Genomic DNA, 71094 nt, shown 5'->3' with positions numbered 1-71094 from the left:
ACAGCCAGCAGTTGCGCCCTGTGCGCCCCCCTTAATTTCCAAAGCGAAAAAATACAGCCCAAAACGGCAGTTTGTTTTTTTTTTTACTGTAAAATGTCAAAATTTTCAAGCTCGCTCGCTTCGCTCGCTCGCATTTAATTGTTATGCCATTCTCTTGATGTTGCTGTCAGTAGTAATTGCCAGCAGTTTCACCCGGTGCCCCCCTTAATTTCCAAAGCGGACAAAATACAGTCACAAACTGCAGTTTTGGGACTGTAAAATGTAACAATTTTCAAGCTCGCTTGTAACAGTTTGTCAGAAATATATCACTCTCCTCCCACTTTATATTTCATGCAATAGAGAGAGACATCCGATCCCTGTAAAGTGTGTGTGTGTGTGTGTGTGTGGGGGGGGGGGGGGTTACCAAGCTTCTCTCACCCCCCCCCCCCCCCCCCGTCCCCCTCAAGGCTGCGCCGGTTCGGTTATGGGCTTGTAATCGTGGTGATGGTGACTATCGCCGATCATCCCCCCCACTCCTCAGTATGGATTTACGCCGTTGGTCCCGATCCGAGCCCTCCCTTGACTGTTCTTGTTGTTTTTAGGTTTTATAGGTTTAGTTTAATGTGAGGATTACAATAGGATTAGGGTTAGGGTTATGCTTGTGTATAATAATTCATGCTTGGCTTAAGATAATAGCTTGAATATATTTCATGGGAGCAATATTGTCGCAGGAGCAGATGTCATCCGCATGGAACCACAATACGTGTACCAAAATCATGTATCACGAAGATTCGGACAGATCGATATCCAAGCACATGGTGCAAGTAGATATAGGCTTGAGCACAGTGCGCTTCACGGTGTGTGTAAACATACAGTGTCCTTTGAGCGCACGGGTATAAAGGGCGGACATTTACAACGCATAGGACCTAGTCATTGCCCATAGTATCACATGCAATGGGGAAACACAAAAGAATGAACTGAGCGGCTACAATTCAGGACCGCCACAATATTCTGCTTGCTCAGCCTTGCTCCAGTAACTGACCAGGTCTTGATAACCGCTGTCAGCGATGAAAAGTTCAACTTCTTGGAGCGTGGTGTCTCTCGTTGCCTACGGGTTTCTGGAGTCCACGTTCACCCTAGGTACAGTGAAACTGATCGGGGTCGTTCTACCAGCGCTACAGCACAGTCTAGGCACGTCTGCTACTGAAATTGGCGTTGCCTTGGGGTTGCTGAGTGCCTTCAAATTATGCTCAGGTTAGTCATGGTTATGTGTTGTTTAGGCCCTACAATCTAGAAGCAGAGCTTCACAACACTTTGTACATCAACGGCCGCTGAAACCACTAAATACTAGTCAACAGGACATTCAAGTGGAACGTGATTTTTACGGTGAACTCATCCATCAACAGAACATAAAAACCGGCACTAGTTATAGGGCCATTCTCCGATAAAGCGTGCAAAACTGCGATTTTCGTGTCGCCAGCATGTTTATACAGTTGAAATCGATATTTTGTCCCTCAGAAATCAATTTTTTTGCTTAAATTCATCTGAGCGGTCGGACCTGTAAAATAAATACCAATAAAGCTATTGGGACGTCCGGGATAATATTAGAAATACGATCCGAAGTTTGATGTAACCCTAAAAACCCCATGTCGCCAGGACAGGAAGTGTTCATATAACAAGTTGTTACTTGTTAACATATCATTCCGATCAAATCTTTTGTACCTCATTACATTGCCCCTCGAGTGCCTGAATGAAAAATAATATTACATAACGATATGATGTTTTGATATTTTTCTAAGAGATAATTTATATCATGTCGCCAAATCGCAGTCAGATACGTTACCCTTTTTTTTGACTCTTGAGAGAAGATCAAAGAAATGCCACATGGCAGTGTAATTTCATGTGTTAAACAAAGTCAACCTAACGCATACATGGAACCATGATTTATTCATTGAATCTCTTGTTACAAAATAAACCGATCCGAAGCCGCGGAAGCCTCATGTTACGATAAGCTGACATCAGATACGTTACTTAAACTTTGATTCATTTAGAAAAAAAGCATGCTGTAAATGAAAACGAAGCTCAGATACTTTTGAATACTTAAGGCAATGATTAATCACACAACAAAATTTTTTTGAGAAAATTGATATTTTAGTAGATAATAGTATGAGAACGGTAACGGCACGTCAGATACGTTACCATCAAAAGTGTCAGATACATTACCAACAAAATAAAAGGTTATTCGCGCCGCGCTTTTGCGCGCGGATTTAACCGGTTTACAACGGGCTCTCTTGTCATGACTTGCTAAATAGTGGGGCAGATATGTGAAAAAAATGCTCACATCCGGCGGAAAGTATGAAATTTTGCATATAGGGGCATTTTATTTTGAGGCGCTGATTTCAAAAATTGCCGGATCCAAGAGATCTGATCACGGGGTCGGCCGCCATTTTGAATTCCAAAATGGCCGCCGTCAAAGATCCCTATCTTCAGTTCTGAATGACATTAGCCATTGGAATTTGATATATAAAAGCATGAAGATATGATGACTTCAATAACAGACTTATTTGATATGTCTGACAAGCTGCACGGCAGCCAATTTGAATTTAATTCATATTTGCCATGTTGGAGTGTTGAAAATCTCTATCTCGGGTTTGTAAATTAGGTAACCTGATTGAGCGCGCGTTTGTAACTGATAGAGTGCGCGCTGATGTATTTACATTGTGACGTCAGTGAAAGGTGCATTATGCTTCCTTTTTTCTGCACTTTTTGACATGCCCGTGAATATTAGTCGTGATGTTTGTCTTCGTAGCCACATTGGAATTCAAAATAGCAGGCATTGCGTTTGTCAGACACATCACATCAGTGAATAGTTTAACTCAGTATGTTAAGATACTTGTTTACACCTAATTTCAGGGTCACTCACCACTTAGAAATCGAGATAGAGATTTTGAATATTTCGTTGAGGCGGCCATATTGGAATTCAAAATGGCGGCCATTCGATGTTTGTCAGACACTCCGAATCAATCTGTCATCAAATTCAATGTGTCAAAACGCTCATGTATACCAAATTTTGGTGCCACAGGTCATTCAGAACTGAAGATAGGGATCTTTGAATTTGTTTTGTGATGGCGGCCATATTGAAATTCAAAATGGCGGCCGACCCCGGGGTCAAACCTCTTGGATCCGGCAATATTTGAAATCAGCGCCCCAAAATACCCCTATATGCAAAATTTCATACTTTCCGCCGGATGTGAGCATTTCGACCAATTTTTGTTACATATCTGCCCTACTAAAAAGGATAGTTCTAAGAGGAATTAGGAGTTTATTTGAAGAAAATCGGTTTTGAAGTGGCCGATATGTCCAATATAAAGTAAAAGAATAAGTTTCAAACAAAATGTGGTGGCTCATCTCCTTTTATTTGGACATCTTTCTTGTACTTTATTTTGGACATCTCAGTCACTTCGGGGCCGTTTTCATGAAGTAAATACTTAATTCTTCAAAGAGTTATATGGTGTAAAGTATTTCGTGTAAGTGGATTTCGATTATCTTGCAAAAGGTTAAAACCTATACTCATCTAAAGCAGAAATGTACTATCACTTATTGTGGCATTTACAAAAAGTGCCGTCAGACATGTTACAAATTCATTTTCTTTCTGCTTTGTTGTGTTTGTGTGTGTGCCTGTGTGCATGTTATGTTCCACAATAACATAGAAAGACTTTAGAGGCTGAGTTTTGGTACCCACCTTTTTTCTTTCAACTTCACAGCAAACGCAACTACATGAACGGTCTACCTTTCATTATTACCTTTCATCATAATGTTGCATCTTATTTACATAAAATGGGGTTAGTATTATGGTTAAAGTCAAGATCACTCCCTTCGTTGCAGGTTTATGTTCTGAAAATATCGATAGGATCTGATGTCTAACAATTTCTAACGTTTTGCATCAGGTTTTTGAATCATATGTTTGAGTGATCGGGGTTTGATGTGAATTGGTAGTTTATTATGTCAATAAACATAAATACTTTGTCAGATACGTTACCATCGCTTATTGATTCTTCAGACCTAATCTATTACAGACAGGAACAATGGAATTTGAATTTATATTTATCACTTGCTTATATCTTTTCCAATTTCATTCTTACCGTCTTCCGTGTATCATAATAACAAAATTTCGGAACTATATATCAGAAAAGAAGCATTGTGGAATTGTGCCTGCTTGACTCGTATTTTACGTACATCTCAAAGTTTTATTGAAGAATGATCTAATCTTCTATCGATGACGAGAACATTTTTTTTACGTTTAGAAGTGCGGTGTTTTAACGAAAATAATCATATTGTGATGTTCTTACAAGTTAAAATGAATATATTGGCATGATTGGTGTTGGGTTTAAAATTGTATACTAAACGGAACGTCTGGTGCGTCAGATACGTTACCACACACCGTTCTTCTTTCGATCCGAAATGTATTTAATCTGACAGAGATGTTACCTGGCATTTGCTATCTATGAGAGGTATAATACTTGTTCATAAAGTTGCATACGTAATCAATGAGATTATTGTTGTAATTCAAATGCAGGTAAAAAGTTAGATTAGGGAAATATATTTCAAACCGAAATATGTACATGTTCTTGATTTTTATTTAGCCTTCATTTTATAGCTTACGATCATTCTTATTACAGATTAGATCAAAGCTGACTCCAAAATGTTTCCACGATGCTTGTAGATGTTTAAGCTTGTAGTTTTACGTTATCATTGCCATTTTAAAGCAAGAAATAAGCAGACAATCAACAGTTTTGTGATGCTACCTCTGGTCACGTATGTGATATTTGGTTTTAATAATAGCGATTATGCAAAAAAAAAAAGGACTCTACGTTTGGAAATGTTTCTAGGAAAAGTATGGGCTCTCAAAAATCACCCATTGATTGTTTTATATTCCTAAGGGATTAAAGTTTCTGAAATGATGAAAAATAAATGAAATCTCTGATGTTGATTTTTTGTCATTTCTACAACGGTAATTGCACGCTTTATCGGAGAATGGCCCTATAACGCAAGCCTTATTACGTGACTACATGATTATTATGTAGGCCTACAATATTCAAGATACTGTGACCTAAAATTTGCGAAACGAAAATGCACAAAAATTTCATGAAATCCTAATCGTATGTTTCTTTTTTTATTAGGCCTACTCACGTTCGAGTGAACAAAATTGCATAGAAGTTGTTCGACGGGGACCATCAAATTGCAGGCTGGACATTTGTACATTGTTTGTATTGTGTGTTTTGTTTGTTTTATGGTTGCATAAAAAGAAAAAAAGAAAAAAAATGCTATACCGGTATTCTTTTGTTTTGTTCTCTATCCAGAATGTGCTCCACTTTCCTTAATAGAAGTTGAATGTTTTGAGCAAAGCTTTTTGGCATGACTCTTTCTACACCTATTGAGTCACTTCCGCGTAAAGATTGAAATAAATCCTTCAATCAGGCATAACTGGTGCCACACAATGAAGACAAAGTGGTCACATTTCAAACGTCGCAAGCATCCTTTTGGGAGCCGTAAAAAGAGTTACACGTTACTATACTAAAATCGACGAATCCTTAGTCAATGAAGCGTAACATTTTTATTCAACCTTGACACGACTACCCTTTGTTCATATTCATTGTGTTGTGGCATGTTGGGTAATTTGTGAAGTCTTTCATTAATCGAATCAATAACATTTTTTGTTGCATTTTTATGGGAGACTTGACAATACCCAGTTTCCCGTCTGTTCACCATCACCCAACTGCAGAAAAGGTGCATAGATTTAGACAGGACTTGTAAGTGACGGTGAAACAAAAAGAGTATAAAACAAAAGCACTATAATACACCTTGCAGAAACAAAATCTAATTTTCGTTCGTTTTGAAATCATAAACTTTTTTTTTAAATATCTCTTTAAATAACTGTGATTTTGGGTGTTTTCTTCCGACCTTTTTATTATCCTTCCCCTCCCTCTGTTATTTCTCTCTCTTTTTTTTTCTGTAGCTCCGTTCCTCGCATGCCTCTATCGGCGTGCTGGTGTCCGCTGTCAGCACAGACTGCTGGTCTTAGGGACAGTCTTGCCCACACTAGGGGTTATAACCGCCAGTTTGGCAGGCACCAGTGCGCAACTGGCGATGTGCTTGGCTGTTTCAGGTAAGAAGGAAAATAAACGCATCATGTGATGAAGACAAACTGTATCCAACGTTAGCATGAAGCAACTCCCTATCAAGAGATATCTAGAACTTCCTTTTTGAATATCTCTATTGCCTGTATATCTAATGAAGACAGCAAAGTTTCGTGTTTATCTCTTCTCGGAGTTCTTAACATTTTTGTGATATAAATATGAAAACAACAAACAAAAAACATAAACAAAACCGTTTCATGTGCTGTCAAAGCTCAGAGCATGAACAGATTCACTCAAAACCGACATCGTTATATCTCTTTGCTGGCATAATAATGACAAAAACTCTTATACAATTTACATTTTGTTATGTATAAAAATGCGAACCGGTAATATCGTCACAAAGTCAGTGGTGCCCATTAAGGCGACCTGTGATGCATATTGTAATCAGTATTTTTCGAAAAGAACAGTGTTATAGGTATACCTAAAACAATTTCGTCCTCATTAGAGGGATACACTAATGAATTGTTTTTATTTTTCCTTTCCATTCCTGTGATTCACTCAGTGTTGATAGTCAAATACCCATTGACTAAGGCATTGTACTCGGTCCTGTCACAATCGCTCATAGCGCAAAGAATTTAAACTATTTACAGAATCGTAATGTTACACCTGTTCGAGTTTACCAAGGAATTCCAATTGTATTGGTTTGTTAAGTATAGCGTCATTACGTGTTTATTAACCATTGATGCAATGCTTCTCTCTTTATCTAGGACTTGGCTATGGAATGATGAATATTTTCGGTGTCGTTAGTCTAAACGACCTTGCTGGCGAGCGCTTTGGAGTCCTTCTGTGCGTCGCCAAGTCTGGTACTACGGCGGGAATGGTTCTCATTCCCTTATTAGGAGACTTCCTCAGTATTGTGTATGGCTGGACAGGTGCCTTGCTGATAACGGGTGGCATCATAAGCCACACGATTCCCGTAGCCATGTGTATTCACCCGAAGACGGTTGACGAATCCCGCCAGCGAGACGACGCCGATGGTGATCGTGAAGACGATGACGACAAGCAGGTTAGGGGTCCGTTGCTGACAGGAGAGGAAGAGAAGGTAGAGAGCAGTGATGACAACATGGACGTCTGTCATGGCGACGTCCAGCAAGAATCTATGAACGTCATACGGAGTGAAGAAATTGATATTTCATGTGATGAAAGGAAAGGTGGAGGCAGATGGAAGAACTGCCCTGTGGGTGATGATGTTAGAGATTTGTCACATTTAAATGAGAAAGAAATTTCAAGGTGTCAAAGGGACCATTTAGAGATCGCCTCGACGTGTTCGAGTAGCTTGACCCCGTCAGATTCGTCATTGAAAGGAAACGACGTGAATGAATTTGAGGAGGAGGGTGACGAAAGAGACTGTCACAACAGGTTGTGCTGGTTCGAGGAGTGTGGCTTATTTAGAGATCCTTATCTCGCCCTCATCTTCCTCGCATTTTTACCATTTGGCATGGTGTACGGTAGCTGGCATGCCTTCCTTATCCCTCGCGCGGTGGAGAGCGGCATGTCGACTCTGAACGCCATCGCCCTCAGCGCTGCCGCAGCGGCGTCGAACTTGGCCAGTCGCGTCGTGGCTGCAATCTACATGCGGTCGTTTGACCGTTACATGGACCTTTTCCTCCTCCTGGCAGCCATCAACGTGCTTTCTCTCACTTGTGACGTCATCGCCTACATTTTTCCCGTCATGTTGGTGACGTCATGTCTGTCGTCATTTTCTTTGGCAAGTCGCGCCTTGCTCACCATTCTTATTCTGCGGCAGCGGGCTCCCAGCGAGTACTTCCACATGGCCGTGGCCTTGGATGAGTTTGTCGGAGGAGTGGCAGCTATGTTAGGTTCGTACCTCTCAGGTAGGAGGAAAATCTCGTTTCATTCCCCCGTCAAGTCATGTTGTTGTTGTTTTCAAGAAGAAAGAGAAAGGGAGAAAAATTGGGCCCTGTACATCAAATAATTTGCCCCAGACAATACTAATGTAAAACAAATAGCGATATTAAACAAAAATACTAAGTATACCACGAAGTCTCCTCAAGGGAGCTCATTTTATCGTCTCCACGAGCTAGCTCATAATGGGCGTCTCTACAAATTAGCTCATACAATCTCCACGAGGGAGCTCATATAAGAAAATACAACTATTAAATGTTAATCATTCTTAAAGTAATATCATCCAAAACCAAAAAATAATCACCAAAGTATACCATGATGTCTCCCCAAGGGAGCTCATTATACTTATCGTCTCCACGAGGGAGCTCATGTAAAAAAAATACAACTATTTTTGTCACTGTTTGTTTCAGTGTTTCACCCAATGTAATCCTGTATTCATTTTGACATGCTCCTCTGTTTATATTTATGTTTTTCTGCCATTTTCTGTTTCAGGATTAATCGCTGACAGATGTCGAAGTTTCAACTATTCGTTCATTATGCTTGCGATCTTGGATAGCATCTCGTTCCTACTGCTCCTGCCGGTCCGGTTCGCCCGCAAACATTGACGATGGTAACAAAAAAAAAGCAATAAACGGGACTCTTAGCGGTTTCTTGGAAAATGGAAAACAAAATTACAAGCGTTTATTGTGCAGAGGAATCATCACTTGGATCAAGATTATAAAACCTTCCAGTGTCCATCATCTGGGCCCCATTTCATAAAAGGTTGATACAATAGCAACTCTTGCTGGAATGGCAATTGTCATGGTAACGACAAGAATCCAGCTTCCTGATTGGCCGATCGCTGTGGGAAGTTGCCATTCCAGCAAGAGTTGCTATCCTAACATCTTTTATGAAATGGGACCCTGTCCTTTTTCACCAGTCATTATAAGCCATGAACGTGGTACATTGTACTAAACTCATTATTCATGAGCTCGTAAGATGTTGGGCATTCGGCAAAGGTGTGTTTGTTGTTGGTTTTTTTTTCCCAATTTTCCATTGGATAACCCGTATTCATGCTTCACCTGTCGTGTGTAACGTGTGTACATGAAGCGGACTTGCATTATCCTGACGCACCTGCATGTTCATATGGGCATAGGCCCTGTATGATATCATTACAGGTGTATCATGACATCCAACCTTCGAGCAGAAAGGTATTGAAACGCCATGCTCTTTTATATACTTCTGTTGTGTGTGTGTGTGTGTGTGTGTGTGTGCGTGTGTGTTTTACTTTCAATGCATTATTTATGAATGTAGCAATTTCCTGTATGCAGTACAGTATTAAACGTTTAGTCTTTGTGCAAGTCTCCAAAGACAATGGTTATTGGTATTGTTCGCTTGCAGTCTGTAAATCACTTGGCAAAGGGCAATTAACAGGTGCCTGAAAATCTGTACATTGAAAATAAACTTTTAGTGTACAGCATGGTAAGTCTCTGAAGGAATGTCTATTTATTCTTCTATTGATTATGTTTTGCCAACACGTTAACTGCGAAATGCAAAGTTATTCATGATATAAAAGTATATAATGTATTCTATATCGTTAAAGGCATTAAAGTGAAAGACTGCAACATCCGCTGGCTCTCCATTCCTGTCACGACTATGTGTATGAATATATCATATAAGAGTTATATACATTTTATAAGTATATCTTTGATTATAATTTTATGTTGTGTGACCGTGCATCACAGAGCAAACAAAAAGTCGCGCCCCTTGATTTTACGTGAGGACTCCAAAACGGTAAAACAGGTCAACCAAGTGAATCTTGAGGTTTTCATATTTTCTGAAAGAGCTATTCTTCTACATTATGCTTAAATTTGGGATCATAAAATGAGTAATAGGAAAGTGTGTGTTTTAGCAGTTTTTCTACAACCCTTAAAACTGTAGGTTGGTGTGATCAAGTATGTCTTACATGTACAGGCCCCTTTTCATTTCTTGAAAAGCCTTTGCACTTTCTTTACTTTCAACTCCAACAAAGTCCAATAGCTTTTGAAAGGATAATGCTATACTGCTTTGAAAACTGGCAGTAACCGTGGACAGGATTTGTTAATGGAGCGCGCTCAATTTCAGCTTAATCTCTTTTTGCTGCTACTCCGATGATTTACATCCTGTTTTTTGTCCCATTCATCGCACAGCTAGCACTGCCTGGCAAAGATTACGTGCTTGAATAAATTACTATGCAGTTCAGAGCCTCTTTTCTCAGTTCACGCTTTTCCACGGAATGAGCTTTCTTTCCAATATATAGGTTTAAGAAAGTCCATTTGAATTGAGTTATACATCATTTCAAAGATTAGAATCTGTCCTTTCAGTTCAGGATCTGCCCTTATCAAAATAATATCCATATCTGGCTACTTTTTGTAAGTTTTGTGATGAAGGGTCATAATTATATGCTATCAAACATTATATCCAAATATTCAGGAGAACATTATGATGAATGAAGTCTGAAAAAAAAAGTTGAACTTTCCAGTCCCGCCTCAAGGGAGTGTGTGTGTTTATGTGTATATGTGTGTATGTTGGAAGCAGTAGGGATGTAAATGCAATGTACATGTGAAGAGTTTGTTTGCAAAAACCAATAAGTCCATATTTGTCAAATGGAGATATTTGCGATGAAAGGTCAAGAAAAATAAAGAGAATAATAAGAAAATTTTTGCTTCTTTTGACCATAACTTCAAAAATATACCTTTATTAGTGGCCAATATATCATTTAAAGGGTATTATTTTGTACGTTATTAGAGACCGTACTTCAAAATCTTCAAAAATGGACTTATCGGTTTTTGCAAACAAACTCTTCATGTATTTCCTAGATATATCCCCTTCGATGTGCTCATGCAGAGAATTTATCTATTTAACACTGAACAAGCTATCAGCAGCTAACAGTTTAGGGACACATATCCACTTATAATGATTAATCTCGAATTTCCTTGTAAGGTCAACGAAATGAAAGCTGTTCTTGGCAATCTCGTATATACCGAAATGAATCAGACAGATTTACCTGTACAAAAAAAAAAGGACAACACGAAGAAGTATGTGTATGAAATTTCTTTCCTTTCCTGGGGTGATAAAGCTGTAAGAATGCATCTGAATTGGGAGGTGATCTTTATTTTAAAGGCTTGTTAATCCGAAAATGAAACGAGGCTCGTTATTCCGAAACACGCAAAGTCCCTGTACGTACCATGTTTGATACCGTACTCCAAAAAGTGAAATTGGATTCATTAACAACATTTGCGGCGTTGTTCCGATGGTTCGTTGAAGGTTCGTTATTGCGAAAAACAGATAATTATTCCGAAAATAAAAAAGAAGGTACGTCCTGAGAACCATCGGATTTATGAACCTTATTACGTTTTCGGATTAACGAACCTTTGAAATAACGAACTTTTTCCATTTTGAGATGAAAGAACCTCTGGAATAACAAACCTTATGTTGGACTGCAACCAACCTTCAGAACAACGAGCTGTAACCTCTGAATCCACCATAGAGCGGATTCTGCCCAATCGGTGTACATCGTCTCTTCAGCTTTTAGCAGCACTAAGAGTTATACTTTCAATACTTTCTTCCCTGGTCAAAACTCACTCAGATTTTTTTTTAATCCATCCTCATCGGATTGTGTTTTGAACTCTGACCCTCCATTACTGGTTAGACTCCATGACAGTTTTTGCAACCGCTCCGGTCCACTGTGGATCGCGGCCACTCATCAGTGTTAGCAATGTATAATGGATTCCTCGCGATTGAGTTGCGAACATCGTAATGTCACCACGCACCTGCCACTCCTTGTGTTTCCACAGCAACGCAAATATGGACATCACTTTTCATAACTCACTATCTTTCTTTCGCTCGACTTCTGGAAGAAGTTCTCACATACCGTTCACAATTTCTCCTTGAACATTCACTGAGAAATTCAACATTTCACTGTCTTGCAAAATTAACTTCTTCGACAGCCTTTCAATTCAACTTGATTAGAAGCTATGAATATGTAAGGTCGCCAACTCTCATCATTTTTGTTCTCTTTACATTGGATACACACAAACTCTATATCCCCTTTCTATGTGGCAATCTACCTATCCCTATCTAATTTTCACCTTTTGTTCCGCCTTGTCATGGAAAGCTGCAGCAACCTATCGGATTTTATATTGTCATTTGTACAAATTCACTGGAATCATTTTCACGGAGGTATGTAGGCGGCCTACATGCCTGTATCATCGAAACATGAGGAAGGGCAAAATAACTTCGAGGTTGACTTCCTGAATTCTGGCGTCTGCGACGCACCCCGAAGTGCGAACTGATAAGTTTGTATGACATAATAAGTACAACAAATTGTGAGGATGGTACTCTGCATTCCTAGCCAAGTCAAATCCGACAAGGTACCCCTTCAAGCTAAAGTAGGCCCCACATGATAGTATCATTGCTATTAACAACTAGTTATTTCCAGAAGCGCAGCCGTGCTCCTTAAATTCTATTCTGTACCGGTCAGTATACGAGTAACGATTCCGTAGATTATTGCGTATTTTGTGTTATATTCACTATCATGACAACAACCTGGAATTCCTGTCCTGCGACCCCACCAACACATGAAGCATCTCTACGGGACAATTAAGGAATATTCATTTCTTACGAAATCTATTCCACAAGCTTTTGAATTTTGAAGTTTCTTAATCATTAGTGCCACTTCTTCCAAAGTGACTGGGGCATCCAAGGGACCATCTGCCTCGACAATTTCTGAAGTACCGGTACTATCTTCCAGGCCTGTGGGCTGGTCATCTTGGCTATTACCTAAACGACTAAAATGATTAACAAAATCCTCTAATGAAACATTTCCTGTTTTCCTTACTTTGCATTCATTATTACTGTTGAGTAATTGGCAATATTTTTTCGGATTGGATGCCTGTAATGAACGGAGAGATTCATTCAAATCTCTATGAAATGTTCTTCTTTTATGTCTTAATAAAATTTCTTATAAAGCTTTCCTGTTAATGATCAACGATATTTACTCGAATCAACATACAGAAACCCGCACGTAGATGGCGTCATTATTTTGGCACACGAATTGCAGCTCCATATACATAGATGTCTAAAAATCTCAACAACAACAACAACAACAACTAGGGTAGGGAGTGAGCACACGTTTCGCGTTTTTGCCTACAGTGCTTGTCAAACGTCAAGTTTCATGCTGGATCGCTTTATCAGTTGTACAAATGACTGACTTCAAAGAGGAGCAAGCTAATGAAATTGAAGCTCTTGAATCTATATATCCTGATGAAATAACAGGTAAGGAATTTTACATCGGAATTGTGCTCACAAGCCAGGAGATGGAATGCGGGATGCGTGGTCCCATATACTGCCATTAATGTCTTGTTCTAGGCTAGTGAACGTGCGTGCCTGCTGCCATCTGCCACTGCACTGACACACTGCATCGAGTATCTTCTATAATCTACTGCTACCAAATGATGTAGATTGTAGATAATGCCTAGTCTAAATCTGTTAGAAACGAGACCAACATGCCATGTTTCGTATAGACAATGGCATGGTATGGTCCCGAGCGCCGCGGACCTAGATCCCCGCCCTAACACTGCCCTAACTTAAGGCCACAAAGGGAAAGGCCCCTGCCCTAGTCATCTGGTCATGCTGGTAGTAGGCCTACCTTACTACAATTAAATTTATTATTTTTAAATTATTATGTAGGACTAGGTCTAGTTGTTCTATTGATTATCAATATCATTAACTAGACAAAGTCTATTGCCACTTTGAATGCCAGCCCAATGGCAATGTCAATCACAATGCTAATAAAATTGATTTAAAAATTCAGGCAAAATGAGTGAATGTCAAAATTGATAGTGGACTTACGATGATGGCATGTCTAGTGATTACATCTTACTTCTACCTTTACTTCTAATATGGCAAAAGTTCCTTTTTGGTTCTGAATACCCCACCACCTGCCAAATGTGTGTGCAAGCATGCATCCATGCATAAGCCAACAAGAGTAGGAATCTAGCCTAGGATTGACTAGTGTAGTGTAGAGTGACCAGTAAAATTGTGATTGCTGTCCCAAAGGAACTTTTTCCAAGTGTTGTAAGTTGTATCAACTTAAGATTTTGTTATTGACTAGTTTCCATTGGTTATATCATGGAAACGCAACAATGCACAATAAGATTTTTATTGATTCAAAAGCACACAAGATTATGTGATAACTACATTGTACAATATTCTAGGTGAGTACACACAAGTAAAGCTTTGACAGATTCAACATTGCATAAAGTGAGAGTCTAGCTCATTTTTATTCTATTTTGTTTAATGAGTTAAGAGTTTGCATGCTTTCATGCTGTTGTTTCCTCTGAATGTGTAAAAGTTATCACCTGTGTCATTCAGGTTGCTTTCTTTTGCCTGTTTTGTTTCTGTTGAATTCAGTGCTTGCCACAGATCCATTCCATGTCTTCCAGATCACCGTCTCGGCTGAGGAGGACGAGACGGGGGAAGAAAATGAGGACGAAAAAGGTGAGGATGCTGAGTTTCTCAAATTCAAAAGAACACCAATGACATAGAAAATGACCTGATACTGCAATGGTGTATATTGCTCTTTGAAAAGACTGTGTGTTTGTGCATTTGTGATGAACTTCAATATATGTGACCCGCTACAACAAAATGATCCTAAAGTCGGGCGAGGTCGATTATTTGAAAATTGCATGACAAAATTCCCTAATCTTTCTGCTTTAAATTGATATATAACTCATGTTATGAAAATAATCGGCTGCGGAGATATCGATGTTTAAAAGATAGCATGTCGAGACGTCTGGGAAATCACTGTTTCGAAAAAAGCGCCCTGAAAGTTTTCCTTGCGACGCAATCGCGATCAAGGGACACGCAAGTTAGTTTTCACCTAGTCAGTAGAAGGTAAACCCTAGCAACCCCCGAAATGCTCATTCAAGCACAGCGTCGGCCGTCTCCTCACCGACCAATCAGTGACCAGGATGCCAGGAGAAGCGGCTGGGCATTGCGCACCCCGCCCGCACGCTCCAGTCGACTTGGCAGTGTGCGAGCTTCACGCTTCGGTTAGCGGCAAGCAGCAAACTGACCAATGAGATCACTCCGGTCGTTGTTAGGGGCGGAGCCTATCTGTGGCGCTCAATCCAAATTTTCGAACCAGTTTCTGCTTCATTGAAACGCCAGAAAACATGGCCCAGAAAAACGCTATTTCTTGGTCTTTCCTTTCATCATTTTGCTTCAAAATTTCGACAGATGATAGAAGACATGTCAGACTCCAATAATATGTCAAAATCAGAAAATCGTAAGTTTTGACCAATTATGATGCTCTGACTTCAAACTCGATTTTCACGGCTTTGACCGTGCGCGACTTTAGGACCTTTTTGTTGTAGCGGGTCACATATTGATCTTTGATATAACACTATAGCAATTTTGTTCTTATTGTGAGCAAGTTACTGTACATTGACATTCATTGTATGTCATTTCTCTCGTTTAATAATGCTGTCTTCGTAGAAATATCAGTTTTCTGAATGTTATAATCTAGCTATATGTATGACCCTGCACCACAAAACCAACAAAAAGTCACCAGACATGGATTCTGAAAGAGCAGACTTTAAGCTTTAAAATGATGTATGATTTGATTAAAATGGACTCTCCTAAAACTATCTAAATTTTGGAAAGAAGGTACACACTCGTGAAAAATTTGTACTGGGAAAAAAGGCGCTGAAGTATAGGGTCTATTCGACACTTGATCTTACCAAACTGTGCTCTGTGCAGTGAGTGGGACAAAAAAAAAAAACCAGGATGTAAAACTCCATAATCAGGGAATGTGACTTTTGGTGGTTTTGTGATGCAGGGTCACATATTATTATAGTCTAGATATCTCCAGGAAATTTAAAGTGACTGGGTCTTTCCTGTTACAGGAAAAATCTTTCTATTGTTCTGGACATCTGCTTCTGTGAGAGTTGTTGAAGATTCCTGTGTGATCAGGAGATTAAATCATCAAACTTGTTGGTAGAGTTGGGTGATTGTCGAGTCAGGCACCGCTGGAGCAAGCATTTAAAAGCTCATAGAGATATTGCAAATTTACTGGTTCAAAGGGAACTCTGCCAGTTTCTTGAAAAAAAAAAAAAAAGTTTGTTTTTCCATACACCAGCCAATGCTTACCATATCTAGAGCATTCAACATTCTATCTACAATGCTGCACACTGGCACTGGTCCGACGGTTCTGGACCAGTAAAAATCACTCTTTGTCCAGTAACTTTTTCAGCAATGGACCAGTAGAGAATGGAAAAACTGGGTACCTACTGGTCTGACAGACATGTCAGACCAGTCGAAAAAATGAGTTAGTGTGCAGCCCTGTTCTATGATATCTTGGATCGCCTGCTGTCTGCTGGATTTGGAGACAAAGGCACAGAAAGAATACAAAGCAAGATTTTTGTCATAGCATGACAGATTAGTAGCATACAGTGTGTAGTAACATACCAACATTTACCCTTGATAATTTGCTATTTTCTCCACTAGAGAACTCTTGATTCATTGAATTTAGTTTCTGATTTGAAGAATTTTAATGTGAAAACTCAACACTAGGAATGTTGGATGTTTGTCCTTCCAGGTCAACTGTCCGTCACTCTGTGCTTCACATACACACCAACTTACCCCGAGGAGGCACCCGTCTTTGAGGTGACCTTCAATGATGATGTTGCGCAGGAGTATGAAGACAAAATCAGGGAGCTGGTTGAAGCCCAGGTGATGATAACTATGAAATTTTCCTCGTCGGTTTTCAGCTTTCTGGAATTGTTGCTGAGGCATTGAGCTCTGAAGATTATTGGGTGGGGGGGGGGGGGTAGAAAGGAACAAAATCTGCCAAAGTTCCATATGCTTTATGCTGGCAGTCACTCTGTATTTGTTCCAGATGAATTTCACAAATTTCATAATTGATTTCAGTGCATCATCTGTCTACAGTTTAAATTGCATTTCCACTGTAAATAACCCAGTCTTCATGGGAATGTTTTTCATGTGCATGATCCATGTATACTCTTTTGAAAGGAGAAGTGTATTTCAGGAAGATGGGGTTTTCTTCATCAGTAATACAGCATAATGATTATACAGTGTAATCCCCCTTTGTCAATGCATGTAATGAATCAAGGATATTTGACGAGTGAACAGTACCTTGTATATGTTGTAAGACAGGATGGTAATGTGTATAGATTTAGAAAATTGTGATTATGTGGAATATGATTAATGTTTTGCATGTGTCACTAAGTTAAGACTGATCAAAGAAAATATTGATTGCACTTGATTAATGCTAATAAGCTACATGTACTAATGAATATAATCAAGACATATACTGTATACACCGATACACCGTATATTTCGCGAGCCTAAATTTTCGCAAATCGGGAATTCCCAACGATTTCGCGAGTGGTTAAATTCGCGATCGTAGAGTCCTGCACTGAACAGAGGAATGCACATGTGCATATCACATTCACATCGGGATCACAGTCAATATTTTCGCGTGTCTTTAATTTCGCAAATAGCACCTGATTCGCAAAATTTGCGAAAATAAAAACCTCGCGAAATATTTGGTGTATACAGTACTGCACAGAGATATAATGAAAACATATATTCCACATAACTGTAATCAAAGCATATATTCCACATATGTGTAATTAAAGCATATGTTACACAAAAATATTATCAAAACATATTATCGTATTCTCCGTGTCACTGACTTGAGGCAGATCGAGGAGAATCTGGGCATGGCCATGATCTTTGCCATCGTGTCAGCGGCCCAAGAGTTCCTGAACGAAAGGATAGATGACCTCAAGGCCGCCCGGGAGGACCGGAGGAAGAGACTGGAAGAAGAGAAGAGGAGAGAGGAGGAAGAAGCAGTAAGTAGCTTCACAGTCTGAAAGTACACCTTAAAGGCGCATAGTCCCAGTAGTGTAGAGGGCGCTGTTGATGATACTGCTGATCACTGCTAGCGTTGATACGAAGATTGCCGAAGTTGAGCTGTCGTCAAGAGTAAAGCACGTAGGTGTTGCTAGGTAACATTGCCTTTGTTGTCTTCTCTGTCTCAACATGGTGTAAGTCCTAAAAATGCCCTCAAAATCATTCTTTCACCAAGCACTTTTGTGTTTCTGTTGCCTCATTACAAGTGAATAATTATTTCATTAAACCTAGAGGAAACAAAGAGGTTGTTCATGAAGCGTGCTGTAGTGAAGTTTGCTCGTACATGCACACAGAATTGAGAGAGGGAATCATATTAATGTATTATGTTGTATATGTTTTCATATAGTTTTGATTTTCTTTCCATTTGTATAATGTTTTACTTGATATTATTATTTGTAAGTCCATATTACATTATGTAACTTTTGTACCTGATGCAGGGCTCCCATGTAAAGCAGGCCTTTGCGGCTCTGAATGGGAAAACCCTGCTTTTAAAGAAGACGCAACTTATATAGATAAATAAATAGATAATATTGGATGCCTGCTGTGAATATCTCTTGCAGGAGAAGAAACTGAAAGGAACTCTGGTGACAATTGAAAGTTTCCTGGCGTGGAAAGAAAAGTTTGACCAGGAACAGAGGGAAAAGAAAGCAAAACATCAGTCCAGTACAGAAAGTCAAGGAGGCAAACTCACAGGTGGGTAGCATAGCCTGAGCAAGACAAACATTCTTTGTTTTCTTAGATATTAATTCAAATCATGCATGAATTAACCCATTCTTGGTGTAAAGTGAAAATGGATGATACAAACACAGTTCAAAAGCAAACAAATCAATTTTCAATATAAACTGCAATGATCTCTGTCGTCAACATACGTGTAGATAACAGTAAATTATTTATAAATCAATCCCACTTGTCAATGTAATTATTAACAAGAAAATATTTACAAATGCAAAGCAATCCTAGTCTCCTTATGTTGGATCATATAAATCATAGTCCACTTGTAGGAAAGTATACTAAAAGGATACAGTGTACATGTACTAGTCAAGAATGACATCGTTCATACAAAGTGCAAATTTTCCTGAGGTTATAAAGAAATTTCGAGTCCTGAGGATGTCGTTGTAGTGGGAGTCGCCTGTACATACATGTTTTTCTCATGAAAAGTCAATAATTCTTTATCATGGTCATCATTCCATGTCAATTTACCTTATTCATCACTTCATGACATCTTTGTTTGTCTTTTACTCATATTTCTCGTATGCAGGAAGAGAACTATTCTTCCAGAATGCAAACCTAGATACATCAGATATGGACCTTCTAGATGAGAGTAAGTTGACAGGACATCTTATTCAAGATGAAATACTGGATGCCAAAAAGAAACAGTTCTTTAAGCAGTCTTGTATTGGTTTGTGTAATTTCAATCTTGAAATCATGTTCAAAATGCTGATTTGATTGTATTCGAGAATTAGAAATGAGAATGTAACAGTGTGAGTGTGTATGAGTAACTACAGATTGTATTGCCACTACAGCATTCATCATATTACTACTTTTGCTGAAGGTATTGCTATTGTTTCATGTTTCATGGAATTTCTATGCAAAGACCTTTTTATAGATGTCCACTCAAATGCCATTTCTGTTTTGACCACTAGGTGACCGGGTGGAGGTGGACGAGTCACTATTCCAGGACATGGATGACCTGGAATTAGAAGACGACGAAGACTGACCGTGTGTGAAGGGACAGTATTATTATCATTATGACCTTTGAACTCTAGAGAGAAGAAGAGAATGGAATGCATGCATGCATGACTTCATGCAATACCGGTATTATTAGCCGATGTGCCGTCAGAAGTTCGGAAGAGGAGACAAATGTTTCATCCGAGAAATTGCTTCAATGTATCCTGAATCGTTGGAATCAAGGATACCCATCAGATTTTTTTGCTTTTGTTTCATTTTTAGCTTTGATCGTGTATTGTGCAGTCACATGTTATGCATACTCCCACTACACAATCAATTCTCATTGCCAATGGCAGAACTTTTGTGAAGTTTGCTAGAGGGTCACCCCAGATGATACTTTATAAGTGGTTATTTTCGCGAGGGTTTAATTTTCGTGAATTTCGCGAATCACAGTTGGATCGCGAATTTAACAACACGTGAAAATGCGTCGGTATCAATTGACCTTCTAATTCGTGAAAATACCTGTACGCGAAAATAACAGCTTATACAGTACATGTAATTGAATATTTAGTACAGAAGTGCCATTGACAACGTGTCCTGTTTGTTCATGATACCCATGCAAGGAGTGATAAAGAATTTAATGCATTAAACAAACTTAAGTCTTGAGCAAAACTCTTTGTTGAAGAGAACAATCTGCCCCCAAAATCATTTGTAGGTATGATGTCACTTTATTTTGAGAAACTTTCATTTTGAAAAAAAAATATATATATATGATATGTTTATGAAGAGTTTGTTCGCAAAAACTGATAAGTCCATATTTGCCAAATGGAGATATTTGCGATTAAAGGTCAAGAAAAATAAAGACAGTAATAAGAAAATTTTTGCTTCTTTTGACCATAACTTCAAAAATGTACCTTTATATGTAGTGACCAATATATCATTTAAAAGGTATTATTTTGTACTTTATGACAGAGACCGAACTTCAAAATCTTCAAAAATGGACTTATCGGTTTTTGCGTACAAACTCTTCATATATATCATTCCACATATCTAACACTTCAAAAGTTCTTTTGTATCTTCAAAATTTCCCTTGCAGAATTCATAAAGGAACATATATTGTAGTTTTTGAAGTACAAATTAACAGCCTGGACAAGCCAATGAGTGAAAGCTTTGATCTTGATATATTATCCATATCATCATAAATCTCAGTTTCTTATCATCATCATGAAAGCAAGCCAGACATGTTTTGTTTAGTTTTTTTTTTTTTTTTTTTTTTTTGTATTTTGTATGTGAAGCTCTGGCAATGGCATAACAGTATTACATGTACAAGTGCCAAGCTAAGCATGGAAAGGAGTTTCTCTTGCTTTTCTATGACAGCACAGCTGTTCTATGTGAATCTAGACATAAAGGACATGAGAGATACTGTATATGATCTCCAATGTCATTTCACAGTCAAAATGAAGGAAGATACACTGTACATCTTTATTGAAAAGCCTACAATAATGCATTCTTTATAGATTTAACAACAACCTTTAGCCATTAGGCACCCAGAATTCATGACTTTTGAACTGTCCTCTGGAATGTAAGGATGTATGTTTGACAGACTGCACCTTAGCTGCCATGTGGGTAACAATGATGTCATACATAATAAGTTTGTTGGAAATTTTCCTCAACTCTGTATTATTTTTGTTCTCTAAAAATCTATTCTGTGCAGGGTGTGTTTACACTGTTATGTCGACAAGAGGCAAAAGTGTGAATGTTGCAGAGTGTTCATTTATCATTTATTTTTTGTTAATTTATTCATTTGAAGTGATTTCTGCTGGTGCTTAATAATTGGTACAAGTGAGGCCTATGTAGATCTGATTTATATTACAAGCTCATGTGTACATTTTTGATTAAGTACATTTGACCAGACATCACATTTTCACCTGAGAAGTTTCAGACATCAAAGCCAAGGAGACTGGAAAACAAAGTAATGCAGATGAAATCTTTAGTTTTTAGTACTCCTTCAGATATCAGATGTTTGCTATCTTAAACAATGGTCTGTGTTAACAAGATTTTATCAGTTGATGAATATCCTGTGTTAATTTTGGATTCATAGAATGTTTTGGTGAAATGTACAACTTCAGGAGTCATGTCGCAGCTGTGTTTTAAAATTGACCTATTGTGCTCTATCAGAACACAGAGTTGGAAGAATATCACTAACTGACTGTTCTGTGACTTTACCTGGCTTTTGTGTAGATGTGTCACAAATGAGAATTCTCATTGCCAACTTGGATTACCAGAAGGAGGAAGGAAATTTTTGTAGTTTTTTTTGTGTATCACTATTACCAGTGCAAACATATTCTGTCATACATTCTGTATTAAACAAAACACATCAAAAATGCTTTAACAAAGTTTCAAAGACAAGGTACGGTAAGATGATATAGAGTGTCACAAGTTTACTTGCTGCATAAATTATTCAACATTGATTATGGCTTTGTAACTGATTGACAAATCAGTTGCAATGAAAACATCTCGACGGAAGGATTTCATGAATTTGAATAATTATAGCTTTGTAAGGACTTGAATTCAGTCCTTACAAAATCCCTTGAAAGTGTTTTTTGTTTGTTTGTTTTTTTAACTGGAGATTTTCTCCATGTAATGTGACTGTGATTGCCATAATGCCCAGATCAAGACTCTTGTACAGACATCACTGAGGTCTGTACCCCTTATGTGTATTACCAGTGTGAAGCTAGAAGGATGTTCATGCAATAAAAGGTTTTTAATGCCATTTTGCTTCTCAAACATCAGTACGGAGAGAGGGAACTGTACAAGGAATTCATGACAAGGAGGTTGCTAGTCTGAGCATTTTTTTTTTTTGAACTGTCAGAACGTCTTCTTGTTCGCCAAGTAAATGTGCTGCTTCATTTTGCAAGTTTTACTAGATTTCGCCACCTTTTTTTTTTCTTGCAAATGACCCAGAAATGGTATTTCCCTCAGATTTGTTGCACTTTCAGAGTGTGTTCCTGTCATTGGCCACTTAATTATGACAGCTACCATGATGTGACCCTGCATCACAAAAACCCACAAATTGTCCAATGGCCCTGAAAATACATAATAATGCTTCCATTGAACTCTGCCGATTTAGGGTTTGGGGATATATTTTGTACTGTGTTACCTTTGCTTCTAAATCCATCCAAAATTTGAATCAAGTAAAAGAATGAAGTATTTGTGGATGTTTTTCTTTCGTAAATTTTCTTTTTTCCCCTGTAAGTTATTTTTCTCCATTTTCTAAAATTTGATAGGTGAATGTATGTATGGAAATCACTGAGAAACTGAAAATAACTGAAAATAGTCAGCAATTTTAATACAATTGTACTGTGATTTGATCATGAATCATATGTTGCTAATATATGTTGTGAATTAACCTGTTCCATACAGGAACCTGGCGGCTTGTGTAGTAAGTCTATTTGGATTTCAAAATTCACTATGGAATGTGTTAAGGTCAATCTCTATTGCCATAGAGCTCAAATCCCCTCCTTATTCCACACACCATAATGGGAAACTTGGTTCGCTTGACTAGACCTGTTGAAGATGAGTCCCAAGTATATGTGGGCAAGTGTCGTAGTTAAATGTGTGCTGAAGCAAAATCAGCCCGTCCTCAACAGGTGTAAACTTCAAAGCCCCTTTTCTCAGTAGCTTTCCTGTGATGCAGGGTCACCTGTGGATAGGCCAACACATACTTTTAAAGGGTACTACATTTGAACAACTAAATGGTGAACAGTCCTTTGGAGTTGAGTGAACCATGTCATAGTTTATAATCCTATATACAGGTATATTGTACCTGCATATATTCGTGATGCTGTATCACATCTACTCCCATGGGGAGGTTGGTATGGATAATAGGCCTATACATGTAATTTGTTTTCAGTACAAATACAACAGTTATATTATTACAAATGAAATCAGTAAGATTCAGAGTTGCATTATAATCAAGTCTCTTTGTCGTTGTTTTGTTGTTGTTGTTGTTGTTGTTGTTGTTAATATTCATATAACTTTGTTGAACAAGCACTTGTGAATGAAGGTCTTAGAAATCCAAACATGCACAAAACAAAAGTTGTTCAGGCAGTGTCTGAATTATGGATTCTGATGTGGCAAAATGTGACCAATATCTTTTCAAATTACAGAAAAAAATCTTGAATTTTGTACACCAAAGAAAGCAATACTATGGAATTAGTGTATGATGCATAAAAGAAAAAGAGACTTATGTGGTATGTACAATAAAATAATTGTGGTCATTGCGTACAAAGTGTTATCAGAACAATACATTAATGTTGCCCAATACCCAAGTATACACAAACAGTAACATATAAACAGACCAAATCCTGACAACTGGAATTTTAAAGAAGGAATTGCGGAAAGCCATAAAAAGACAGGTTTTTACCCCAAATATGATAATAAAATGTTTTGCTTATACCCATGTGCTCTACAAAGTAACAATGACATAAAAAAAAAATACCTCAAGAATGAACATTAGAAATAACATTGGATGAAAGTAAATCTTTACATTCAAATTATACATGAATTTTAATACCAAACTTATTTTAGAACAACAGGATCTATGTGAATAATATGAAGAGTTTGTTTGCAAAAACCGATAAGTCCATTTTTGAAGATTTTGAAGTACGGTCTCTGTCATGAAGTACAAAATAATACCTTTTAAATGATATATTGGTCACTACATAATAAGGTATATTTTTGAAGTTATGATTAAAAGAAGCAAAAATTTTCTTATTATTCTCTTTATTTTTCTTGACCTTTAATCGCAAATATCTCCATTTGGCAAATATGGACTTATCGGTTTTTGCAAACAAACTCTTCATATGATCCAAGAACACACTGTCGTGTAATGTTAAGCTTTTGAAGACTAAGAAGTCCCAAATACAGTATACTGCATTGTGTACTATGTCTATGGGAAATGCATTTTACAGCAAAATTAGTCTGTCTTCATTGGGTTAACTATTAATAATATAATTATAATATTAATTAACAAAGTGCGCTAAGAATACAAATGTCAATAAAAACGTGACCGTGCTTCACAAAATCGACAAAAAGTAGCTTGCCCTAATTTTAATCAAGTACATTGTAGGTGCAACAGTGATGTTTTCATAGAAAGAAGAGGAAAAAATGAATTTAAGAAAGAAAAAGAAAGGAAGGAAGGGAAGAAAGAAAGAAGTAGGAAAGGAAGAAAGAAAAAAAGAGAGGAGGAGAGAGATAGTGGGAGAGTGGACAATAAACACGGAAGAACAAAGAAACGGGAAAATAAATTGCAGATGTTTCGTGAAAAGGCCCGTTTGATGGACATTGTGACAGAGCCTTCTCTATTACAAAAGGCTCTGTGACCAGTTGTCATGTAGCGCCACCTCGTGATGACGTTATTACAGGCACTTCTCCCATACACTTGTTGTGGGGTACTGGTATACTGTACACAAGTACCCCCATGTCTTGGAGTGAACAACGGTACGTGCAGACACTAGACTGGCGGAGGAGGTAGGCTTTTCGCCATCAACACTGTGCAGCAGCTGTAAGTCGATTGACCCTCGCCGTGATTTTTTCGTAACGTGCATGAAAAAGACGCTGAAGGCATGAAATGAGAGAAGATAAAGTTGAAATAATCGTGTAGCTGTGCTGATCGCGTAGTCTTGTCAAGGTCTCGGTAAGCATGAAATCGAGTTTTCAATAATCATGGCATAAGTTTACATGTCTTGTACAGTTGTAGTGCCTTGTTTAAATGCGTACAGTACGCCTTCTCACTACTGCCATTTCACTCGAATTTACACTGCAGTGACTGCATGATGACTGCACTGCTGTAAAACTGACACTGAAGTTTCGATACATGCGTAATGTGTGTTTGTTAATCCAAAATGTGCAATGTGTGTGTTGGTGTTTTAATCACTGACAACTCTAGTCTCTAATTTATAGTAGGCCTACTTGAGAGCTCGAGAGGTGAGAGACTGCGTGAGGGCAAACAGAAACAACAAAAGCTCAAAGGAAGTCCTCCCCTTATCCCAAGAGGTACGGTACCCGAAGATGCAAGATGTTGGCCAAGGCAAAACAGACATGTAAAATTAACCAAGTTAGTGGGTTAACGATACACAGCCCAGTCGCTGTAAAAGTAACAGGGCTGTACCAGGGTGGTGCACAAAAGCGAACATGGCGATTACGTTGAGTTTTGAATTTTGATACTAGCTGACATTATTTTTGTCTCCTCAAACTCATTGAAGACATTTTTCATCAATTGGACTAGATAATTCATTTGTACAAGTCTATGTTACACGCAAGTGTGGTGTTGTACGTGTTGGGATCGATATTACACAATTCCCAACTTATCGAAAAAGAAGATTATATGCAGCACATGCCAATGGTACATGTACATTATCTTTCACTGATGGACATTTTTAAATAATCGCGAGTTCACACGATTGGAGCTGCACTTGCACCACAAAGTGCAGCTCCAAATTACTTGGTATACGGTCACATATCATGTCTCATATTTTAGGAAAACAATATCAGAATCTGAGATTGACCTTTCATTCTCGATGACTAGCAGACATTCAAAATCATTCATTCGCATTCATCACAAAACCAACAAAAAGTGGCGTGCACTGATTTTGTGTGAGGACTGTAAATAGGTGGAATGGGTTAACCTAGCCAATCTTGACTTTTTCATATAATTTCTGAAGGAGTGAGTCTTCTACAAAATGCGAAAATTTGGGATCATAGAATAAAGAGGAAAATGTGTTTTAGCAATTTTTCTCGAACATTTTTTTTCAATAGCATTGAACTTGTCTTTAGAGTCCCCTTTCTATTTCTTGAAAAACCTGTACACTTCACTTTCAACTCTAGTAATAACCATATAGAAAGGATAATGCTACTGCTTTGAAAGTTTTCATTAATCATGGACAGAATGTGTTCATAAAGCCTGCTCAGTTTCAGCTTAATTTGATACATATTTAATCCCTTCATTGTTGTTGCTCTGGTGGTTTACATCGTGTGTATGTTTGGTTTGGTTTTGTTTTTGTTTTTTGTTTTTTTCATTTCTTGCACAGCTAGCACAGCTTAGTAAAGATTAAACACTTGTTACTAATAGACCCTGTACTTCAGAGCCTCTTTTCTCTGTTCACACTTTTTCCAGAGTGTGGGCTTTCTTTCCAATATTTAGATGGGTGAGGGGAGTCCATTTGAATTGAGTTACACATCAGTTTAGTTTTGGTTGAGACCTAATTTCAGGTTTCTAACATTTTTGGAGAGATAATGAGAAACCTCTCATGAAATATGAAAGAGCATGTAATTCTATGAGGAATTATTTGATGAAAATTTGTTTTGATGAAAATTTGTTTTGAAATGGATGAGATATCCAAAAAAGAGCAATTCCAATAAAGTGTGGGACCCACACGTTATTACAATCGCTTTGTTTTACTTTGTTTTTGGATGTTTCAGTCATTCCAAACCCGATTTTCATCAAATTAACTTTGAATTCCTCTTAAAATGGTATGCTCTGTACTATACCGTAAGTGTTTTCTGGGTATCTCGCAAAAAGTTAAAAGCCCAATTCTCATCTCCACCAATACTGTACCATCCCTTTAAAGTCTGCTCTTTTAGAATCTGCCCTTAACTAAAAATCCATACTAGTCTGGCGACTTTTTGTTGGGTTTGTGGTGCATGGTCACATATAAGACCATACTGTATTCACATACAGGGTTTCCAATGCAATAAAGCCAACGTGCAGAGACCGTTGATCTAGACCCTTCAAAATGCATTGATCAGATACAGTGTGACATACAGTGCATGCATTGTTGCACGTAAAATGTCATCAGACAACTCTCTCCTTATACTTCCTTGTTTTTGGTTTGGTCTTAAGCGGACTTTACAGTACCTAATTGCATGAGTTTCCAAATTACTCGGTACAACTTCACCTTTTTGCATTCAATAAGTATGGTAAAAGAAAATAGCTACATTTAGGCCTATTAATACCTCATGTACAATGTACTTGTACCATGGTATTCATGCATAGTACTAAAAAACAGTTGTGTGATACAGTGTCCATTGTACATGTATGATACAGTATAATATATTATAGCTACATTTTGTACTTTATTCAAGTGTGATATGCATGATGCAAATTTTCATACATTTTTATTTGTTTTGAATGCTCACCGTACAAAGTAGTTTCTCTTATGTCCTTTTAGTGATGCTGGATTGAAAACATATTCTCCAAAGTTAGTGCACATAGGTCAGTACACATGCATGTTTTTATAAGGGATTTACAGTCACTGTGGGCCCATATGAAAGTTTATCTAGCATATACAGTGTATCTACAATGTGTAATAATCAAAGAATGTTGTCAGATTATAGTCCATTCTCTGGTTTGTACGCATTATGCAAATCTTTTGCCCACAATTTTGGTGATCCCATGAAAAGATCAAATAGTTAAAATATGAAAAGTCAAGCCACACTCCCTCTCATTCATGCCTGGACACTAAAAACACCTCCCATCTCATTCCTCTCCAGGCCCCCAAAGGGCTGGGTGCAATATGTTGTCATGGCGACTCCTCCCACTGCTGCTCACCCTGGGTGTGGTCGATGTGTATGGGAGGGCTGAGGAGAGACCAGTGTACGTCAATGAGTGGGCTGTAGAGATTGGAGGAGGGGAGCGGGTTGCTAGAGATGTTGCAGCTGAACATGGATTCGACTTTGATGGTCAGGTGAGGATAGTTCTGTGGAAACATCAGTTTTTAGAAAAAACAGAAAATTTTGCTTATCTAGTATCTTCACTGCTACTCACAGAAGCAGGGGATCTAAAATGTAGTTTAGTCTAGTATTTGACAATCTTTTGAACTCTTGTACCATTACTTTTCGTAGTGTGCTGGTTAATTATGTGGGGGGAAAAAAATCCCCCAAATGGTACAAGTTGTAGGCAGTGAACATTAGCCATGAAGATGGACTGATTCTCCTATAGCACACATTTCCTGTTCACCCCAGCCCGAGAATACTCAGGACTAGTCTTCAATGGGGTTGTTTTGTTTTGTTTAAGATGTACACTTTTCAGTGTGACACAATGGTAAATAGCCAAAAAAAAAAAAAGAAGTTCACCTTTTATTTCATTTTTGATGAATGTAAAGTAAAAGCTGAGTATTATTTCCAAAATATAATACTTTGAAATCAAAGTACAGTTGAGATGAGCACCAATACTACAAAATGATTTCAAGTCATGCACATAATATTATGCAGTCATACCCCCCACTGCTATTAACTGTAGACAATGTGTGTTTCTTGTGAGTTTAGCAGACACTTCATGTATCTCATTATCACTCCATTCTGGCAGATTGGAGCCATCCCAGACACCTTTGCCTTTCTGAGGAAGACGGTGGCATCAAGGTCACGGAGGGCAGCAGAGAGTGTCAACGATCTCCTCGCCAACGATGACAGGGTGAGACAGTCTGTCTGACTTATTCATATCATCTTCCATTTATTCAAATTCATGTAAATCTTCCATTTTATAAGGCATTGAAGAAGTTACACATTAAAAAGAAAAAGCCATGTCTGAAATTTGAAAGACAAGGAACCAAGAGACATTGTTGAGGGCATAATATACATTGTACCATTTGCAGATGAAACAAAACCCCAGCATTAGAGCTTTAAAACAGTTTTAAAATATGAGTTAGGGATAGAAACAACCTCTGTAATAATTTGAATACAAGTAAAATCAATGATTTAAGTACTGTTGAATAAACAAAATGTGAACAACTTTCTGATAAAAATGTTTCCAGACTAAACCGTCTACAGTTATGGTTTATTGAGAAAAATACTGATATCTCCTTATATTTTAGGCTTTATTGCAAAAATTTTATATGGTAGCATGTTTTGTGGTACAACAAACCTATGCATACACTTGTATGCATCAAATGTGATATTTTGAATATTTTTAAGATCACTGCCCCCAAAGTTAAATAGGACCTTTAACGCCACAAGCCAAAACTTGATGCAATGTAACCGCAGCAGCGACCCCATACGGACAAATACATACCGTACTGTGTTACAGCGCCCCGCGATGGGGTTAGATGCAATGTAGCATACATCATCAGTATCTGTGAAGTGTACTGTAAAAGTGGATATTTTCGCGCGACTAATTTTTCGCGCTAGGCCGGGTCAGAAGAGTTTCGCGTGTTTTTAATTCCGCGGAATCAAGACATCACGCACAGGAACGTATGGCAAGCAAAAACATTCGCGTGTTTTTATTTTCGCGCTAGTTTCTGGTTGCGCGAAATGCGCGAAAATTTCAACGCCGCGAAAATTTCCACTTTTACAGTAACCCAAAGTTCTTTTACTTTTTTTTTGGGGGGGGGCATGATTTACTTAGGTTTGTTTCTTCCAAGACTTACAGTATCTGAGAATTATGCAATTCTAAAATGACAGATGTAAATATAAAAAATTTTTCCCTCTTTTTCATTTTTTTTCTTTTTATAATGTGGTACTCTTTGTTCACTCCTGTAGTAACGTTTGGTGGCCCATATTGATCACATAGAACTCTTCTACTTCACTTTTTTCTCATGGCCTTTTAGATGTTGGCAGCAAATATATATTAAAAAAAACAGGAAAAAAGAACAAAAACCGAGGTCAGGAAGAGAACTCTATCAAATGGTGCTTTTCCAAAAAGCTGTGCAGGAGCATGCTGCCACTGACACATTCTAATTCTAGACCAATAAATCTATGAATTTGAAATACTGGTGGTGTGAAATAAAAGCAAAAATAACAATCCATTTTGAATCGAAGTTTCCCAGTCAGGCTACCAAATAGTAAAATTTGGTGGCCTAACACTGCTATTATTACGGTCTCTGCTGTAATGTCAAGCCCTGTACAATAATAATGATGATGATAACAATGGGACCACAAGCTTTGATTTGGTATACAGTGTATGTGTGTCGTGCAGGGCCAATTTTATTTGCGAATTTGCCCATGATAGTATGTGACAGATCACAGTATATATGGCTGCCATTTTACACTGTTGATAGTAATATGTATCATTCTTCCACTTTTTTTTTTCTGTTGGAAATGTTATGAATAAAATCTATGTGGGCTGGAAAGCTGTATGCAAGGTTTTCTTCTTTGTGACATAAATGTATGTCTATCAACACACACATTCCTTAGTAACCAAGTCATGAACAATGAATTACAGAAACTTCCCATGAAATAAATGGGGAAGAAAAAACAACACTGTGAAGGACATAAAAACAGAAAAAAAAAAACCTGTGAAGGACATGATTTTTTTTTTTCAGTAGAGGTTATGGGGTGCAGTCAGGTATCAATGTGTCCCCTAAATAACAGTGTTAACCCCGAAATCAAGACCCTACTGTTACGATATCACGATTGTTATCGATGTCACCAACCGATATCAGTGATCGTTATTCACTGCACATTAAACATGGCTGAACCTTGAGCTACTGTGTCCAATCGTCTCATGATTGTCGGCCTTGACATGACGTCTCTGAACATTCACAAGCATCACATCACATAACATGGTGGCAGCGCGTTGTGGACTTCGACAAAACGCCTGAGATCGCCATTGTCCCCTCCAGGGCCATGTATTTTCGCCATTAGAACTCGCCACAAGGACCGACGGTCTACCAATACCGTGCACCAGTGAATGCCAGGCTGTAGCTGTCCGAGTAACTGAGCTGCATGCTGAGTATTGAATACGCGCACGATAAGCGTATGGAACTACAGTACGCAGTAGCTGCGACCGGTCTTGGAATGGAGATCGAACGATCTGAGTCGGACGCTTAGCTGCCAGGGAGCATAATATATCGTATGGAATGGCAACCTGCAGGCAATGCGTTGCAGCATTTCCGTCATAACTTTGCCGTCTAGTTCATCGACAGCCAGCGTGATCACCTGTCAGGATCGGACCCGTGTGAGGCGGAGTGTGTGCATCGCCGATTACAACGCCGAGCTTTTGGACAGCGGTCACGACGCAGTTCCTCAGCAGTGCCATGACAGCATTGCACCGCACGCAGTTCTACCGAATGGGATAGAGTCGCCGATCGCATCGCGTTGCATCGCATCGGAGCCAGCGCAACACGCAGTCTCACAGGCCAAGCCCAGGGCGAGTATCGCACGCGCAAGTCGGTAGCGTCGCAGGGTAGCAGGCCAGGGAGGTGACGTCGCACCGATGCATGCTGAGCAGCAGGTCTATCGACTGTGGGCTTACCGGTTCTCGATGACGACTCAGCTACCAGACGGAATCCATGGCAAATATGAGATGAATGAACACTAAAACACAAACATTTAAAGCAATGGTAGAATACAGAACATGCTAGATTCCAGTTTGTTGAGTGAATGAATGGTACAATAACATAGTCTGTGTGATGCCTAACGTTAATGGGCCCCTATAGTAACGTTTGTATCAACATGTAACCATTAACATGCATATGTTCCACAGTTATCCTATCTCGTGTCTAAAGAGATGTGATCTTGATTCAAGGCATCGCAAAAGGAGGCAGAACCTGTGGTAACGTACACATTATCTCATTTTTTCCGCTAGCCTATGAGTCTATGGAGTGAATTTGCTGAGTCAGTGGATGTGTTGTACCGGTTACCAAATGTGCCTGTTCTAGACGCGGAGCATTTTAGCCCTAGATCTATAGATAATTATCTATAGAATCTTGTCTAGACCCTATGCACTGGTAGACTAGTATAGTCTATACAGACTGAGACTGAGTTCTGGTCTTCAAATCATATTTTGCCGTATCGTACTAGTACACATAGTGGCTGTACGATTCTACGTTGCAGTCCCAGCAGTATTATATACATTGTACATAGCATGTATATGTAAAACAGTGTGGCTGTATACGGGTGTGCTTCAGGGGTGTATCATTTTACCTATCCCGAACCGACACTGAAGCGCTAGTTTGCACACGTACTGTACGAGCACACTGGGACATTGAGTAGGCCTATTATATGTGTAGTATGTGTTATTGCAATGATTTGTAATTCACTCGCCTATTATGCTGTCGCACGTTGCCGCTAACGATGCATTTCAGCCGGTTACTGCTGTAATTAACAGTATGTTCTATGTATTGGTGGTATAACTGAGTTATATTGTGGACTGAATTACACCCACCTCGTCGTTAAGCAGGCAGTAGACAAAGATAGAACAGAGTGTAGAGTTAATTCAGAGTGTCTTAACTTAGTCCATTCTTGTGTACAGTGTTTGTTGCTTTGATGAAAAAGTTCATCCTACATACGTGACGCCATTGTATTGATACAGTATAGTGTAGCATACTATATAGTACCAGGTTTCCCTTCCTTTTTTGTGTGTGCCATAGATTGAAAACCTATTTGTGGTGTTCGTATCATTCATACGGTACAAGATGGCACGATACCCTGAAATGGTATGGAAGGGGTCAGACCTCCTTGCCGAATTCAAAGTCTTTAGGCAAAGAATGTCACTTGTGTTACAGGACCAAGAGGTCACAGACTCCAAGAAGCAGGCTGTAAAAATCAAAATTGCCCTTGGAGGCGAAGGTCTCCGTAGACTGAATACATCTGGCCTGAGTGATGATGACTTAGATAATCCTGCGAAAATATGGTCCACGATCGAGGCCCAGTTGAAGATCAATGTCAATTTCCGTATTCATCGCCTCGAGTTGATGCGTTATCGACAACGATCAGATGAAAATATTGATGAGTTCGTGACTCGCTGTCGCGACAAAGCTCGTGAATGCGACTTCTCACTGTCAGAACTCCAGGAACGGATCATGGAACTGGTCATCGCAACGACACCTTGTGAGCAACTGCAGAGGACCCTCCTTGAGCAACCAAAGGGATTTACGATTGACAAAATCCTACTCGAGGGAAGGAAGTACGAAGCACTGGCAGCTGGTCGTAAGTCTCTGCAGACTATGGACATAGACAGAAGTGTTGGTGCCATAACACACTACAAGAAAGGTCAGCACGCGTGTGGCAACTGTGGTACCAAGCACCCACCTCGCAGATGTCCTGCATACAAGGATACTTGTCACTCATGTGGCAAGGTAGGACACTGGGCAAAGATGTGTCGCCAAGCACAGAAACAGCGAGGAAGAAGCCCTAAGAGACAGACACATGGCAAACGCAGCTCATCCAAACAGTGGAGAAACAGACGTTCCAAGTCCAGGAACAATCGAAAAGATCCTGTTGATGAGATAACTGCACATGGAGGCAGCTTTGATGATACTCGCCATGAGGCAACTGCAGAAACACAAAGGTTTGATGTGATTGACGTTAGCAAACCACAACTCACATACAACACAACTAGGACAGAAGCCTTTGTAGAAGTTGATATTGTTTGCCCTCAGAAAGCAGGCCAACATATCCTCAAACTAAAGGTGGATACTGGGGCAAGCGGTAACACCCTACCTCTGCGGATCGTCAAGAATATGTACAGCAACAGATGGAGATCCGTCCTTCAAGACACACAGACGAGACTCACTGCATACAACGGCAGCCAAATCAACTGTGTCGGCACGATCGACCTCATGTGCCGATACAAGAGCACCGATTGGAACACTCAGACGTTCTATGTGGTTGACGTACCAGGTCCTGCCATCCTAGGCCTGCCAGGCTGCCACGGCATGGCAATTGTCACGATACACGAATTGCAGCACCATACACCATCACGCATCATCAGGAATGTAGGCGACCTGAAGGCAGCATATCCTGCACAATTCGACAGGATCGGGAACTTCAGAGGAACAGCATCATTGCACCTGGAGCATGATGCACAGCCATCGATTGATCCACCGAGGAAGTGTAGCGTACACTTACGGGATAAGATCAAGGCAGAACTACAAACCATGGAACAAAATGGTGTTATCCGCAAGATTGAGCACCACACTGACTGGTGCAGTTCCATGACGACGACAGTGAAGAAAGATGGTTCAATTCGTTTGTGCCTTGACCCTAAACGACTCAACAACGCACTTAAACGTTGTCCACACAAAGTGCCAACACTGGAGGAAGTAAATCCGACGTTTGCAGGAGCAAGGTACTTCTCCAAACTTGACGCTAAGTCTGGGTACTGGTCCATCCACCTAGCAGCCAAGAGCCAGGAATTGACAACGTTCAGAACGCCCTTTGGGAGATACTGTTTCCAGAGGTTACCATTTGGACTATGTGTTAGTCAGGACATCTTCCAACAACACATGGACAGAATCATCGATGGCATACCTGGATGCATATGCATTGCTGATGATGTCGCGGTAGTTGGTCGCACGGAGGAAGAACACGACAAGAATCTACAGCTCCTGATGGAGAAAGCCCAGCAGGAAGGCCTTGTGTTCAACAGCGCCAAGTGTTCAATCAAGAAAGACAGGATCAGCTTCTTCGGATCGTTGTACACGAGGAGTGGCATTCGGCCGGATCCGATGAAGGTAGAAGCAATCAAATCAATGCCAACGCCAAAAGACAAAGAGGACGTCCAGCGATGTCTTGGGTTGTTCACGTACCTAGCCAGAAGTTAAAGGTTCACAGTGTTTTCCAAACGTTTTGTTCATATGACAATAGCAGGACATGCTTTTGGTAACTTGTAATGTTATCCAGTGATTGGTGTTGGTATAAATGAACACAGACAGAATACTAGGAAAAAAGCAACTCCAGATATATATATGCAGTCATACTCTTATTTTGAGACAATTCCACCACATATGTTAATGCTTGAGTCAACCTTGGAACTACACGGATATAATTACCAAAGTAAAAATGTTAATGACATAGTTATTTCGTCCTGGATACCAAGGTCAAATGTGTTTGGAATGTATGTCTAAGAAACTTACTACAGAGTCTGTAACCCCCACAGGAATGTGTTCACAATGGTGTTTGTGTGACTATGTTTTCAGAGAAAGGGGGATGTTACGATATCACGATTGTTATCGATGTCACCAACCGATATCAGTGATCGTTATTCACTGCACATTAAACATGGCTGAACCTTGAGCTACTGTGTCCAATCGTCTCATGATTGTCGGCCTTGACATGACGTCTCTGAACATTCACAAGCATCACATCACATAACACCTACCAAATATCCACTGTCCATGGTCCTCTGTTCATAGCCATCTATGGATCTATGGATATATTTTTAGCCACTGAAGAAAATTTTTCTAAGGGGGGAGGGGAGGGGAAGGGGAGTAGTTTGGATACAATCAGGATATTAAACCAAGCTCTACATCAACAAAGTAATCTTAGAGTTATCATCTTAAAGTTAAGATCATTTCAGTGTTGGTACAGTGTAATGCTTCGGGATTAGGGCCATAAAATCTCTTTCCTCAATTATGAATACTGGTATGGATCCCTGCTCGTAATTACAACAGACTTATATGGTGTTGATGCTATGAGAGATGGCAGTACTTATATTCCTCAAAACTTCCTCTTTTCTTTCCACAAACCGATTCTCCTGCAGGTATCGTGGTATGAACAGCAGCAGAAAATAGTCCACACGAAGAAGGGGGCGGATGTAGTGCCCCCTGATGAGACCGGTGACAATCGGCCGATCCCTTTCAATGACCCTCTCTGGTCAAAGCAGTGGTATCTGGTAAGTCTCATTATCACTCATCAAGCGGGCTTAGAGAAGATGCCTGTAAACCAGAGGCTACTCATCCTTTCCTGTAGAGATTTCGTAAAAGGTTAAATGTGACCGGTGACAACGGTTTCAGGCAAAAGTTGGGAATTTTGAATATTCATTTTTTCACTGATTCACATTGCCCATTTCCTAAGCTTTACATTGATATAAAACACTTGTATTCTTCGGCACCATAAAACAAGGCGTTTCGCTCGGGTTTGTTTACCAGTACATCTTTCAAGATGGCGAATACGATAATTGCACGTATGGTGTGTACATGTACGGTGCACGCATTACGCAATGACATCCACACGCCATGACCGTGTGCATGTAACAGGAACGGTGGCGAATCCACACATTTACAAATCGCGTTTTCATTGTGGTTGATTTGTCTTTATCATTGGCGACCCTTTTGAAGGCAGAAAATTGCTAGTGCTGGCAAGGGTCACGCTTCCTGTTTGTTGTACTTTTACAAGACATGCATATGTTGCTTTGTTTGGTGGTGCTGATTAAATGGAAACAAACAAACAAACAAACAAACACAACTCGTTAGTTTGGTGCGATCTTGACGTGTAGTATTTGAATATAATTGGTCACATGTGACCGCTCCTTTCCTCTCATCTACCTTCCATTGAGTCAGTCTGCTGTCATAATCTTTACTACATGTACAAGTAGACAAATTTGAGAATATCTAGTTTTCATTTCACACGATTATGTCATGCTACATGATTTTTGTTTCACCTCCGTTGTCGAACATTGCGGTAGAATAGTTTGGATAGAAAGCCAAACGAAGAGCACGCACTACAGAGCGAGCGTATATAAACCACTTTAGCAAGAACAATGGAGCATGTAATCGTGCATGCGTGGACAAAGCATTCCCCAAACGCTGCAACTGGCATGACTGGTGTCTCCGAAAGCCGAATTATGTAAATGTATGTGACGCACCAGCCAATCGCATGCGAGACCCTGCGCCGTAACAACACTGGGGATATTGGTACGGCGTTCGAAAGAAGCTCGAAACTGACGAGTGCGATCCAACATACTGTAGGGTGCTTAAAATTCCATTTTCGATAGGAAAAACTTAGTCTTATGCTATGAAATTTAGTGTAGATGTAGAAAACATGTCAAAGATTTGATTTCTGCAAAAAGCCTAAATCGACAAAAATAATGGTCAAAATCTTTGTACCCCGCCTAGGAGGGAATTTGCTCTTGCGACTTTTGCCTGAAACCGTTGTCGCAGGTCACAAATTATAACCTCAGTACCATAATCTTAACAGTATATCTACCGTACATAAAACCTACCAACAAGGATTAGAGGATGTTGTCCTTCTATACTAATGTCTGTTGTTTAACTACCAGTTGTTTTTTAAATGACAATGGATCCAGAAGAATATTTTCCTTTCACATTTCATCTTGTGGACTCCAAGATTGCATCTTGTAACCAAGAAGTATTGTACTACAAACATGATTTTGCATGTCATTCTCTGTGTTTTCTGTACTAACATTAATTTGAGTGTTTCATTTGTTTGTTGTTTAATATTTCCCCCTCAATCACATGGTCTAGTAAGGTACATGTGCTTTATATTCCCCTATATCTGATTTTATTCTACGTTGTAGGACCCAAGACTGAACAAGCTTTCTTTTACGAAGACCCCATCGTAATAATTTCTTGCACTTTGAACATAGCCCAATGCTGTAATCAAACCATTGTGATTTATATTGAGGCAGACTGTTGTACATTCAGATGAAGTTTCACCTAATTTGTATTTTGTAATTTTGGTATTGTATAATTTTTTTCTGTGCCATTTTTCATGAGAAATATGAAAATAAATTGAAATAAAATTCTGTATCTTTAATCTATCTGGGTATCTACAACCCTGTACTTATCGTCACGGGGGTGACAGGACCTCATATCTACAAATGTACAAAATGTCAAATGTTCAGGAGAGCAAAAACAAACAAATAAACAAACAAACATGGCAGCCAAAGCACTATATCAAACGGGATAGCCTTTCCTTTGACATGCCATAGTGGCTTCATTTTGGGGGGTAAGAAGGCTAGGAATTTTATAGGACATCACTTAACTGATTATCTGAGCATTAATCCAGAAAAAGAGTAATTTTCACCAAAATTTGAGATACATGTACATGGTACAAGGTCTTGTCACCCCAGCAAAGTTATCTGTCTATCCATTGTAATATCTACCTTGTTATCTGTAAGTCTTCTATCACTTCTCCTTTCATTACCTCACTTTTACTACTGTGCAATCCCTCGATGGTCTATCATTCACTTTGGAGCTGAATTCATTTTCTTGCAGTACAACAATGGTCAAAGAGGAGCAACACCTGGAATGGACATGAATCTGATGCCGGCCTGGAAGCTAGGCTACACAGGCAAGGGTGTTGTTGTCACAATCGTTGATGATGGTAGGTCCTTTTTGTGCTGTAATTTTCAATGAAAGAGTGTACTCTCAAAAGTTTTTCTCTCATACTGTTTGAGTGTTATGTTGCAACATACTACATGTAGTAATTCAATGCCAGTGCAAAATGAACAATCATGTCATTCTAGTAAGATCGTTCTTCCACGCACAATACAACATTACGGTCATAGAATACACATCGGTCTTGGGTGATGAAGAGGGTAATAAACAAACAAACAAGGGCTGCAACAACCCTGGGGAACTGGTAGTATCAACACTTCACCTGCATCTACAATATTGATCTTGACTTTTTCTAATCTCACTATCATCAGAGATTCTAGATGGTGCTCATCACATACAATAACATGAAAGAGAGAGACAAAGACAGAGAGAGCCAAAGTTGCAAGCAAATTTTTATGCCACCTCTCTGTTACTTCAGCATCATATGAGCCTTTCCTGTGCTTTATGTTGCTACTTTTTTCAAAGAGATATTACAAAAGAAAATCTCTTCAAATCACAATATAAAATGAGATTGCAGCTTACAGTTTGGCATATATGATAAAATTCTTGTTTGTACAGTTTTGTTTGCATATAAATACTCCACAAGGAGATATTTGTATAGGTGTGGGCTCATGGCTTTGTGGGGGGGAGGCGTTGTTGCAGGAACTTCTCGGAACATTATTATGTAGAGGAAATTATTTGAAAATCTCTGGCATTGAAAAGTCTGCTGCTGGACACATGGAAGGTCAAACTGAAAGAAAGATTGGTCAGTCCATTGGTCAGACAAAAGAGATTTCTCTCAACTGATCAATTGCTCCCATGGTCAGTCGAAGAATATCTCTTTCACAACCATCCAGCTAAAAACCTTGAGTTGGTACTACATGCCATGCTTGCTGTAGGCAGTTACGAAAAATATCTAGCTCCTTCCTAACATTTTATACTCAACAACTATGTAGTGTAATTTATGGCAGCTACTAATATCCTTTTGAATACATCTATAGTATGATCTATTTTTATGATAAAGCTATGCTAATGAATTACTTTTGTAAGACTTCTTGTGTTAAAAAGTAATTGTGTAGGCTTTCTTCAGGGATATTCCTGAAATCCTTTGGTGTAAAATTGATACTGGGTACTCATGTCCATTGATTGCTCTGTAGCCAACTGTTCACAGACTTTTTTTGAGCTAAGATTGTACACGCATGCACATCAACAAAAGGGGAAAAAACACAAATGAATACAAACACATTAAAAATGAGTACAACATATCATCGTGTGTGTCTTATGTCCAGACAGTGAAGAACAAGGCCAGATAACTGTCTCAGGTGAAAGTTTTGTCAGTCAAAGAAATTTAGATGATTAGAAATATAAACATGGAATGAAAGGTCTGTTTCAGAAAACTTATTTGCAATTGACAAAAACATACTAGTCATTCTTTTTCTTCTCTACAAATTGTGGCTGTTCATTGGTAAACTAATAAGTTCTTTATACATGATAGCATCTTGCACAGACATAGTGGACTATAGAGTACTCTGTAAATAACCCCCATCTGTATTTGACATTTCATTTATTTTCATCTCTTCTGTATTTCCCTTTAAATGGCTTCCTTTCTGCAGTGATATGGTGAGTATTTGATAGGAAAGATCACTTTTAATGTCTGACGACTCAGCTCTCAACTCTTCAACTAACTGCTTTTATTATTTCTTTTAACTCTACTTCATATTTTTGGCATGCAGTGCATATTTATGTTCTGTTTCGTAGGCTGCATGCATGAAGCATGTCTGAAGGCTTGTTTGTGACTTTTCTTTTGTTCATGATAAATGAAGCACAGGAGATCTTTTTGTTAGAGGACTTTTTGCGTGTATTTCCACATCATTGGTATTGAAATGCCAATAATGCAGTTGTGTGTGACTGATGAAAGGCATTTTTATTTTGCTTTTTTGAATTTCTTTTTGCTGTAAGTGGTGCCATTAAAGATATTATTTTCATTTGAAGAGGACTAAAGAACAGCAAAGCTAGGTGGGTTTTACCTACACGTACACTACAATAGACAGTGGTTTCTCTGTGTAGTTACTTAACAGTTGTACGGCCACACACTGTTCACCTACATGTGTACAGAACTTCAGTCATTCTGAATTGTGCTATAGTCGCATGATATTTATTGGACTGCATGGATATCCGCAATGAATTCTGAGAGACTATGTCCCCATGGAAAAGTGGTAGACCTTAACCCGTTGAGGAGAAGTCCCGAGTATACTCGGGCAAGCATCTATGGAAAATGCGTGTTGTAGCAAAATCAGACTGTCCTCAACGGGTTAAAGGGACTGTATAGTACTGGTTTAGGTGAGGATTCAGCTTGTAACGTTTTGCGAGATATTTGGAAACGACTCTATGAAATGTTAAAGAGCATACAATTCTAAGGGGAATCAAAAGTTTATTTGATGAAAATCGGTTTTGAAATGACTGAGATATCTAAGGAGAAACAAAGAGATCCTAATAAAAGTCATGGCCTGTCAATTTTATTAGGATTGAATTTTTGGATATCTCGGCCATTTCAAGGCCAATTGTCATCAAATAAATGTTGAGTCCATCTTGAAATTACATTGTTCTTTCATATTTCATAAGAGGTTTCTCATTATCTTACTGAAGAATGTTATAAACCTGAATCCTCACCTCAACCAATACTGCACAGTCCCTTTAAACATTTCAGACGTTTTGCAAACTTTTATTGATCCTGTCTATTAAAGCAATGTGACACAAAATGATCATCTGTTAGGGTAATTCTGGTTTGAGTTGAAAAAAAAAAGAGTAAAAGACAGAGTGTGTTGATATACCAAAAAAACCCCAACACATTATATGTAGTTTATATTGATAGAACAGTAAGGATGGGGGAGATGTTTGGCCCCGATAGGGTAGATATACATGTACATTATAGCTATTTTGCGTGACTTTTTTTTTACATTCAGGTAGAAGCAGATGCATAGAAGCTCCTTTGAGGTAGAAGATACATATGTACAACTACAATGTAAAACTCTGTTGATAATTGTGTATATTATATAGGATCTGCAACTGTTTGGTTCACATGGCCTTTTGATCTGTTTGAGCGTTTCATCGTAGCACCCAGCCTTTTGCTTCACAATCATAATGCTTGTCTTTATAAGTGCAAAAAAGACAGTTGATCAAAAGTGCAAATTATATAAATGAAGAATGACTTATTTTTCTTTTCTTTTTTTCAAGTGCTTTTTGCATTTTATTTTGGCCTATAATTGATCTGTATTTTGGTATTGGAAAATATTTTGGATTTCATTCCATTCTTGGCATATTTTCATGTAACATGCTGTGTATTTTGCCTTTTATTTTTATCTGATGTCAGATTTAGGTAACTATTCCAGAATTTGATTTGTTTTTTTCCTTGAAGTGTACCTCATTTTAAGTAATGAAATGAACATGCATACAATCAAAAGAAAAAAAAAAAACAACATAAAAATAATTGATGAAGATGTTTGTATGTTTATGGCTGTATTTGAACTGCAAATTGCCTTGTTTTTGCAATTTCCAACTTTGTTTTATGTGTTTGTGTGTTACGAGCTAATTTAAAAATGTCAGGTATAACTGCCTAGATACAGTCCAGACTTCATGTCTAAAGTTTGCTGTGCATGCTGTGGGATGAAATGATTTCTAATGCTTTGTAAAGCTTCATGCAAACGTGTACAAATAATTATTGAACCAAGATTTTGTTTTATGCAACAGTGAAATGGAAGAATGATCACCTTCATATATGTGTGGATTAAGTGAATGCAGTAATTAGTAAGACAAATCAGTGAAAATTTGAGGAAAATTGAACAATGGGTTCGAAAGCTATGAATTTTTGAAATGTCGGTGCCAACATCACTGGATGAGAATGCTTCTACAGTGTGTGATGTCAAATACATAGATCGAATATAAAGAGAATTCCACATTTTTTTTTTTTAAGGTAGACATTCCCTCAACTTGTTACTGACATATGCCAAGAGTATATTATTCCCCTACCACCTGAAAAAGGCAAGTCAAGTCCTCTTTTATCTTGTGAGAAAGTGATCATACATGTATGTTGAATTTTCTTTATTAATATTCTTTTTACATAGTTCTAGACATCGCAAATTGTAGTAGTCTTCTCATCCAGTGATTGCAGCACTGAAACTTCAAAACTTTCTATGAAGTTTTGATTTGATTTTCTGATTTTCCCCAGACTTCCACTGATGTGTTCAACTAATATTGCTGCAATCCACACATACATGGAGGTGAACTTGTCCTTTAAGTTTTCAAAACACAAATTTGTCCCATCAACCCTTGATAAGCTACATTCCGGCCCTGCTGTGATTCGTTTTGTTGCCTATTGCTGCTTCATACACATGAATGATTCTTTTTTCTGTGTGGTTGACCTTAATAGCAGACAAGCAGTGGGAGGACACATTAGTATTTGTGATTGATCATTCAGATGTTTGTTTCGACTCTGAACAAACATGACATAGAGATGTATGGTACTGGCATTTCCATTGTCAGAACATTAAAGGCTTGATTAACAGATGACATTACCTATTAACCTATTGATAACCTATTTTAGAAATGGTAAAATAGCTGAAAACTAGATAAAAAACAGTTTCTAAGTTTTGATGAAGCTATTAGTGTAGGAGATGAGGCATATAACACAATGGGTGAAAACCAAAACATTCTAGTAATATATGTATATTTCTTGAAAACTGAAGGTTTTAAAAATGTAACATTTTTTTACTGTGAAAGCTGAAAGAGAGGTAGTTTGTGTTTAAAACATTCAATGTTTTGACAAAGGATATTTTCATTTTTCAGCCAGATAACTTATTTGCAGTTTTCTTGGCGTTTCTATCTGAGACCCATCTGTCACAAATTAAAGATGGCAAACTCAGAAGAAGAGAATTAGCAGTACTTACATTGCACGACTTATTAAACTGAACTTGTTTCTTGAAAGTGAGACTTGACTCTCTGCATGTATTTGCTGCCAACAAGTGTCACGTTTGCACTTGAAATGTCACGAACCTTGGCTTGGAGCTCAGTTACCAGTAAAGTGTTCAAGTGTGTGCACAGTCCTTGCATGAGCAGCTACATGTACAAATTACAACTCCTTGGCATTAGAATGAATAGATGTGCAAATAGCAGTAAAGGCTACCAGATGAAACTCTAACTGTAGCTGGAATTTGCATGTTTGTAAATGCAGGTTGCTCTCAAAAGCCAATTCAGGGTCTGGGATATGTTTTATATACAGTGTACTGTTTGTACTTAAGGTTTCAATGTCTTCTCACCTTGCTAACAACAAATATAGCTTTCTTCTTGAGATTATCGTATGACTTCTGTAGAATCCATTGACATGCATTTCAATCATGTTTGTACCTGACTGCATATAATTTGTAATGATCACTATACAATGTACCAGTTTATGTTTGAGTGTCATATAAATGTTGATTATCCCCTGAATGGTAAAACTGTCTTTGCATGTTTGTTGGAAATTATCACCCCATTATTGTTGTTCCAAATGTATATTGTATCAAAACTGTATGAAAGTTATAAAAGATTTGCTGAGAATACTGCATGAATATGAGGATATGTATTTTGATAATGTATATTTTTTCCCCAAATTATTGGAATGATTCCAGTGATATTGGCTGTGTTGATTTGTTTGAAACATTTTGTAATTTGTCTGTATCCTTTCTGTGCATGCAATTTCTTTACAGCTGAGATATCAAAGTTAGAATAATTTTTCGTTATCAGAATGTTTCATTATCTGTTTGTAACATAGTTGCATGAAGCATGTTTACTGTAATGATTTATTACAATGTTTTATTACTTTAATTATTCTTCTGTGCAATATTTTGTAAATGTATTTGCTTGGTATGCTTCAAATTGTTGCAGCTACTACCAACAGCTGAAAAAAAAATGTATTACAGTAAACATTCATATTCCATCATACACTGTCTTTTGCATGTCACATTTTACCCAATCCCCTCATTCATTGGTCTTGTGTTACAACTCTGGAGATATTGTATTATTCTTTGCTATCTGATACTCCAAGAGTATATTTGATTAACATAGTTTGTTAAATTGGAATCTGTTAAAAATTTGAAAGCGAAAGGAGGCGACAAGAAGAGAAGAAATTACAGTTTTGCGTGGATGCAATATATTGACTCACCAGGCCAGGCTTTCTGTGCATGAAAAATTGAATTTCATATCATGTTAATCAGAAAAAAAAAAAAAAAAAAGATGTAGGCATGCATATATTTCTATATGAGGCTTGCTATCAGAAATCTGTTCATAGAAAAAAACAAACCAGAACAACAGTTAATTGACATTTGCTAAAAAATGAAACTAGCCGTCATTCATGAGGATCATATTTTCATCTTGTTTGAAAATGCTCATGGACAGTTTTGTCCTGTTGAGAGTTTTGTTGCGATCATATGATACACAGATTTCCATAATTTTCCAATTGCAAAATTTTATTTGACAAGAATTGAACTCTGAAAGAATATTGACATTGCTTACAGCAGAGTCAGTGGCCATTATGGACAAACTGTAACTGTAATCAAAAGTTGTTCAAACATTCAGTTATACATGTAGGTTTCAGTTGTAGGTTGAGTCGATCTTTTGAGAATAAGAATTTAGTGTAGTGACATTGAAGCTGACATTTGATTGCAGAATGTAGGTGAAGAGTAAAGTTGTGACTGAAGTGTTTGACTATTTTACTGAAATGTGGTCAATCATTCACTTTGTTTTAACAATTGCTTGCATTTTTTTTTTCTTTTTATGTACAGGTGTAGACCAGCATCACCCTGATCTGAAAGACAATTTTGTAAGTTTAGAATTTTGTCATATCTATCTTACATAAAAACATGAAATAAATCCATGTATAAAGCTTTACTGATGAGTAACATATTACAATTAATGCATGCTTCCTCTCAAATACACAATGCATGAATAAACATGCCTCCACAAAAACCTTATTTCTTAAAAAGTCACTGACTATCCATATTATGATTTGGTATGTATTAAGATTTTCACATTTGAGGGTTTCCAGTGATGTATATGTGACCCGCTACAACAAAAAGACCCTAAAGTCGCTGACGGCTGAGCCGAGAAAATCGAGTTTGAAGTCGCATCACCAAAATTGGTCAAAACAACCGGATTTCTGTTTTTGGCATGATTTTGTAGTCTAATGTTTTGTCTATCGTCTGCCGAAATTTCGAGGCTGAATGATCAAAGGAAAGGCAAGAAATCAGAGTTTTTCTGGGCCATGATTTTCCGACTTTCAGCGTAAGAGAAACGTGTCTGAAGATTTGGATTTAGCGCCGCAGCTAAACTCCGCCCCTAGCAATGAGGGAGTGATCTTATTGGTCAGTGCGTGGCATCATGATTACTGATTGGTCGTGCGTAGACCGCTGACGCTAAGCTTGAATGAACATCGTGGAGGTCGCTAGGAACATGCCTTCTATAGTCAAGCGGTGAAAACTGCATAGCGTCGGAAGGAAAACTTTGAAGGCATTTTTCTCGAAACTCTGATTGCCTCAACCACTTGACATGCGCTAATAAAATCATTGATATCTCCGCAACCGAGTATTTTTATTAGTTTTGCTATATATGAAATTAAAGTAGAAGATTAAGGGAATAATGCCATGCCATTTTCAAAAAATTGTCCTCCCCTGACTTTCGGATCCTTTCGTTGTAGCGAGTCACATATTTTCTCCAATTTCATTTCCAAAATCCAACTCAGAGAAAGTGACAAAGCTTGCTACCTCTGTATCAGAGAATCATAGTTTCAGAAAAGTGTTTCTGAAATTAAAATGTAGCATTCAGGTATGCCAGACACAGGGCCATCAAAGTATTAAAATACAGGTTTATTCAAATACCCATAGCAACTCGCTTCTTGATAATGGAGTTTCAGATTTACCAAGATAGAGACAGTTAGCATTTGGACAAGTGAATGTTTTTAGGACTGAAGCTTTTTATTTCTTAACAAATACATATTAAAATATTGTTTCTTACTTTTCATCCAAATCAAAGTAGTTAGCAATTTACCTGGCTGTAGTAGTAGCATGTGTGAGATTTTTCAGGTTTTTGTTTGTTTGTGGGGAAGTTTTACTAAAGAGTCACGAGTAAGGTTTGTGATGTCATGGGCCATTACACACTTTCAGGAAGAAGTCTCCGCAAGAATAGACTCTATGCATCCAAGTGTGTCGTAAGTCCTCCATTTTTGACCAATGGAGGACGGACAGATATTGCTATAACATGCATTTCCCATAGACCCCTGCCCAAGTGTACTCAGGACTCAGCGGGTTAACTGCAAGTAATAAGTCTTCTGGTACAGCCAGCTGTCAAAGGGTAGTCTCTAGCTTGAGACATAGAAAGAACAAAAACATAAAAGCAAAACAAGATTGTGAAAAAGATCAGTATGAATTATGTCACTGATTGTGGCTTGAAATATTCAGTGAGATCTAGTGACCATATTCTGGCATTCTCTCGAAACTTGTTTGTATAAGATATGAATAGTAAACATAGTGAGGTGCACCAGTTGAAATGCATCATTTTCTGAATAAGAAATGGAAAGTAAAGCTAATGAGGTGCACTGGTCAAAATGCATTTCTCAAAATACATCAATTTTAAGGGTAGCATAGTCTGTTCACAATGACACCAGTTATTCATGTACAGGGTTATTCCCTGTATGCAACTTGCACCGGCACTGGTTATGCATGTTGCATTGTACAAATCTAGAGGGCAGAGGAGGTTCCTAATTTGATTGTCATTTCTATCAACACACACCAGGATAAGTATGCAAGTTATGACTTCAACAACAAGAGCAGGAAGAACAACCCATATCCGGACTACTCCAGACCAGCTCAAGTGAGGTAGGTAGAATCAAATCTACATCATAATCAAGATCAAAGTCGCAAGTAGCCCTTGTCATCCTTTTCCTTCAACATGCCCCCCCCCCCCAATTCTTCATATCTTGGAGCCATCTGTCTATGATGAAGGGAATACATAATCCTAATCTCATCAAGGAGTCTTCATAATGAAGTGATTATATAATCCTAATTCCATGATGGAAGAATCTCCATGATGTGGGGATTATATGATCCTTATTTCATTATGAAGAATTTTGTATAATCTGTATCTTGAATTGAATTGAATTGAATTTATTTCCTCTTCATGGGATGGAACACCCTTATCAGCAGAGCTGGTTTCCATAGGGGTCCACATAATGAAGGGATTGTATGATCCTTATCTTGTGGTGAAAAGATAACATAATCCTGATCACAAGTGAATCCCATTAACCATCTTGTTGGCATGTAACTTCATTACTCAATGACTCTTTGGTTTGTTTGTTTTTCTGTATCATTACATAGTATACACATGGATAAATGCCATTTGCATGGGCATATAAACGACTATTAAAATGTTTTCCTTGAAATCATATATCATCATAACTGTAAATGAAATTGTTTTGATTTCATGTTTTCTTTCTCTCCTTGCCCTATCCCCTGCAGACATGGCACTCGTTGTGCAGGCGAAGTAGCTGCAGCAGCCAATAACAGCATCTGTGGAGTGGGAGTGGCCTATGAGGCTGGCATTGGTGGTGAGACTGCACCCTTTATATTACTCCTTAATAATGTGCTTAGAGTGCCGATTTGCACAGAAAACCCCATAGCATTGAACACATCGTACAAATTATGTCCCTGACACAGAAATGGTTAATCGTATTCAACTCACTTTATTTTATCTGTTAGTTCACCATGTGAGGTGATCAACACGTGAGTTTGTCAAGAAGGAAAGATATATCAAAACAGTGAATTTTTAATGTCAACAATCAAATATCTATTCTTTTTTGTATTCAAAAGGCATACTGTTAGAAAATTTTGTCCTTAGCTTCAGCTAAACTTTAGCTAATTTTATGTGGTGTACATCAAACCTCAAATCTAACGAATATGTCTGTACATATTCTGTTATCTCTACCAGTATCATGTGCAATCTTTTATTTTCTGATGTACATTGTAGGCCTATACCATGTATATTAACCCGTTATTAAAGGATAGTTTGATTTTGCTACAATTATTTCCCATAGACACCTGCCTCGTCCTCAACTCGGGACTCGTCCTCAACGGGTTAATGTTCAGTGATGTGATAGTGACATATTGTGGGAGTGGGCATCCCTTGCATGGGTATAATTTCAGCTTGGAAGTTGGTGATCACAGCACAAATAGCAGCAAAAACACTTTTTTGATAGAAGACTACATCGTCGCTGGGGCGATAAGACCTCGTATCTGCAAAATGTCAAATGTTCTGGAGTGCAGAAAAAAACGTGGCAGCCAAAGCACTATTTCAAATGGGATACCCTTTCCTTTGACATGCTGTGGTGGCTTCATTTTGGGGTAAGACAGCTAGGATGTGGACAGCACATCACTTCCGTGATGATCTGACCTTTAATCCAAAATTTCAGATACAAGGTCTTGTTGCTCCAGCAACGACTTGGTACACTTTTGTAATTTGCACATGAGGGAAATGTGGTTGGAATCATGTATAAGCCCTATTCATCGATTGCTTCTCATGTTATTCTGTTTTGCAGCGAGAAAGAAAATAACTGTGTGAAACAAGCTGCCATCATTCTCTGCTTATCCCCCCCTCCCCCCCCCCCCCCAAACAGGAATCCGACTCCTGGACGGCGATACCACTGACCGGCTGACCGCTGAGGCCCTCCACTTCAACAGCAGCCACATTGACATCTACAGCTGCTGCTGGGGACCAGCGGACGATGGCAAACACTTCGCCATGCCTCACTACCTCACCAGGAAAGCCTTCAGTGAGGGTGCCAAACAGGTTAGAGCAAGATTCTGACTAGGACATCTTAAAATGGAGCATATAATCTTAGTCCAACTTGACTTTTTGGGGTCACCACCATTTTAGAGCTCTTTGGCTACAAAGACAAGTATTAGCTATTCTGCCTTGAAGGTTGTGAGGTGTGTATGAATGCATGTGTTTGCCATACTTGGCAAATTTTCTGAAAATGTATGCCCTCTGTTACCTGTACATGAAATGAAGTACTAGTACAAGTAAAGAAAAAAAGTACATACAAAAATTGCATTTCATACCTCAAAACCTCATGGAGAGTTGCAATGTCTGTCTGATTTCCCAGACAACTGAGGACCTCAGTATTCAATTCAAGTGCAAAGAAGAATAAGTTGTACTGCAATGTTAATTGGAAATATAAATTTTGTTGTCTTTAATTAGGAGAATAATGACAATGATACAATTATGACATCAAAGTAGAAAAGAGAGGTTGTTTTTATTTGCACTGGAACAGAGATAACTGTGTGTATTTAATATGAAGTATGCAATATGCAATGAAGCATTAACAAACCAGATGTACTCACTTGGATTGTGACCCTGAATTATCTGTGAGGTTACATGAAATAAGTATTTTTCTTTAGTTGCACTGATAGGTCAGAATGAGGAGTCAACAACAAAGGGATAATAAAAATGATCAGACAGAACAATTTTAAAGTGACCTCTGTAAAGTCATCTATGATGAAATGTGCAAACATTGATGTGCTGTTCACCATGCCATTGCTTACAAATACACCAAACACATGTATTCTGCCACCAAGGGGCGGAACGGGAAAGGCTCAATCTTTGTCTGGGCCTCGGGCAACGGGGGCAGCAAACAGGACCACTGCGGAGCGGACGGTTACGTGGGCGACATCCACACCATCGCTATCAGCTCCATCAACGACCACGGCCGCCTCAGCTACTTTGTAGAATCCTGCCCAGCCATTATGGCGGTGACACTGTCTGGAGGTCCACAGAATACGATGGAGATCAGAGAGGGGCGCTTCCACTGGAACCTTGTGGTAGGTTCCCCTGCATACCTACATCATCTTGGGTGAAGTGGCTATTAAACCCTTGGGGCCCTGTTGAATGGATGTTAAAGGGATGGTACAGTATTGGTGGAGATGAGAATTGGGCTTTTGCGAGATACCAAGAAAACACTTGATGATATAGTACAGAGCATACTATTTTAAGAGGAATTCAAAGATTATTTGATGAAAATCGGGTGTGGATTGACTGAAACATCCAAAAACAAAGTAAAACAAAGTGATGGTAATAAAGTATGGGTCCCACACTTTATTAGAATTTCTCTTTTTTGGATATCTCAGCCATTTCAAAACCAATTTTCATCAAATAAATGTTGAATTCCTCATAGAATTACATGCTCTTTCATATTTCATTAGAGGTTTCTCATTATCTCACCAAAAACTGTTAGAAACCTGAAATTAGGTCTCAACCAAAACTGTACGATCCCTTTAAACGCAAACACATGTCATGAAATCAAACAATAATCTCTGACTAGTCAATCCTGATTGGCTGATACCTGACTTATATATGTTTGGTTTTCTGACTAATGTTCAGTTGCATCTTTAAGCGCAACAGAACAGTAGTCTCCTGGTAGTGGATATTATGGGTACAAGTAACCGCCCAGCTCAAAACCCACAAAAATATGTAGATTGGGATTCTCTGTAACTGACCCAAAATATGTCATCTGGGTTAGGCAATTCAATTTTTTAAAAGTTTGTCTCGCGTGGGAGAGTAATCCTTTCTCTCCCTAACTGTCAAAATTTGGCAGCTTAATACAAAACAGAAATTGAGATATTAGTGTTTCTGAACCATATTTTTCTCAGACATGTGCTGCTTTCACTGTGAAATATGGTTTGGTTTGGTTTGGTTTGGTTTGGTTTGGTTTGGTTTGGTTTGGTTTGGTTTGGTTTGGTTTGGTTTGGTTTGGTTTGGTTTGGTTTGGTTTGGTTTGGTTTGGTTTGGTTTGGTTTGGTTTGGTTTGGTTTGGTTTGGTTTGGTTTGGTTTGGTTTGGTTTGGTTTGGTTTGGTTTGGTTTGGTTTGGTTTGGTTTGGTTTGGTTTGGTTTGGTTTGGTTTGGTTTGGTTTATTTCTGCATTTTCTTTCTCCAAACACAATAACAAATGAAAACAGTGTGATATAGAATATACAAAAAAGGAGAGTATGACATACAAACCAATATAAGAAATGTCAATTTTATAACAACATCAGTCTGTAATGACATATGAATCAAAACAACGTATTAAGGCATAATGTATATGAACAAAGGAGGAATCAATACAGGTATCTACACATAAAACTGTTAATCATAATATACAAAACACATTTTGCTAAGAAAAGAAACAACAGCAATGGAAAAGAAAAACAGTGACTTGGCGCTTTAAAGAAAAAAAAAATAACACGCAGCACCATTGACATGACAATATAACTTGTTTTTATTTATACTCCTTCTAGGCACACCTCGGTGACTCTAATCTTTGAATACGCCTTTCTCCTTCATCTATGAAACTGCAACTCCTTCCTCTCTCTCTTATTTCAGTCATTTTTTTTTTAATGGTTCAGGATGTTTCAATATTAATATGTTATATATCATTGTAAGGTTTTGAGCTTACTCTTAAATTATATAGAGAAGTGGAAGTTTAATATAGGCCTACTTTCTGTGGGTTTTGAGCTAGGTGGTCACTAATCCTGCCCAGTGCCTACATTCTTTAGCCAGTCGAGGACAAGTCCCGAGTATACTCAGGCAGGTGTCCGTGGGGAATGCGTGTTGTAGCGAAATCAGCTCGTCCTCAACGGGTCAATAGAGAGACCATTTCATCTACAACATCTCCTTGACCAGGTTGTGATAATAGCTATTTGGCAATGCTGGGATGAAGAGAGGAGCAAAGCCCTCCTGGTGAGGAGTGCTTACCACTCCAATAAGTTTCCAATGTGAAAGTCTCCTTTTGTTTTTCATAATGACAATTAAAGCAGGTGCATGGCAGTGGAGAGATATAATGCTCCGTGACCTGATAATAATTATATTTTGCAGTTACAACCAACTCTCTCAAAGTTTTGGTGATGAGGTGTGTTACAAATTTAAGAACAAAAAGGGGTTACTTCTCAGTGACATCTTAAAAACCCAAGCAAAAGACCACTTTGAGTTGCTCGGAGGGTGTCTTTGATTTTCTCGTGAGTCTTCAAAACAAAGTTTCTTGCCAATTTGAATGAGTTTTTGCATCTATCATCAATATTTGTGCCACATACTCTATAAGCTGATATTTTTGCAGGGGTTTGATATTTGCGAATTTCGCGAATCACAGTTGGATCGCGAATTTAACACAGTGCGAAAATGTCACCATGCGCTAAGGTAATAGTACGCTTATGAAGGTCTCTGTGTCAATTCACGAAAATAACAGCGTATTCAGTACACTGTAGAGAGTTTGCCCTCAGAAGAAGGGTATAGTAAACTACTATGACTCCTCCTATCTCACAGACTACCACGGATCTCTATGGAAACTGCACAACAGGATTCGTGGGAACATCCAGCGCTGCCCCACTAGCGTCAGGAATGTTTGCCATCATTCTCCAGGCAAAGTAAGTTGAGTTACTTTGCCTTTATACCTTCTTGTGTGCAACAGTGTAAACCCCCTGTATGCCACATTATTATGTCATTATTATGCACTCATTGAGTGCCTTTGGAAAACATTTTTGCTCTATTCAAAGCCATGTAACTTTTTATAGAAGCATTTGTGCTGGAAATGGAATACAGCAAATTGGTAAATTGCCAGCTCTGCTATGATGTAAATACATGTATAGGTCTGAGGAATGGAATCAAGGGTGATGTTTTGAACATACTGTTGTATATTGCAACATATCGATAGTGACTTGAACTGTAAAGGAGAGTCTAAAGGTATCTAAACACCAGTTGGGGATGAGACAAAAACCCAGATTTACTGCTTCAAAATAGTTCAAAAATGTCAGTTAGGTATAGAAACAACCAATGTGAAAATATGAATCAGTATAATTAATCTTGACTATTAGATATACATAATGTGATCAATAGTTGTAATAAAAATGTTTCTAGACTAAACCATCTGCAGTTTTGGTTTAGTGAGAAAAGTAGTAATGTATCTATATTTTAGGCTTTATTGCAAAATTTTTACATGGTAGGATGTTTTGTGATAGAACTGACCTCCACATGCATCTAATGTGATATCATGAACATTTTTTGAATTACTGCTCCCAATTGCAAACAGTACGTACCTTTAAATCTCTCTTTTCACCCCAAGTCCACAGTTAACGTGGAGAGACCTGCAGTACATCATCACGGAGGGGTCTCGCATTCCACAGCCCTATGACAGTGGTTGGCGCATCAATGGGGCGGGGCTGCACGTCCACCACCAGTTTGGCTTTGGGATGTTGGATGCGGGCAGCTTGGTGGAGCTAGCACTGACATGGGATCTGGTTGGCCCCCAGCAGGTCTGTGAGGTGAATCCAGACTGGCCAGACAGGTAATTAACTCCTCCTCTATCTAACCAAACTTTTAAGTTTCTTACTGGTATTCAAAAGAAGCAGACCATGGCATTTCATTTATTTGTGACTGTGCATCATAGAACCAATAGAAAGATTACTACAAGTGGAGGAGATTGGAGTGAAGGTCATATCTGTGAAGAGGAGATATGAAGCTTTGAGATGATACATCGTCGCTGGGGCGACAAGACCTTGTATCTGAAATTTTGGTGAAAATGACTCTTTAGATTAATGCTCAGATAATCAGTTAAGTGATGTCCTGTCCAAATCCCAGCTGTCTCACCCCCAAAATAGAACAACCACGGCATGTCAAAGGAAAGGCTGTCTCATTTTGTTATAGTTCTTGGCTGCCTTGTTTTGTGTTTTGTGTTTTTTTGTTTTTTTTTTTGCTTTCCTGAACATTTGACATTTTGTAGATACGAGGTCTTGTCGCCACAGCAACAAATTCATTAAACTTGAATGTTCTTAAACCGCAGAAATCATTAAATGCTTAGAATCACTCTTTACTATGTGGAGAATAAAGAGAAGAATTAAGTTCAATGGTACCTAGCCACTGTGAAGGGATTATCGGGTTAACATAAAGCTTGATACATTCATACAGACATTGTGTTGATAATGAGGTTACTGTAAAAGTGGATATTTTCGCACAAAAAATTTTTCGTGCTCGGCCGGGTAAGAAGAGTTTTGCGTGTTTTTAATTCTGTGGAATCAAGACATGAACTCCTGGAACATATGGCAAACAAAAATATCTGTGTGCTTTTATTTTTGTGCTAATTTCTGGTTGCGCGAAATGCGTGAAAATTTCAACACCGCGAAAATTTCCACTTTTACAGTAACCTGTTGAGGACGACTTATTTTGCTACAACACGCATTTCCAAGAGACACTTGCCCAAGTATACATGGGACTCTTCCCCAATGGGTTAGATTATGATGTCAAAGTGATTAGAAAAACAAAGGACCTTACTTCCCTACATTGTACTTGTTTCTTCTGTAAAGTTTCAATTTTGTTCTCAATGTTCCCCCTCCCCTCCCCCCTTCTTTCCAGTTCACTCTCTCAGGGTTCCCACACTAACTTCACCCTAGACGTGGCCTGCCCCAACGTGCATAGCATGGAGCACACCGTGGCCACCGTCAGCTTCAAGGCACCCCGCCGGGGGGACATTAGTCTCACCCTCTTCTCCCCGTTTGGCACCCCGTCTGAGCTCCTAGCCCCTCGCCGACTGGACAGCAGTGACGAGGGGGTGGTGGAGTGGCCGTTCATGTCAGTCCACAACTGGGGGGAGGATCCCAGCGGGCAATGGACCCTCCAGTTCAGGTAGGGAGCGGCATACTTGACTTGATTTTTCTGTGTTTGCGCCTTTCCCATGTATTGGTGGTAGACATATTGGCCAAAATTCATGAAGGTGGTACAATTGAAACCATGGTTTAAACCATGGTTAATGCAAACTTCTTTTGCGTAAATGCAATTGACAGACCGCCTACAGCAACAGACATCCAGTAGCAAAAGTGCGTTGATACGCGCATGTCGAATGTACACCTATTTCACACTTATTTTAGACCATGGTCTAAATTTGGACCTTGGTCTACAGCTGTAAGATTAAATCACTTTCATGAATTTGGGCCATTATGTTTTGTGTTATCGTTCTTTTTGTTCAAGGATTTTTCTTCTTTTGTACATTGTGAGAAGATAAAAATTTGATGGCTCCAGGTATCTTGTGGGTTGATTCCCATTCAGAGCAAATCAAATAAGGATTGATTAGGTCAATGACCAAGAGATCATGAAAGTATTGTACATGGAACAGACACAGGTAGACTGAGACTGCTGATATATACTCCTTTCCTTGCACTACTTTTTGCAGTCCCACAAGCAACCAACCAAACAAAAAAGAATGATTTTCATTTTCAGATATATGAATGGTTGAAACTTTTTATGTGTTATTTTTTTCTGCCAAGCAAGTAAAACAGCTGTTCTAGTAGAATCCTGAAATAATAATTCATGCACAAAACTCCACTTACAGTTCTTTAAAGATTGACTTCAGAGTTATCCCTTTACAAACAGCATGTACAGTGTATATTAAAAGCTAAGCAAAAGCAAAGTCCTGTAAGATTCAAAGGAAAGTATTTCCACCTCATCTATGGGTTTTGTGTTTGTGAGCAAATTTGAATAGTTGTAGAAGAATGGAAGACTGTGAGGCAGTTACAGGTGTTTTCATACAAGTGCAGTAATTCTAAAGGGACATTCTCCACCCACAGTTACAACCCAACGCCCGCTGGTGCTGCTCTTCCCGAAGACGAGACCCTTGACTTGGATCCACGCTACCAACAAGACGCGGCCGTGCTGATGTCATGGGGACTGACCATCTATGGTGTACAGGAGTCTCGGCAAAGAGGGGAGGACGAGGTGGTGAAAGAGGAGGATAAACCGGATGAAGACACTCCAGCCATCTACCCTGACGATGCAGGTCAGATTTAAAGAGAGGATCCACTGTTTATTCAGCTTTATTTTTGATTATCATAGTAAAATCATACCAACAGAATACTGAGAACAAATGAGAAGGTTAGGAAACTAGGCAGGTTACTTTGGTATCAATCATAAGAGATGAAACAGACATGATTTAGAGGGAGATAGAACAACTATTACAAAAGGAAGGGAAAAGTAAAACAGAATAATAGGAGAAGATTTCTCCTGAAAAAACAAACAAACAAACAAACACTAGAAAGGTTGTATATGTTCAGTCACGTTTACACTGATGATATTGATGGTGAATGGAGCTGAAATGTAGGAATATAGATATGTATTGAAAAGTCATACATTTGAATCTTTTGCCACTATTTATAATATCTTCATTCCTTGTCCTTTTCATAGAGTTTGTAGTTTCTGTATGCACGTAGAATCACCACAATCTTTATATGTGACCCGCTACAACAAAATGATCCTGAAGTCGGGCGAGGTCTATTATTTGAAAATTGCATGACACAATTCCCTAATCTTTCTGCTTTAAATTGATATATAACACGTCTCATAAAAATAATCGGCTGCTGAGATATCAATGTTTAAAAGAGAGCATGTCAAGACGTCTGGGAAATCACTGTTTCGAGAAAAGCGCCCTAAAAGTTCTCCTTGCGACGCAATCACAATCAAGAGATGCGCAAGTCAGTATTCACCTCCGGACAATAGAAGTTAAGCCCTAGCAACCCCCGAAATGCTCATTCAAACACAGCATCGGCGGTCTCCTCACCGACCAATCAGTGACCAGGATGTCAGGAGAAGCAACTAGGCATAGCGCAACCCGCCCGCACGCACCGGTCGACTAGGCAGTGTGCGACCTTCACGCTTCGGTTAGCGGCAAGCAGCAAACTGACCAATGAGATCACTCTGGTCGTTGTTAGGGGCGGAGCCTATGTGTGGCGCTCAATCCAAATGTTCAAACCAGTTTCTGCTTCGTTGAAATGCCAAAAAAACATGGCCCAGAAAAACGCTATTTTTTGGTCTTTCCTTTCATCATTTTGCTTCAAAATTTCGACAAATGATAGAAGACATGTCAGACTCTAATAATATGTCAAATTCAGAAAATCGTAAGTTTTGACCAATTTTGATGCTCTAACTTCAAACTCGATTTTCACGGCTTCGACCGTGCGCGACTTTAGGACCATTTTGTTGTAGCGGGTCACATATCATGTATTATGTTTGTATTATGTTGAATTGCCAAATAAATAATAATGATAATAATATAGTACCTGGTTGGTTTCAAAGTTTTGCTCTCTTAACTATTCTGTTCTGCTCAGGTAAGAGTGACCAGAACACTATTAAAAAGATCTACAACAATGAACAGAAGGAGCCAGAAGAGATAAACCTTCAACCGGATGACATTGTTCAGGGCGTCCCGATGCCACCAAACTTGAAGCATAACATAAACTCCGCCTCTGGTGCCATCGACACCACAAAATTTGACGGCTATCTGCGCAACCGTTACGGGGTTACTTTCCTGACGGGATTCGCCAAGCGGTTGCTGGAAGGCGACCCCATTGCAACCTACCTGGCATCCCTGGACGAGAGGTCGCTGGAGATGCTGGGAAGAGAGCTTCCCTTGGATGACCTTTTTGAACGAATGACGGAAGAAGAAGATGAGGAGGAGCGGAAGAGAGATGAGCAGATGAACCATGGTTTGCGATGGGGGCGCAAGTGGAATCCAGACGAGGAGCTGGAGTACGAGAAAAAGGCGGATGAGGAGATGGACTTACTTGAAGAGTTTGAGAGAGGAAATAAAGAGATGGGAGGCAGGAATTATGGTGGTTTTCATGGTCTCTTGAAGGACCGTGAAAGAAATATTGAAAGGGCGGAAGAAGATCTCTACCATCCAGCAAATTTGGGAATGGCTAGAAAGTCATATACCCGCGATTCTAGTCGACAGAGGGGAGCACACCTATGGGATGATGATGACAATTCTGTAGAAAAGAGGGAGGGGGAAGATAGGACAAATGTGAGAGATTTAGGAGCAAATTTTCAAGCAAAGAATGTAGTATATAACGATGTAGAGAAAAAAGAAAGTGATAAATATGAGGAAGGAACAGAGCAGGAGAGATTATACGATCTCCTCGCTGCTTTGCAGGAATTGTTAGAAGAATCTTGAGTTTGTTTTAAAGACCGTATTCATGGCAGTGTGCTTTCAGATCTATGTGCCGGGTGCTGAATTTCATTTTGTAGAAATACCCACTTGTCGATGCAGAAATCTTTTAAAAATCTTATATTTTTGTAGTTGAGGTTCAAGAAAGAGTATTTACATCAGAATTCTTATATGCATTGTAGGTCTTGAAGTCTCTGGTTATTAAAGTTCTTTTTAGTCATTTGTGTAGGTCATGTATTGAGAAAGGTTAGACAGTAGTATTTGTTTATTATGGGAGAAGAGGGGAAGTACTTGTTTTCTTCGTGTCATGTTTCAACAGATTTCCAATTTTCCTTTCTCTTGTCTAAGTCTTTTCTTTCTCCTTTTGTGTAACATCTTTTTAGTCCTACAGGGTCATGTAGCCTTAATTGTGGTCTTGGTATTGTACTACAAGAACATGTTAAAGCTTGATAAAATACTCTAGTATTCAGGGAATTAGACTTTGTTTATTAATTTGTATTTGAAGAGTTTGTTTGCAAAAACCGATAAGTCAATTTTTGATTTTGAAGTACGGCCTCTGTCATAAAGTACAAAATAATACCTTTTAAATGATAGATTGGTCACTAAATATAAAGGTACATTTTTTAAGTTATGGCCAAAAGAAGCATAACTCTTCGTATTATTCTCTTTATATTTCTTGACCTTTAATCGCAAATATCTCCATTTGACAAATATGGACTTATCGGTTTTTGCAAACAAACTCTTCATTTGATTATTTTATTTTATTTTATTTTTATTTTGTAATTTTGAATCCTTACGTATATGCACAGTATTTTAAGGTTCAGATGAAAGTCTTTAATGTCTGAACACATAGATCTATCACAGATATGGTCTATCACAATTGCATCAGAACAGAATGATGTACAATCTTTGCTAAAAGTTTCAGGCATGTATGTTCCCAAATTTACTTGGTATCTTTGTTAAGAAACATTGTAGACTTGACCAGAAACTTTGCAGTCGTTTTGTCATTTCTCTAAACTGAGCCTGAGCTAGAAGATATGCATACAGTTACTGGGTGAAACCTACTAGTCTTTGTTTTATTTCTTTTCTGAAACACCTTTTTATTTTTTTCCAATACAATATGCTCTATTGTCAATGAATTGAATTTTCAAATTAATGTTATAACTGACTTCCAGCCAGTAAAGTCATTTTTGTGATCATGTTTTGTCAGAAGAATGTAGAATGTAATTAGTGGGTAGTGAAGAAACTAGGAATTAACACATGTGAACTGTTTTCATACTGCAAAGAATCTCATCTTACCAAATGATGTCTGCTCAAACTAGGGCCAGCTGGTTCACGTGGTCAGTCAGGTCAATGACACCAAAGAAATCATTTTTTGTTAATTTCTTTTTTTGTGTGTGTGATACTATTACTCATCAAACATGGCTTCATGTTGAGAGCTCTAAAAAGTAGCCATTCTTTTTGTCAGGACTTTGCATTACACTCTGTTCTTTGTTCTTTGTGAATGTCACTATTTTATCTTCAGTAAAAGTGTCTTCATCATATTTGTGCTGAAGGTATCTTCAGAGTTCTCTTGTGTTCTACAGGTTCAATCAATCTATTTCTGAGTATACAAATGACGTAGAGGTCTGAGTGGGTCAGTCCGAATTGTGTGCATAATGTAACTATGGAATGCTTCCCACTTGGTGAATTGGTTAGACTAAATTCCATAGTTACTGCATGCACACTATTCCTACTAGTGCACGAAAAGATGTGCATCATCTGTTTTATAGAAGGGGGACAGTTTTTTTGCCAGAAATCCATTTTCTGATCATGTAACCTGATGGGAGATTTACTGGATGCATTTCTGTTTGGCTTGCCATAGACGAGAACCATGCATCCAGTACTTGAGAACGTTGCATCCAGTAATTACTGGATGCATGGTTTGCTAGCCTATAGGCATCTCTTTCTGAGTACACGAACCTTTGCTACAAGTGCGTGATAGCATGCTTACAGTGGCTGTCCTCTGTGAGGCAGCGTGCGGCCAGTAAAAGTCAACACACAGCTCTTGGCCAATAAGATTGTAGGATTTTCATTACCTGTTATATAATACTTATTGTTGGAGGAAAAAAATGCACGACAAAACATGATTTTCATACAGCACAAATGATATAATGCAGAAAATTTCTCCAGACACAAATGAAAAACAAACATTAAATTGTGTTCATAATACAAGTGAATGCATTTGGGGATTTTGTTCCAATAATATCACAATGGATCAGAGAATTTCCTTCCTCATTTTCTGTTCAGGTTCATTTTGGAAAGACGGTAAAATGATTGTCTAAACACCCAGTGAAAGGAGGAACCAGTAAATATTTGTGCAGTGTGATGGATCAAACCAACAACGACAACAAAAAAATGACTGTGTTATTTTGTAGACTTGACTTATTTTCGGCGGGAGCATTACATTCTGCTCTTTCCTCAGCTCTGAAAAGTTTCTGACGAGTCTGTATCCTTATGTAGAAACTTTATCATAACTTGCCTAAAACTATTTTAGCAGCACTGCAGATCATTAGCTGTTGAGTTCATATATCCTCGGTTGTAGAATTGTTCCTGTTTGTGAGTTTATGTTGCCCATTGTGGGAGGAAAAGAGAATTTTAGAGTGATTAATTTGTCCAGGAAACCTACATTGTATTTATCTTTTGTGTGTGTGTGTGTGTTTCAGCTGAGTACATGAGTAGGCTTCCATTGTAAACATTAACAGGCTTGTGGCTTGAGAGGTATTGTTATTTATGTGTTTATTGGTAAACTGACAATAAATATATGCAGCAGTAGTATTCAGCAGATACACTTTTGCTGAGTTTTTTTTTTTTTCGTTTGTCGTGTGCATCAGATTTTTTTTTTCCATTCACACCAAGATGTTTATTGCTCATTGTTTGTGAGTGTGTGAATCCAAGACATTCTTTAGCCAATTAGTTACAAAATGTCAATGCGGCAACCTTGGCCAGGATGAACATATATGGTTGATGAACACATAGATTTGCTAGCTTTGATGTGATAAACAACTGTAGATGTGTGCATTTTTTGAAAGACAGGTGTGTAGATCTTGCTTGAGCTATCCGACCCTTTCCTTGCTTACAATGTGTGTGTGTGTGTGTGTGTGTGTGTGTGTGTGTGTGTGTGTGTGTGTATTTTACTTGCCTTTATTTGTAATGTGAGATGTTTACTTTACTACATAGAAGTTGCTCTTTATGAATTTTTAAATGGCCATTCATTCATCCCCATATCACAGTTGATGTAGTTTGCTGACTGTTACTAGTCAAATGGGGTGAACCACCAAGGGGTCTCGGGATTCCCAGCCGGGGAAATCAGGGAAAAGTATTTTACTTTTTTTTTTCCAGTCAGGGAAAAATCAGGGAATTTGATAAGCCCAAAAATCGAAAGTACATGTATTCAGTAAGATTCTGTTATAATTCTTGTAGCACATCAAAACATTATCCATTGGATGAAACTGGATGAAAGTTGGTTGTGAAACTGGAAATAAGTGACAAGTGGTAGGTACCTACGCTTCCTCTTTGCCAAAATGGCATTGAGTGTTGCTCTCACCCCTTGAATAGTGTGGAACAATACATATTCATAACTAATAACGACATACATAAAGTATATGTAATGTGATGATACTCCTATGTTTTCATTAAAGCACAAGTCACACTTTGTTCAAGTTAACGTTATAATTCTAGTAAAATCATGGCCAAAAAAAAAAAAAAAAAAAGATGAAGTGAAAGTTAAGTGAACGTTTTTTTTTTTTCTGCATTTTAGTGGGTCCTTGTGAGGTGATGACATCATCACGTGTGCCAATTTGAATAATTATGTAGTTTTGACTTACGTCAGCAATAGACCTTTGTGGTAATGTATTCAAATTCTATGCCTGCTTTGTTCACAAATGTTACCTTTAGGCACCACAAAGCTTGCCAACGCCTTGCCCAACCCAGCAACAACTAAGTAAATTCCTGCTTAGAAACTTTGTTACAAGACAATAGGAAAAGAGACACCTACGAATTGTAATGCATTACAGAAACTCTTTTTTTTATTTAAAAAAAAAACTGAAACTTTTTTTCATAGCAAACAAAACATAAGAAATGTTAAAACTCTACAGCTCTATGCTGGGTCCACATGTGATGAAACCTCAACCAGTGTGAGCTCGACTGATGTAACTCTTATCTTACAAAATTACCTTCAACATGACGTGAGGCAGTACTTTAATGGAGGTGAATGTTCATGATGGTTACTACATGTGAGGGGGAGGGTAGTTTGTTGGCGAACAATGACTTGTACGGCAGCGGTGATGTCACAATCACACGTCATATGCACATTCAATACGTATTTATTAAATGTAGACAAGATGATGATGACGATGATGACCATGATGATACATAATGATGATATATGATGATGATAATGATGATGATGACGACGATGATGATGATAGATGATGATGATGATGATGATGACGACGACGATGATAGATGATTACGATGATGATGACGACGATGATGATGATAGATATGATGGTGATAGTGATGATGGTGATGATGATGGTGATGATGTTGATGGTGATGATGATGACGACGATGACGAGGACCCATGATTGTCAGTTATTGCAAATGTCCTTGATCTCTTTTTTTTTTTCTGTAAAGATGATCAGTGGCAATCAATGATTTGCAACACTGAGGCGGTGAAACGGCGCCATATGGAAATGGTGACAAAACTGGCATGCGCCTGAAATAACGTCATTGAGAAAAAAATAAACCAAATTATAAAAATAACTGCGTGTTCACTTCATCTACTTTGTCCATATCAATATGTTAGGAAAATCTAATGAGACATAGATTATAATGTATCTGACATTTTGAAGAATGAATATCGGATTTTCTAATCTGCCATTCGATAAATTTCATTGACAGTCGTGTACTGCTGTGAAAGAAAACTAAACTTGAGAATGACACAGTCATAGCTTCACCTGTAAAACTTGCACAATATCCTGTGCTCACTCATAAAGTCAATCTCGTTACAGCTTCCCATTATTTCTCCTTCAATACAGCCAGTGAGCGTTGTCACGGAAATTCATGAATACCAAGTAAGGTCAGGTAAGCGTGGACTCTCGCCTCTGCAACCACAAACAACATCACACTTATCATGATTGTGAGCCAAGAAAAGACTCCGGTAAAGCTTGTATTCTCCATTCCACGCCTGCCGAACACCTCTTTAATTTATTTATTGCCTCTCGTTCATTACCTCGCTCGAGAGCGGCGGCGAAAAAACAGGTTTAATCATGCGATATGTTTCCCCACAATCTCTCCCCTGTATCTCCGTTCCTCCATCACCACATTTACATCCTTTCCTCAATATATTCTAGTCCACCATCCATATTTCCCCGTCTCTCCGACCCCCAGCCTTTCCCAATATTTTCATCTCGTCATTACTCCTTCTGTCGCTCAATCCATATACATCTTTTCACCCTATCAAAACATCTCGATCCCTCCATCCCTCCATCACTCCATCACCCCATCGCTACATCTTCTTTGATTCATCCTTACATCTTTAGCTCTCTATCCTTGAATATTAAACAACCAATCCTTCCATCCTATAACGTCCAGCCTTGTGGACATATACCTCCCTCTTCCCATTCCTATCTATTCACACATCATCATTACAGCACCATCTTTCCTCACCTTCACAGAACTCCACGGATCCTTCCCTTCTATCTGTAACTCCATCCATCTATGCCTGCACCTATAATCCATCATAATGTTCATCACTGTAGCTCCAGTTCTCCATACCTCACTCCTTACCTTCCTTACCTTCTTTCGATATATCTCAATATTTCCATCTCTATAATCCTCATCTCTCCATTCCTAAATCTTCATCCCTTGACCCTCCATCCATCCATCCCTATACACCAGTCCCATCCACCAATCCCTGAGCTGAATCGGTGATTTGGCTCAAGCGCGTCTGCCTTCAGATCCAACTGAATCCCATAGAAGACCAGCTTTAGCTGAATATGGCTATCCAGCCATCTTCTCAGATGGAAAAATGAAACAAACTACAGCTCCAACTCTTCATACCTGTATCTCCATGCTTCCTTCCATTTTCCGTCATCATTATTTTCATTCCTAAACCTTCACCATCCAATTCCTGAATCTTCATCCATTATGTCTTCCTCTCTATCCCCACCAATCAGTCCCATTCTGACATTCCCATATCTCCATTTCTCCATCCTTGTATCTTCATCTCTTCCTCTCTATTTTACATTTCATTTTCTACTCCTCCGTCAGCCTGACCATCTCTGTATATCAAGCCCTCTACCCTTAAACTCTCCATCTGTATACCTTTTTTCATTACTCCTTTTATAACTTCATCCCTCGTCCCTGTATATCAATTGCTCATCACTATTTATCTGCGTCTCTAAATACTTACATTTTAAAGTTTTATTTCCTATTATCCCTGTATCTCCATCAAGTCTTCATTCTTATACATTGTAATGAAGTGTTTGCTTGCAAAAACCGATAAGTCCATATTTGCCAAATGGAGATATTTGCGATTAAATGTCAAGAAAAATAAAGAGAATAATAAGAAAATTTTTGCTTCTTTTGACCATAACTTCAAAAATATACCTTTATATGTAGTGCCCAATATATCATTTAAAAGGTATTATTTTGTACTTTATGACAGAGATAGTACTTCAAAATCTTCAAAAATGGACTTATCGGTTTTTGCAAACAAACCCTTCATATGTTCATCTTTCTTTCATATTACCGTCATGCCTTTGGTCGTAAATCCTTCTCTTTCTCGCCGTTTCTTATATATTTTCGTGTTCTACCATTTCCTTCCTCGTCTTAGTTCTTCAAAGTTACAGTTTGAATTTGTGTCTTGTCGCTCAACATTGAGAATGTGTGTGTTCTTTTGTGTGTCGTATTTTTAGTCACTTCCAGTACCAAATTTCGCCACAGTCTAGACGAACGCAAAGCGATGGTAAAATGAGGGGAAAAAAAACCCGATAAGAATCAAAGCAAAACAAGGAGAAAAAAGAAACAAAACAAAATGGCAGACTGCCTCAGCAACAACAGGCGTGGAGATTACGTTGATACATGCCTTGCTGCAGCAGTTTGTGATTTGACAAGAGCAAAACAAAGTCAACAACAACAACAACAACAACAAAACTCGTCCTACAGAAGTGCGATAGACGCCTATTATTTGCTGGCTCTTTGCAGTTGCGTCGAATAATTTTTCTACTTCTTCTTCTTCTTCTTCTTCTTCTTCTTCTTCTTCTTATTATTATTATTATCATTATTATTATTATTATTATTATTATTATTATTATTATTATTATTATTATCATTATTATCATTATTATTATTATTATTATTATTATTATTATTATTATTATTATTATCATTATTATCATTATTATTATTATTATTATTATTATTATTATTATTATTATTATTATTATTTCTATCATCATTTTAATTATCATTATTCACGATCACCATCTTCTTATTCTTTTACACGGATACAGATGTAGGAACGGGAGGGGGGGGGGTATTGTATTATTGTATCAAGGTGGATCAAAATTATTCCAGGCGCTTTACTTAGGAGTTACAATATTATTCCATGGAAGTTTATCCAATCGTATGATTTTGCCAACCTGAGATAAGCAGTATCATACTATTTCAAGTTGGAAAGTGCTTTATTGACAAACGTCACTAGAATCTCCGCACCTAACGTCAGGACCACTGTTTCACAGCGCGGAAGAATATTATATTATATTATATTATATTATATTATATTATATCATATTATATTATATTAAATTATATTATATTATATCATATTATATTATATTATATTATATTATATTATATTATATTATATTATATTATATCATATTATATTATATCTATTATATCATATTATATTATATTATATTATATTATATTATATTATATTATATTATATTATATCATATCATATCATATTATATTATATTATATTATATTATATTATATTATATTATATTATATTATATTATACTATATTATAATGGACGAACAGAGGAGACTCATCTATTGCTTTGTGATTTCAAGTTTAATCATGTAAATTACTGTTGACATGATATTACGGAATTTTCTCAGTTTTTCTGAGTTTGTTGTTATTTTGATTGTTGTCGTTTTGCAAATTGCTCATACATTTGCATTGTTTTCTGAACGGTCTTCTACTACACTTCTTGACACAATAATAGAATTCTTCTTTATAATAATAGTCTCTTTGTGTTTATTTGTTTTTCTTCTTTTCCCCAAAATATGAAAATGAATCCAAAGTCACAATGTTCGTTGGCCGTGTATTCCAAATGATATCTTTCTATGCTGTTGTTTAATTGCCTGATAACAGTGACAATGACGATGATAGATTCTGCCCGATTAATCCCCCCCCCCTCCCCCCCCCCCTCCCCCCCTCTCTCTCTCTCTCTCTCTCCCACTCTCTTTCTCTCTGCTTGTGGACTGGAAGACATGATGTAGAGGAACATGGTAAAAGGATGTAGGTTACAAAGTCACTATAATAAGAAAAAATACTGTGGGTGAGATGGAATTGATGCATGGTAATCAAGCTGTCAGTGAATTTTTAGCGTCCCCTTATCTCCAGTTACATCCCTCCTGCGTGAAATCGAATCTTAGATTATAAAGAAAAAAATGAGCCTCATCCTATATCAGCGTATGTATTGAATATTATCACCACTCACTCAAAACACTGTTGTTGTTGTTTTGTTTCTCGGATGTGTTTCATGTTCTTCTCGAGTTTGTTTCTCGCTTCTCCTTTCTCGTGCCTCTTCTAGAAAATTCTCCCATATCCGTCCTTGCCCTTTCTGAGAGCAGAGACAGACGGGATTTGTATGTAAAAATATTAAGAGATTTCAAAAGATTGACGATCTGAGCAAACTTAATCTTGACATATTTTAACACTAATGCTTGCAAAGCAAACACAGTAATTGAATCCTGTTCGTATGACGGCTATCGGCAAATCGTCTTTACCGTTAGTAGTCTCTGATTTTTGGCCGTGGGGCATGTGGGGTGTTTCATAAAGCTGTTCTTAGAGTTTCGAACGACTTGAGAACGACTGATGATCAGTTCTTGTGCTGAATTATTGAAATTCTTATAAATATAACACATCAAAAGTGATAACCAGTCGTTCTTAAGTTGTTCGTAACTTTAAGAACAGCTTTATGAACATATCCCCTGGTCGCACATAATCGGAGACCGATCGCGGATCATTCTACGACTTCTGAAGTCATTGGTCAACAGTTGGTTGCCAGAGGTCGTAACAAGCTTTTTCGGAAGTTTGCAACTTGTTGGCGGCTGTTTAAGTTTAAGTCGGCTACAGGCATTCGATGCTGCATTAAAAGCCTTTAAAAGCTTGTTTGTTTGTTTGTCGGTTGGTTTGTTTGTATATTTGTTTGCTTACTTGTTTCTTTGTTTGTCTTTTATTGGTTGTGAAATGGTAGGTAACAGGTCGCCGACTGGTCGCCAACACTTTCGGACTTGTCTTCAGTTATTTCTAGCCTTGGTATGAAGTGTTTTTTGTTTTTGTTTTTGTCGGCAACTAGATTGTAAATGAAATCGAAAAAAAAAAAAAAAACTCGTATCAGAGTTTTTTTTTAATTCTTTGCCCGTTTACAAAGTCATACAATGTGTTGAACTTATTATTTACTGACATCGTACAAATGAATGATTATTATTTAAATGATTATTCCGATTACACAAACAATTTTTCTTCAACCTAAATCGGTATATTAATAATTGAATGTAATAAGAGAAGCTTTACTTTGTTTTGGGGTATAGGCAACAAAGTATGAGGGAATATAGTCGACTGTAGACTATCGATATATTTTGACGACTATAAATGCAAATATACTCTACATCCAACATCTCAATGTAGCTTGCTCTAGGCTACGAATCCTGACATGACGAAAGATATAGAGTAAGTTCTATAAATAAAAGTGCTTTTAGTCATTTCGTTCTTCAAAAAGGTACTTTAAACAATCGTTTTTGAGTGAGGACAGTTCGTTGATATGATTTTTTTTTTACTGATAACAAAACTGTTGATAAAAGATACAAAACAAAAAGAGGAGATTTTAGAGAAAAGATAAATGGGGTTTCAGGGGATTAGCAAGAGGTCTGAGTGTTATCTCCTTTGTCTCGCTCATGAAGCCTGTTGTTCATTTCACCTCTACCTTAATCCACCCTTAGTCAGCCCTTAATCCGTCAACAGTCCTCCACGGAATGAACAGTGGATTAACGACCCGAGGTCTGCAGCTGCGCCACGCAGAGAAGAGAATAACTCAGGGTCTATGGGGAGAGGGATAACTGTAACCAGGAGGATTTTTCAGGTAGCTGCGATGGCTCGCTGTGATCGAAGGAACCAGATCTTCAACGGATATTCATCCCCATTGGAGGCCGATAATGATGTTGGGATTTTAACATCCCTGTCACTTCATTTCATGGAAAACAAGGAGAGCTCAAGTGAAACTATTGACAGAGGACACAAAGTTCTTTTTCCAGGCATGTGCCCTGGACTGTTGTTTTAGTATTCATCTTCTCCATTAATTCGTTCACTCTTCTTTTAGTTCTTCTAAACACACAATAAAAGGTAGCTGCTATCATTACGATTGATGTTGAAAATAAAACTCACGTCATGATTTCTCTTTTTCTAGTCGTCTATATTAATACGACTTCTAGCTTGATAACCTTTGATAGGCCCTAATTGCCTTTACACTTTGGATCTTTATAGCGGTTATTACTGATATTACTGTAATCATCATCATTGTTTTGTTTTTTTCTCATATAAGCACTATATATTTTTCACTACTATCGTATTGCTATTGTCCTTAATTCAGGTTTATTCAAACGGTTGGTGAGTTGGAATTTATATAACAAGTATTCTCTCTTAGCTCATGCCCCTGCACTCACTGCTTTTGTTATAAAGGGAGTAGGAAAGTTATCGCTGCCCTTAACCAAGTGATCTTTTTTGTTATTTTTTGTTATAAAGTTTCTTAGACCTTCACAAAATAATTGGGAGAAGCAATAATGCAATTTTCTCACAATTCTCTCAAAGATGTGTATGCGAAGATATCATCAAATCCTATTTTGGTAATGATTTAGCAACTGCAATCTCCTTTTCCCTTAACGTCATTTTTACATATTTCATGTTTTAAAAAGAAAAATAATTCAGATGTCTGTGTACAGTAAATGAGAAATTTTGAGGTAATGATATCATCACCTTTGTCAATATGAGTACTGTAGTATGTGGATGCGGCTAGTATCACTTAATATGTGGAAATATTAAAATTTACTGCTTTCTTAACGTAGGTTCGATTTTAATGAAAAACTTACCAAACTGTTCCACTGATTTTACTTGCTTTACTAAAGCTCACTTGAACATAATGTGAAAAATCACGTTAAGACGTCATGAGCCTTATACTTTGGGAGTAAGATCTTTGAGTAAAGTCTGAAAGATTTATATATTGGTATTTAATCAATCGGTTACGGCAACGGGCGTGACATGCATTTACGCAATTGCCGTAATAAGGAAGCAACGTATTTTATGACATAACTGTTATAAAAGATGAGTTGCAAGTTATGAGTTGCAAGATTTGTACAGTCACTTTCAAAGACTACTGGTCACCAAACGAGGTTTTGTCGCCATTAAGATCTACTGCGTAATCTGTCATTTAGAACAGAATGTGAAAATTGCTGAAGACACACATGCTAAGTAGTACTATGATCACGCTTTACTAAGATGCAATGTATGCACCAGTCCCATAGACATTTTGCATTGCCGGAAAGAAAAAAGGAAAGAAGTAAGAACTTAAGTTTAGCTCTTGCCCAAATTCTTACTTTTTACCATCGAAAAGATCACTAGTGATTGATAATCCTCGTTGGAAAAAAAAAAGAGAGCCAAAGGGAAAAGCAGTTTACATATTTATCGCACTTTCGTGCAAATCGTTCGAGAGATGAAATTTATGTTTCTCTCGACGCGCACCTATCACGCTTTATTGTTTTAAGCGTCGCGTGATTGAAAAACTGAGTGTAATCGTTGCAAACAGGGGCGACGAGTGTTCTCAAAACGACGTTGCTTGACGACTCTTCGGAGGGACGCAGAAGTGATAATATTTATCGCGAAATTATTAATGAAATAGCCTGAATGAAAATTGTGGTTTTGTCGACAATAGATCTTTATCACTGCGCTGCCACGCATGATGTATAGTCATCCGTCAAATTTGACTGGCACAA

General features: G+C 38.2%; 2 protein-coding genes across 2 annotated transcripts; both read left to right on the top strand.

The window, feature by feature from the left end:
* The first annotated feature begins 13186 nt into the window (after positions 1 to 13186).
* On the top strand, positions 13187 to 20119 carry LOC140242878 (RWD domain-containing protein 1-like). Its single transcript, XM_072322624.1, has 7 exons — positions 13187 to 13337; positions 14475 to 14561; positions 16663 to 16796; positions 17792 to 17941; positions 18563 to 18695; positions 19261 to 19323; positions 19646 to 20119. Exons 1-7 carry the CDS (start codon positions 13265 to 13267, stop codon positions 19717 to 19719), a joined length of 714 nt encoding a protein of 237 aa, XP_072178725.1. The 5' UTR covers positions 13187 to 13264; the 3' UTR covers positions 19720 to 20119.
* An 8109-nt stretch (positions 20120 to 28228) lies between these two features.
* Positions 28229 to 58871, top strand: LOC140242553 (neuroendocrine convertase 2-like). The gene is made up of 14 exons (XM_072322297.1): positions 28229 to 28417; positions 29038 to 29142; positions 36151 to 36282; positions 38627 to 38735; positions 45544 to 45581; positions 47549 to 47631; positions 48271 to 48359; positions 49425 to 49597; positions 50386 to 50628; positions 53106 to 53206; positions 53902 to 54123; positions 55188 to 55457; positions 56396 to 56604; positions 57929 to 58871. The coding sequence occupies exons 1-14, from the start codon at positions 28247 to 28249 to the stop codon at positions 58771 to 58773; spliced, it is 2790 nt and encodes a 929-aa protein (XP_072178398.1). The 5' UTR covers positions 28229 to 28246; the 3' UTR covers positions 58774 to 58871.
* The last annotated feature ends 12223 nt before the right edge of the window (positions 58872 to 71094 follow it).

Source organism: Diadema setosum, chromosome 19 (genome assembly GCF_964275005.1).
Source record: "Diadema setosum chromosome 19, eeDiaSeto1, whole genome shotgun sequence".
Classification (NCBI taxonomy): domain Eukaryota; kingdom Metazoa; phylum Echinodermata; class Echinoidea; order Diadematoida; family Diadematidae; genus Diadema; species Diadema setosum.
The sequence above is the reverse complement of the archived record's forward strand: the minus strand, read 5'-3'. Positions and strand labels throughout refer to the sequence as shown.

What these genes read in the sequence shown, in the direction of transcription:
- LOC140242553 (XM_072322297.1), top strand. Translation starts at nt 28,247, where the DNA reads ATGTTGTCATGGCGACTCCTCCCACTGCTGCTCACCCTGGGTGTGGTC. An exon ending in TCCAGACCAGCTCAAGTGAG is followed by an intron (nt 47,632 to 48,270) that starts GTAGGTAGAATC and finishes TATCCCCTGCAG; the next exon opens with ACATGGCACTCGTTGTGCAG. An exon ending in CTATGAGGCTGGCATTGGTG is followed by an intron (nt 48,360 to 49,424) that starts GTGAGACTGCAC and finishes CCCCCCAAACAG; the next exon opens with GAATCCGACTCCTGGACGGC.
- LOC140242878 (XM_072322624.1), top strand. Translation starts at nt 13,265, where the DNA reads ATGACTGACTTCAAAGAGGAGCAAGCTAATGAAATTGAAGCTCTTGAA. An exon ending in AGAAAATGAGGACGAAAAAG is followed by an intron (nt 14,562 to 16,662) that starts GTGAGGATGCTG and finishes TTGTCCTTCCAG; the next exon opens with GTCAACTGTCCGTCACTCTG. An exon ending in TATGGACCTTCTAGATGAGA is followed by an intron (nt 19,324 to 19,645) that starts GTAAGTTGACAG and finishes TTTGACCACTAG; the next exon opens with GTGACCGGGTGGAGGTGGAC.